This window comes from Macrotis lagotis, chromosome 4, assembly GCF_037893015.1.
Source record: "Macrotis lagotis isolate mMagLag1 chromosome 4, bilby.v1.9.chrom.fasta, whole genome shotgun sequence".
Classification (NCBI taxonomy): Eukaryota; Metazoa; Chordata; class Mammalia; order Peramelemorphia; family Peramelidae; genus Macrotis; species Macrotis lagotis.
Window position 1 is genome coordinate 51,306,946 of NC_133661.1, and position 72,089 is coordinate 51,379,034.

Consider the following 72,089-nt stretch of genomic DNA (forward strand, 5'->3'; position numbering starts at 1 on the left):
GGAGGGCTGAAGCTAATGGAGATGAGACTTGGCTCAGGACTGGAAGGGATGACACAGAGGCTATTTCTTCAATTTACCTACTAGGAAACAGACCCAAAAAAGATGTGGTGTATAAACCGAGGTCCATTGACTCCAAATCCAGTGTTTTTTCCATTGCAAAATCAGAGATAAATATGACTTGCCAGAGTGGCTTTAAACCCAGCATGACTTGGGTTCGAATCCTACCTCCAATATTTATTAGCTCTATGACCAAGTTACTTAAGCCTCAGTTCTTTTATGGAGGCCTCCAGCCTCCATAAAATGGGAGTAATGACCTTCCACAGGCGAGGAGCAAATAGTAAAGGCAATACCAAGGTCTTTGCAGAATTTAAAATCTAGGTAAATGTGAATTATTTTAAATGTACAATGAAAGTAACATGGGCATGCTCAGAATACAAAGGAAGACTCCACGTGCATATATTATAGTGGACTGAGAATGGGACCTGTCAAGAAGACTTGGCTTTGAACACCATCTCATACATTTACTAACTGTATGACCTTGGACAAGTCACTTGCTCTGAATCTTTTCTCATCTGTACAATGAGGGAATTGGCTATGAGGACTTGTAAAATCATCTCTAGCTCTAAATATATATTGCTGTGACATCCAGTGAGGGGTGGGGTGTCTGTAGGTGTGTGTGTGTGTGTGTGTGTGTGTGTGTGTGTGTGTGCGCGTGTGTATCTACACACACACATATAGGGATGGGACTGTGCGAGAAAGCTAAGGAGCAGGTCTATGACTGGGACAAGTCCAACGATAAGATCCTGAAGGACAAATTCATGGGCACAGTGAGATATCATCTTAGTTTAATATGCCTTATCTCCCCTGCCTGTGAGGCACATTCTATAGTAACAAACAACATTTCAATAATTTGTGCAGGGTGAGGGATGGGGGAATCCCAACTCTGAGGCCTGACTTTGCCCCCATGGTTTTCCTGATGTCCTTCCAGAGTCCTCAGGGATACTGTTTGAACAAGTGTGTTGCCCTGTCTTCCCCATCCCCTGGATCAAAGATAGCTTTCTCCAATGCAGAGTCCTCCAGCTCAGGTTGGTCCTGGGAACATCAATTTGCTGCATGGATGCCGAGAATGGCTCCACGGGTGATTTGCCATGGTCTGCCAGCTGGCTGCCCACCAAAGCTCCCCCTCCCACTCCACACTTCCAACTTCCCCTCTTCTAATGTTTGAGTCTGTTCACCCTGCTCTGTCCTCCAGATGCCAAGGAGAGGCAATGGGGAAGAGAGCATGGAGAACATTGGTACTCTATTTGATATGGGTAGAGGCTCCTGGGGAAGATCTGTCAATCAGGAACGAGGACAGTAGCAAGAACACACGCCTCGGAATCAGGAGATATGGGTTTTGTAGACCCTACGCTTGTCCATATCGTTATTAGTCATAAGATCTTAGCTCTCTTGAGTGGGTGGGGAGTTGACCAGGGAGTGGAGAGTCCTGTGCTGCTGATGTGACAGTGATGATGATTGGACCTCTCTCTCCCTACTTCACCTCTTATACCTCCTCCATCCTCAATGGTCTGGACAAATGTCCAACACCTCCAGCCTTGCCTTCTCCTCTCTTTGTTGTATAGATGTCAACCACACCTGCTTGGTTCAACTGTGGGTTTCTAAAGGACAGGACAGCTAGGTGGTTCAGTGGATAGAGCACCGACCTTAGAGTCAGGAGGACAGAAGTTTGAATCTGACTTCAAATATTTAACTCTTACTAGCTGTGTGTCCTTGGTCAACTCACTTAACCCTGATCACCTCACATCCAGTCATCCTGATTCATATCTGGTCACAGTATCCAGATGGCGCCAGAGGAGAAAGTAAGACTGATGACTTAGCACAGTTCCCCCTTTCACAAATCTAATTCATGTGCTAGTCATGGTATCACCTTCTGATGTCATGGTCTTTTTCAAAAATAAAGAACAAACATTCCATTTTTTATTTTTATTTTTTTTAGATTTTGCAGCCCAAGGCCACATAGTTAGGTAATTATGAAGTGTCTGAGGTTGGATTTGAACCCAGGTACTCCTGACTTCAAGGCCGGTGCTCTATCCACTGCGCCACCTAGCCACCCAAGAACAAACATTCTAAAGGACAAAGCTCTGGGAGAACTTCTTCAGATTAGGAGGCCTGGATTCACTTCCTAGCTTATTCACTTACTCTGGGTGTGACCATGGCCAAATTATCTACCTATATCACAGTCTCATTGTTTTCATCAATAAAATGGGGATAAAAATGTCAGCTTCATGTTGGAAGATTAGTCAATTTAATGTTAGAAGAGATTTAGGCTAGGCTATCTCATCCACCCTCCTCAGTTACCAGATGAGGAAACAGGTCTGGGAATGTAAAGTGACTTACCCAAGGGTAGTAAGTGGCCTCCAGGATTCGTATCTAGAATTCTTTTCCTTTTCCAGTGGAGTGAAGTAGAAAGAACACTAGAGTCAGATGAGAGCTGGATTCAAATCCTACCTCCAAAGCTTATTAGCTGACTGATCCCTAGGTCTTCTCTCAAGGGGCTATAGCAACATTAACTGTTATTACTTCTGCACTCCTCACAGTCCTCAGCTAGGCCGCAGAGTTAAGGGCAAGGCTATTCATGCTGAGTTTGACTTGGGATATGGTGGGTTGATATGGTTGGAAAAATGGTGAAAATGAACTTGGGCTTCCTTTTATTCACCAGTAAAAGGCAGTGGGTCTCAGTGCTTAGAGTTAGGTCCAGAGACAGGAAGACACAAGTTCAAGTCTAGTCTTAGGCACTTAGCAGCTGTGTGACCTTGACTGGAGAAAGAAATGGCCAACCACTTTGCTAAGAAAACTCCATGGAAAGCATGGCATGCTATGTTCTTGAGTTGGACACAACTGAATGACTCAACAACAAAAATGCAACAAATCGGACAAAATGACCTCTCCTGTCCCATAGAGCTCTAGCATCTTGGGACAGCCCTGTTCTTTGAGTGAGGGCCTGCTTTTGTTCTACCATTGGCACTTGCTCTTTGAAGGCCTGTTGAATGGAGAGGTGAGGCAAGATTATTTCCCTCTTCCGCATACCGCATACCCCACCATATCTTACGGAGGCTGGAAGCAAGTATGCTTTCCGTCCCCCCATTGGTGAGGACTAGGGGACAGGAGTATGGGAAAATGGCTTCCAGAGGGGCTCCTGAATCACTTCATGTCCCTAGGCCCCACCAGCCCCCCATTTGTCATTAGGAGAGGCCATTGTGATGGTCTCTGAGGGGAGCCAGGCCAGGGCCCTTCTGTCCCCTCCAGACGCTGGGAGCTGGGGCCAGATGGAAAAAAGGCTTTTTTGTCTGGGGTGGGGGAGTCTTTCAGTGTGGGGTTTGTGTGTTTTTTAAACATCATAACAAATGGGTTTCGCTCCCCTCCACCCTCTCCACATCCCACTGTGAGCATTAGCTAAGAAGAGAGAATGGAAGAGATTTTCCATGCAGTGGGTGGTCAAGTCTGGCTGGAATTAGCTAGTGTTCAGGGGGCAGAGACGGTGTGTGAAAGGCTGTTGTGATTGCCCGTGATGAATGCACTCAGCGTGGTGTGTTTCTCTGTCCCCACCTCCCGTCTGCCTGCCTCCCATTCTCCCTGCCTGCAGCCCCCCGCTCCCTGCTGGCACCGACTCGAGTGACCTGCCTCCGAGACAGTCTCACAACTGCGTCCAACTGTGGACATTGCTTCTATGATTTGGGGTCCTCCCTCCTTCTTTGTGTGATCACAGGTTCACAGATTTAGAACTGAAAGGGACCATTTAGTCCAACTCCATCAGAAAGCTAAGTCCAGATTGGGCCTAGTAACTTAGATGGTCATAAGCGGCAGATCTTGAGTTCTTTCCCTCTGAATTCAAGAATTTTTTCGCTGCCCTGTCCTCCACCCCACCATGCCTGGACACTGTCTTCCTGTCTCACCATTGCCTTAGGAGAAGTCATGCCATCATAACTTTATATATGGGCTATTGTGGGGCTACATCCTAGGCCTTCCTCCCTAGAGTCAGAACTATTAGATTCATAGGATTTAGAGATAAAAGTCATTGGGTCCCATCACAGTCTCTCATTTTGCAGATGAAGCAACTGATGCATGGAGATCTGAAATGACTGGCCCCTGGTCATACAGTCCCTAAATGTCTCAGTTGGGATTTGATGACTCTGGAATCAGGGCTCTATCTATCCCCTGTTCCATTATATTAGTACAGTGTGCCTTCCTTTGTGCTGAATGAAGCTTCCATCTTATGGCCTTGCAGATCACAGAGCATATTTGGGGAGATAACAAAAAGCAGCTAGAAGTGAGAAAGTTCTCAGTGTGCTCTCTATCTCAAACTCTCCAACTCCTTCCCCAAAAACTAGTCTGTGGGGATGTTCTCACCAGGGTGTTGTACAAAGGAGGCATTAGGAGACCTGGTTTTCTAGTCCTTCCAGGGCTAGCAGGTTCTCTGTGTGACCTTGGACAAGTCATTCTCCTTCCACACCCCAGTTATACAGTCAACTTATCCAACTAGATAGAAGGATCATAGATTTTTTTTTTAGGTTTTTGCAAGGCAATGGGGTTAAGTGGCTTGCCCAAGGCCACACAGCTAGGTTAATTATTAAGTGTCTGAGACCGGATTTGAACCCAGGTACTCCTGACTCCAGGGCCGGTGCTCTATCCACTGCACTACCCAGCCGCCCCACAGGATCATAGATTTTTAAGCTGAAAAGTCCTTTGGAGGTCACTTCTGTTAACCCCCTCAATTATATATAGGAAGGAACTGAGGTCCAGTGAAGTTGTGACTTTTCTACTTCTAAATGACCTTTGCACAGTGACTGGCATGTTGGAGGCATTTTCTATGCTTATTGGAATTTATTGCATTGGATTTCTCATGGTCACAACAGATAGTAAAATGGCAGACCCAGACTCCAGACTCCAGACTCCTGTTTTTCTCTGTGAGAGCCTGGGGGCAGGGGCTATCTCCCTGTTGTTTATATTCTCAGCACCTAATACAATACCTAACACTTAGTAGGCACTTTATAAATGATTGTTCTTTCTAAATCAGGTCCCTTCCTGTTCTAAGTCAGAAGAATCTTTCACTCTATGAATTTAGGAACCATCTGCTCCTTTCCTAGGCTTCTTGGGAAGGGTCCAAAGTCAGGCTTATAGCCCTGGAACCCCATGGTTTGTTCCCACAGTGTCATAGGGTCTGATGGCATTTTTGCAGCTCATGTACCTAGGAATGGGCTGTCTAGTGGTGCAGTTATGGGGAATCCCTGCTGTTTCAAAAATATGAGCTCAAGCACGGTGCCTCCATTATACTATACAGTCAAAATTGCTTTCCTTACTTCTCACTTCCTGGGAGTCAGATTTACTCTCCCTTGTTTAACAGCATTCATAATTTCATGGTTTAATAGAGTTAGAACCAGAAGAAAGATCATAGATTATCTAGTTTGACCCCCTCCATTTTATTTTTTCAATCAGATGTTTTAAAGTAAATTTCACTTTCCCTCCCAATTACCAATCATTTCTTTTTTCTTTTTCCTTCCCACCTTCCTCCCCTATCTCCAATCCTACTGAGTGAAGGGGTGGGGGGGGGGGGGAAGAAAAGCAAAATCCTTTTGACAAATAAGTGTATAGTCAGGCAAAACAAATTCCTATATTGACCATGTCCAAAAAATGTGTATGTTATTCTGCATTCTGAATCCATCACTTCTCTGGGAAAAGGTGGGTAGCCCTCTTAGTCATTGACCCACTAGAATCATGGCTAATCACTGCATTCTTAAATCTTGAAAGAAGTTTGTTTTTATAAAGTTACTATGGTGTAAGTTATTCACTTGGTTCTGCTGAATTCATTCTGCATCAGTTTATACAAGTCTTCCCAAGTTGCTTTCAAATCATCTCTTTTATCAGTGCAATAGTGGTCTCTTTACATTCCATTTCCATTCCCACGCCATAATTGGTTTAGCCTTTCACTAAGCAATCTTTTTATTAAGGTCCATTTGTTTACCATAGTGAAAAAACAAACAACTGGAAATATTTTTATACTTATAGGATCCTTCTCCTCTTCCTTGAATCTCTTAGGAGTCTAGATGTAGTCTTTACTTTGAAGGATATGGAAGGTTTCATCACTTGGGAGCATTGTTCCAAATTGCTTTCCAGAATGGCTGTATCAGGTCACAGCTCTGTCCACAGGGTGTCGATATACTCCACGACCCCTCCAGCATTCATTATTTTCCTTTTGTCTACTTTGTCAATGTGACAAGAATGAGGTGGAACTTTGTGCTTGCTTTCATTTGCATTTCTCAAATTATTAATTATTTGGAGGATTTTTAATATGGTTGTAGATAGCTGTTTTCATCTCTTGAGAACTGCTTATTCATATCTCAACCTATTATTTGTCAGCTGGCAATTTGCTCTTATTATTATAAATTTGATTCAGCTTCTTATATAGCTTGGAAATGAGACTTTAAATCCTTTAATTTCACAGATGAAGAGAGAAAGATCAGAAAGGACTTGTCTAGAAAATGAAGCCAGAGGTAGAAGTGAAATTTGAATCCAGGACCTCTAACTCGAAATTCTCTTTTTTCTACTATATCCTGAGCTAATGGCATCCTTAGATGAATGGATACATACATTTGGAATAACACTCTTCCCCTCCACCCTTGTTTTGATTGCCTATAAATCTGAGAACATAGAAAACACTGTATCTCTAGTGCATGCATTTGAAACCAGCTTTAGTTGCATTCTGGCTATGTGATCCTGGGCAAATTATCAATTCTTTCTGAGTCTCAGTTTCCTCAACTGTCAAATAAAGACAACAATAGCAACCTACCGCCCAGAGTTGTGAGAATTAAGTGAGATAATGTTGATAATGTAAAAAGGTGTTTACAAGTAAAATATTCAATTTTTAGTTCATGAAAGCTCTAAAGGGGCTTGTTTTGGCAGAGAATGGTGTTGCCTCCCTGGCATGATCTCCAAAAGTTGAGAAAACCACCCTAGCTTCAGTTAATAACTAGTTCATTATCTATATAGTATATATATATATAGATAATATTTATAGTAAAAATTCTATCATTCATCCTAAAACTGCTGCTTTCAAAGTCCTATTTCTGGGATCCTAGATCTTATAAATAAGTCAGGTTATGGTCTTTCTCCCATTGGAAGGAGACCAATTGGGAAACTAGCCATCTGGTTTAACCCTTGGAAAAGAAGAACCTTATTCTGTCTCTGTCTCTGTTTCTTGGTCTCCGTCTCTCTCCTCTCTGTCTCTGTCTCCCTCCCCCTCACATAAATATATAGAGGGAGACACTTAGATAAAGAAATATATAAATACACATAAACATATACAGCCTATTTTACATAGAGTATATAAGTATGTATGGTTTAACATACATGTTTAACATATGTAAGTGTGCATATGTTTTAACCCTTTGAAAGGAGAATAACATTTCTATCTATTCATCCATCCATCTATCTATTGACTTCCATTTGTTGAATAAAGAACAAACTCACAAGCTTCCCTTTTTTTCCTTCCTAAATCTTACTACCTATTCTGAGGCCCTGGAAGAGTCAGACCTGAGTCAAAGAGTTTTGTATCCTTTTTTTAAAATTCAACAAGAAAAAAAATTGACTAATTCAGGGTCTCCCATTTGGGAAATAGCAAAATCATGATTGAGACATAAACTTCCTGACCCTCAGGCCAGTATCCTTTAGCACTGAATTGACTCCCCAATAACAGGACAAGCCTGTTTCTCACTGACCTCACAACCAGGGTGGAGGGTGTAGCCCTAACCCTTCTGCTCTAGAGTGTGGCAGAGAACCCACTGGCAAGCTTCTCTTCTTCATTCCTCTCTAAGACCCACCCATGAAGAAACAGCCCTGATAGACTAGGAATGGGAGCCACCTGGGCCCTCTGAGAAGCTATGGCAAGGACAGGTGAGCCTCACTTTTATGCAAACTTTGGCAAACATGTTGTGTGAAGCACTTCACATGTCTCCTTTGCTCCTTTCCTCAAGCCCGTGAGTGAAATGCTATTATTTATCTCCATTTTACAAATGAAGAAACCAAACTTGAGAGGTTAAGTGAATGGCCAGGAGTCACCTAACTAGCAAGGACCTGAGATAATAGAGCACACTTTTATTAAGTGTCCACTACGGGCTAAGTAAGCCATGTGAAGCAATTTTGGGACTCTCAACAACCCTGGGAGGTAGGGGCTATTATTATTTATTTTTCTGTTGGAAATTGAAGCAGGTGAAGTGACTTGTCCAGGGTCACACAACTAGGAAGTGTCCAAGGCTGGATTTGAATTGTGTTCTTTACAAATCCATATCTAGCACTTTATTCACTGTACCATAGGACCAAGAAACTCAGACCTTTCTGACCCTGAGTTTGGTTCTCTATCCATTGAACCAAATGGTTAATGTATACCATAGATAAATTGAGGCTGGCTGCTCACTTAGGAGAAAGATTTTATTTAATGACCAAAGAATTCCTTATAGGGTTTCTTTTGGCTCTCCATTGCATTTCACATAGGATTTGATTTATAAAACTTCTATTTACTCATAACTTTCCAAGAACAAATCTATTGTGTAAAGGGAGGGAACTTCCTTTCTATTGATGGCCACTGACCCACAGACAGAAACCAGCCAGGGTTCAGATGCAAGCTGAAACAGTCTCATCAGCTTTGCTGTTATTTTTCAGAGAAAGGAAAAGGAAAAGGATCAGATTTTTTAAATTAAAATGTGGCAACATGAACATGATGAATATTTTAAAATGACCAAACATGCTTCCTTTTTTTTTCTATGGAATAGTCCATTAAAAGAGAGAAGTGTACCTAAAACATACATATTCATAGAGAGAGCTGGAAAGGTCACATAGTAACTACAGATAAATCATAGCTCTCAGAACCTCAGTTTCCTCATCTCTGAAATGGGAATAATATTTGCAGATGTCTTACCTCACAGCATTGTTCTGAGGGAAATGTTTTGTAAACACTAAAGCACTGTCTAAATAAATTATATAGGTCATGCCTTGAGGTCATGCCAGATGAGGCTTGGTTCAAGGAACTGAAAATGGAGAAGAGAAGAGGTAGAGGATGGGGAATGTGATAACTGCCTTCTAATATTTGAAGGGTAGTTTTGTGGAGGAGAAATTCGATCCATTCTGTTTGGTTCAAGGAGATGCAGTGGGTGAAAATTGTAGAGTCAAATCTTTTAAGCTTTTACAGTTAACCAAAAAATGATCCCAGGTTGTCTGGGGAAGTGGAGAGTTCCCTCCATTAGGTGTCACCAGGTTAGGTATTGAGAGGCACTTGTAGGGGATTTTAAAAAGGGGAAGGAGGTGAGCTAGGTGCCTCTGAGGCCCCTCCCAACTCTTAAGCTTCTATAATTTTCTTGTACCATACTCCATTTTCCTTTCCTCAGTTCATTGTGTAGTGGATAAGGTATAGATAGGCCTGAGACCTATCTAGCCCATCTATCTATCCTATCTCAAACTCTTGCTACTGTGACCCCTGGACCAGTCACTTACTTGCCCCCTGGTCTCAGCTTCCCCACTGATAAAATGGGAATAAGAAAAGTTCTTGAGAAACTCAAATGAGCTACTATCCATGAAGTGTTCTATAAAGTGTTCTTGTTAATATTATGTCTTCCTTCTTTGGGTGTCTTGGGGAGATAGGGGAACTAAGGGTGACAGCAAGTCACGGCATCTCATTGTTGGAAAGGGACCTCAGAGGTCATTGATTCCAGCCCATATCTGACCAAGCATCCTACTCGCTGACATCTCAGACAACGAGTCTTCTTGAAGGTCTCCAGGGAGGGGTCAGGTCCCACCACTTGAGGGAGTCAATATGTTTTTGAACAGCTCTCAATTTTAGGAAACAGCACTTTGAAATCAGAGATTGAGTTTTTCTTTATTGTTTGTTTTTTTCATCTCTAGCTCCTGGCAGGCAGCACCCTCATCCAGGTGGTGCCTAATAAGTGCTGGTTGAATTGAATTGAACTGAAGGAAGCTTTTTCAAATTGAATCTCCAGAAGATATTCCTGTTTTGTTTGTGGTCTGCCTAAATTCTGAAAACTCAGGCTATGGGGTGTGGGGAAGAAGGGCATCCTCTTCATTGGGGCCCCCAACTTTCCTTGAAGAATTCTCATTCTTTTAAATGGCACCTTTGGCCAGTATTGGGATGTTTTTATTTGACCCACTAGCTATCCAATATGACTCATTTATGATTATTGGCTTGGGTGAATATGTGCATGTGACACACACACTCTGCCTCTGTCTCTCCCCTGCCCCCCTTCTGCCTCTCCCTTCTCATTTTGCCCTAATATGGCAGAATGTTTTTCAAAGGAGGTAACATGTGGGTTCAACAGTTATTCTCCACAGTTGACCACATCTTCCCAGACACATAATTGAATGAGAGGTATAGGGAATACAAGTTCCCGCTATGTCTGTTGTTTGTCAGTCATGAGAAAGGTTTGACTCCTTGGAACTGCGGGCAGCCTTAAAAATTTCTCTCCTACAAAGTGTCTGCCATGAATATGTTAAGATCATAAAAGAATCCAAGGCAGATACAACCATGGAGATAACTGTTCATCAAGCAAGGCTTGGAATGGAGACGCATGCTCAGGAAGAGATTCACCTGCAGCCCTCCCCTGCAGTCCCATCTCCACATTCCTGGCCAATTAATATTCCCAGAGCAAAGTTCTGGTCCCATCACTGTCCTGATCCACAGTCTTCAGTGTCTCCCTAATGCCTCAAGGATTGAATGCTCATGCCTCCACCTGACTTTGCTGACTCTACCCACATTTTTGGACTTAGTTCTTTCTATCCTCCTTCACACATTCAAATTGCTTGACATCTGAACCTTTGCAGAGATATCTCACTGTGCTTGGCTTGCACTCCCCATTCCTCAAATCCTTCAGGCACCACCTCAAATTCCTAGCCTTCCTTGTTATTCCCAGATGCTGCTATTATCTTTCTCTTCAAATTATATAGTATTTATTTATCTCAGTGTATGATATTTTTCCCCAGTAGAACATTAGCTCTTTGAGGACAGAGACAGTTTTTGGTTCTCTTTGTATTCCCAATGGTGCCTTGAAAATAGTAGGAGTGTTTAATGGATATATTTTAAAAATGAATTTAAAAGTGATTCCCAAGGCAGCTAGGTGGTGCCATATTGTGAAGAATTCAAATTTGGGAGTTCAAATCTGACCTCAGACACTTATGAGCTGTGTGACCTTGGGCAAGTCATTTAACCTTGTTTGTCTCAGTTTCCTAATTGGCAAAATGAGCTAGAGAAGAAAATGTCGAGCCACTTTGGTATCTTTGTCAAGAAAACTCTCAATGGGGCCACATAGAGTCAGACATGACTAAACAGATAAAAGCAACCGAACAAAAGGCAGCTAGAACTATAATGACCAGCTAGTACACTGGACTTGGAGTTCGGGAAACAGTTCAAATCCTGTCTTGTATACTTTACCAACTGTGTGACTTTGAAGGAGTTGCTTTACCACCTTGAATCTCATTTTCCTCATCTGTGAAATGGGCATTTTTATAGTATCTGTCTGAAAGGGTTATGGTGGGAATCGAATTAGATATTATATGTAAAAGGTTTTATAAACCTTAAAGGCTTTCTAGACAATAGACATTTTTATTATTAAATAGTGAGATTCTCTTCCTTGTGGATGGCATTGTGTTAATTCTGCAGAAATTTTCCATCTCTAAAAAGAGATTGGCCTAGCCATCTACACAAGAAAAATTAAGTGGATGATAAATATCTACTGCCCAGATTCTGAGATGTAGTTATTCCATCAAGAGCCATCCCTTGAACAGGCAATGGAGGTGGACATTGGTTCCAAAGAATGAATAGGAGAAAGATGGGAGACTAGAGTAAGTTTGGGAAATTTCAGTGTTTTCAATGATTTTGATCTACCCTCTGGCATAAAATTCCATCATTTAACCACCAATGGACCACCAGTTCCAGATGACTGCAAAACATGTAATACCATGGTCTCAGGGGAGAAAACAACTAATTTCAGATGATCCAATGGGCAATGTAAAGATGGATAGTGGCTATATAAAAATATATAGGCTAAAAGTTTTTTCCAGTGATAACATGTAAGCAAGAAGCAGTATGAAAGATATCATCACAGCTGTATATGTTTGGAAAAGGAAGTGGTTCTATTTTGTATCAAAAGATAACAATGAAAAACTAGGTAATGTACTGGATAGAGCCATGGAGTTAGGGAGACCTGAGTTCAAACTGACCTCAGATACTTCTTAGCTGTATGACTCTGGGCAAGTCACTTAAGTTCTGTTTGGCTTAATTTCCTCATCTATAAAATGAGGTTAATAATAGCATTTGCCTCCCAGAGTTGTTGTGAATAACAAATGAGATTTAGGCACTATAGAAATATTAATTAGTAGTTGTAGTAATATCACTCACTAAATATTAAAAGAAGTAGGTATTAGAAGTTCTATGCCATGGAAGGTCTTATCCATGTTACCACACAGACAAGAATTGAAGAAAATAGGGCATGGATAGTCACAGATCCAAAACAAGAAAGGACCTCACAGACCATTTAGGCCATTCCTCTCATTTTGGTTGAGTTAGTTAAAGGTGGGGGAAGCTGAATGATTTACCCAAAGTCATAGTGATAAATTATAAATTATGAGGGGTAAGATTTGAAGCCAAGTCCCCAGACTCCCCCAAGCTATCTATTCTATAGGTGCTAGCAATGAATGGAGGCTCCACATCCAAAGCGTCACATGTCTGTGACAGATGGCGCCGTAGTAGATAGAATGCCTGATGTGGAGTCAAGAAGATTCATCTTCCCAAGTTGAAATATGTTGTTAGACATTTAGAAGCTCTGTGACCCTGGGAAAGTCATTGCCTCCATTTCTGTAACATGAACTGGAGAAGAAAATGCCAAACCACCCCAGTAACTCTGCCAAGAAAATCCCAAATGGGGTCATGGAGAGTCAGATGTGACTGAAACACTGAATAACAACAAAACAATAGCATGGATCTCTCCCAGTATTTTTAACTGTATAATAGATACCCCTTCGTACCCTAAAAGGAGAATTTGATATTTATATAGGTGTTCAAACTGATAAGGAACTAATAATTCAATTAGTATAACCCTCTTTTTTAGTCATTATTAAATCCTAGAATTTAAAATTGGAAGGAATCTTAAAGACCATCTAGTTTCAATTTTACAGGAGAAGAAATTGAGGCTCGGAGAAGGGACTGTCAGAGTCACAAATTAGTGGCAGAGTCAAGTGCTTACCCCAACCCAAGACTTCTAGCACTCAGGCTCCCTCCTCCAAAGGGCCTCTTTTACTCTCACCCATCAATGGCCAACAAGTGTAAGGGTCAGATACAGAATGGGATGAGAACAGTAATTGAGGAATGGTGATGAATAAAAAAATCTAAACACTGAATCTATACAAAGAGGAAATCACTAGCTTCAGGCCCACCATGCCACAGAGGTCAGGGGTAATCTGTCTTTAAGTACTTGTAATCTTTAGAAGATCCTCCTCAGTCATATCAAAGAGAGGCCTGGAGAATATTACTTGGGGGAGCCGAAGAGAGGGAGTGAAGATGACTGACTGGAGGGAACAGGAACTGCCAGATACAGTAGCTTGTTTGGGCTAATGGATTTTTGATGTGCACATCCTTCAGACTTATGCCAGTTTTATAAGTGGGCCTGACATCAGAATGGTAAAAATGGTCTTAAAGATGGGCATACCCCACAAAATGCACAGACTGCCATTATGTAAGTTAGATATGGAGACAACTGGACAAGAGAGGAAGGAGACAGAGGTGACAAGAAATAGGATTCGGGGGTCAGTGAGAGTTGAGTTTAGGGATCTCAGATCTGAGCTGCCCAGGGGTGATTTAAGGGCATTTATTTGCTGCCCAGATGCTACTTGGCACTTTCGAGTTTCCTTTGGGCTCTGCTGCTGTCCCAATCCAAGGACTACCTAGTTTGATGGTCTTCTACTCTTTAGAGACCCCCAAAAAGCTATTCCTGGAAGGCTATTATTTAATAACAAAACCTAGTTTAATTCCACTCTAGCCTAAAAATAGTCTCTGGGCTGACTGCCTCTGCCCAATTTTCTCATGAAATGGAAAAGGATGTCTGACCTTAGGCTTCACTACTTGTTATGGTGGAAAGAGTGCTGACTTTGGAGCCAGAGGGCCAAGGTTCAAATCCCAAATTTTCTTGCTACCTATGTAATGTTGTGTGTCCCTGGGGGGCTCAGTTTCCTCATTTGTAAAATGAGAAACTTGGACTGGATGACCTCTGGGGTCCTTTCCAACTCCAGAATCTCTGTTCTCCTGACCTTAGCTAACTATGACAAATGACCAACCTGAAATATTCCTGGGGACAGATGTACCTGGGTCAATGTAAAGGAGCCCTGGGCATGCAGAGGTGGGATAGCAGAAAATTCAGAGTTTTCTTGTGGGTCTTTGAGGAGACTCAAATAGAAATGAACCTTTTGGGCCCCGAATTGACTGAGAAAACCATAAATTAACATTATCTATGTTATGTTGCATTTTTACTAAAACAATTCTCAATTTCATTTGAATCTGATTTAGGTCTAAATCCTTGGAGAGCAGCTTGTCACTGAGTTTGATATCTCTGATGTAGAAAGTGGTGGATGAGCTGAGCCTTCAAGGGAGTGAGGTCTTCTGCCTTGCAGAGATGAAGAAGGATGGCAATCTAAGCCATGGGGGATGAGCAGTGCAGAGGCAGGGGTCCATAGGCCTTACCAGACTGACAAAGACATCCATGACACAAGAAAAGTGAAGAACTCCTGTACTAACAACAATGGGAAGCCACTGGAGATTATTGAGAAAGGGAGTAATTCAGTCCAACTTATACTTAAGGAAAATTACTGTGGTAGTTGTGGTAAAGGTAGCTTGGACTAGGAATAAAGTTAAGGCCAGAAAGGAGAATAATTAGGGGGCTGCTGCAGTGGTACAGACAAGAGGTGCTGAGGGCCTGGACTAAGGTGCTAGCTGTGAGAAAAATGTAAAGGTCCCTGAAGGATCCAGAAGGAAGAGTATGGCCACCGGTGTTCAGTACAGTATAGAATCCAAAAAAGAATGAGGATTGAGTAAAGTCATCAGATTTGTGAAATGAAGAGATCACTGGTTTCTTTGAAGAGGGTAGTGCCAATTGAGAGATGAGATTGGAATACATTTCAATAATCTGAGAAATAAGAGGGAAGAAAATAGAGGCAGTAAGTATAGTAAGTTTCCCTGGCCATGCCCAGATCCCAGAGGGTACATTGTAAGAGGATGTGATCTGATTGGACTTCTTCTCATGAGGTACCATGATGGGAAGGTAGTTTTCACTTACACTGAGCAAGAATTGGGGCAAAGGGGAGGTTTGTCTAATACTTTCTAAGAGAGTCATTGGAGCCATCAAAGGAGGTTGGAACCAGTCTTATGTCCATATTCTTCCTGACAAATAAGAACTACCTAATTTGTCTCCAGCCACCTGCCTTCAAGTGAGTGATGATTCTAGACTAGTAGCCTGGGACACCTGGATCCAGGAAGGGTTGACATTCTGTCTACCTGTCCCCTATGAAGGCCAAGTATGCCCCATGGTTAAAATTCCCAGCATAATTGCAAGGGTGCTGAGAAAATTACAGGGATGGGAGGACTTGCCTTATTCAGGGAGGAGAGAGAGAACTGACCCCTAGCTTAATTCATTGTTTCCAAAAGAACAACTAATGGATTATGACAAACCTCCTGCTGTCTTCTTTCGCTGCCGATTTAGAGCGGAAATGGAAAGTCAATTTTCCTAAATGGATTTTAAACGAGTGACCTAGCCTAGCTGGTTTTTTTCCCCTCTTTTCCCCCCTCCCTTTTTACTCCAGATCCTGATTGCTTAATCAAGATCTTTCTCCCTTTCTGGACCTCTTTCCACCTTTCCTATTTCCTTTTCTGCCTCTCCCCTCATGGGACTAATGAATCCAGAGGAGGCTGGAAGTCCCAGTCACGAAGCTTTCTTTGGCAAGATCTTTGGGAAAGGAATGGTATTGGAGGCACCAGAAACTTGTTTTATTTCTCGGGGACTCAATCTCCCCATCTATCAGAAGGAGGAGTTGGGATAAGATTAGATGGCCCCCTTCTAGTTCTGACAGTCTGTGATTATGATGGTCTGGTGAAGCATCATGGCACTTGGAAATAACATTGGATTAAATCAGAGAACTAATATTGAGCCCTTTCTGTTATAAGTCTGGGATCCATAGCACTATCTTACTTAAATCCAACTCATTGCGCGTCATGGCTTCACCTCCCTGAGATCATGGTCTTCTTCTAGAATGAAGGACAATGAACAGCAAAAGCTGATCTGGTGGAGAAATCTGAAAGACTTCAGAGATTCCATAGGTGTCAGGGAAGGAATTTCTAAGACCATCTAGCTCATCTCGCTTAACACCACCTCCATCCTAGTACTCACAAAATGGTTCTCAGTTAGCGTTGCTGAGGACGCTGGGTCTTGGGTCAGTGCTGAGAAGTCCTTTCATTTCTCTGGAGCTAAGATCACCGGGGGCAGTGATGGTGTTAGCTCTATTTGGGATGAAAGGGTGGATGAATGAATGAAGAACCTTTTATTAATCATAACAAGGTGAAAGGCAAGGTCTATGCTTAAACTCTGGGAATATAAAAGCAAAAGGAACTTATATTCCACTGAGTAGAGAATTTGTCACCTGGGAAGGGCTATATTTTAGTCTGGGAAGTCAAGGGGTGGAGAGTCAAACAAGAGAACTGTCAAATAACTAGCCCTTTGCAAAAACAGCAATGGCGTAGATTTAGTTTAATTTAGAAGATAAAAATAGAGGATAGAGAAAAGAGGTCAAGAAGGTCAGAAAATGGTCCGGTAAAAGAGGATAGCTGGACCTGGGACCAGTCTATTATGAAAGACAGTCCTTCCAAAGTATGATTTCTGGAGCTCTTAAAAGAGAGTGTGATACATTTATAACCTATATAAATTTGCTTGCATTTTCAATGAGGTGAGTGGGGCAGGAGGAAGAATAAAAATTTGAAACAATTTTAAAAACCTAATTTTAAAACTTGTTTTTACATGTAACTTAGAAAAATATAAAATACTACACAAAAACCAAATTAAATAAATAAATAGATAGAGTGTGTGAAAGCCAGTGTAGTGGTTCAGAGAGTGGCCAGAGAATGAATCTTGGTTAGGGTTCTGATTGATAGTGGAAGAAACATAGGGCTGACTAGGTAGGTGGTTTCAGGTTTAACCATAAGGCAAGGCTGCTGAAGTTAGGACCAAAGACTTATCCAGAAGTTGAAATTTCCAGAGAGAAACTCATTGCTTAGTTTCCTTACTGACCTTGGGGAGAACCAACCTGAGGTAGAGAATCACTGGAAGGGAGGTAGCCTAACCTCAGTGGCCTAGGGATTAGAGGTGGTAGCCAATCACTACTCTGGTAGCCTTTTGGTAATAAGAGGGGTCGGAGTTGGAGAGTTGCCTTTGGCTTCCAGGGGGCACAGTGAGGGAAGGTGTTAGCAGAGAAAGGAGTACGGACAGACAACACTCCCATCCCAGTCTTTCCAAAGTTCCTGACACAAAGCCCCTAAACTTTCAGTTTCCTTTAGCCTGATTGCCTTACTCTATGTAGAGTGTGATAGTAAGAAGGAAGAGAGGCAGCTAAGGGCAGTTGAACTTGGTGGACTCAATCTGCCCTACTTTATGCCCTGCTCCTCAGCCCCATGCTGGCATTGGTGCCCTGACACATTGCCTGTTATAAATTGGAAACCAAATCAGAGCTGGAGGGGAACTGGGAATAGAGAGAGAAGTCTGGGAGAAGGTGGGGTGATGTTTGGGGATGAAACATTAGACATAGTGTAGATCTTCAAGGATATGGGCTGGTGGACAATTGAGACCTCTGACTTTTCATCTCAACTCTGTTGTTTTTCATCTCAACTCACTGTGAGCTAGTGTGAGCTATAAACTTTTCTAGGCCTTAGTTCCCCCTGTGTAAGTGGATATAAGATACTATTAAATCTCTGGGTCACCTGTTCCTTTACCTTCATCCTCACAATGATGTTGTGGGATCATCTGTGGGAGGTCAAGCGATTGGGCAGTAGGAGATGGTGAAAGAGAGATTTGCCTGTCCAACCAAACTCACAACCCCACCTCCTTGTCTTCTTCTATTTACAGGAATTGAGTATGGTGAAGTCCTGCCAGAGTCCTTCCCATCTGCCCCTGCTGAGCCCCTGCCCCACTTTCTCCAGGAGCCCCAGGATGCCTACATTGTGAAGAACAAGCCTGTGGAACTGCTGTGTCGAGCCAACCCAGCCACCCAAATCTACTTCAAGTGCAATGGCGAGTGGGTCAACCAGAATAACCACCTCACCAAGGAGAGCTTGGACGAGGTCATGGGTGAGAGATTTCCCCTTTGCCTCATTTGCCTCATTTGCCTCATCCCATTCCCCTTCCTAACTATGCCAATCACCTTACCCCACATTTACTTGGTTTAGCATTTTATTTTTCCCTGGTTCATGTAAAAACAATTTTTAACATATGTTTTTAAAACTTTTGAATCCTCCACTATTATTCTGAAGGAGATCCAGGGCCTATAAAGAGATCACCCCAAGGGGCGGCTAGGTGGTGCAGTGTATAGAGCACCAGCATGTCCATACTTTGGGTGCTTTAAGGCTTACCAAGTCTTTAATATACCTTATTCCATTTGATCTACATAACAATGCTATGAAACACTGCTATCATCATCCCCTCTCCCATCTTACAGATGAAAATCCCTTCTATAGTGCCCTCAGTCCCTAGATAACCTAAGAGGCTACTTCCTTCTCTCTTCTGATGGTTAGTCACCTTGATATGCTGTGGAATGATTTGATGCAGCCATCATAAGGTGAATTCAGAGAAATAGAGGCAAGAAGGCTCACCTGGGCATCAGAATTCCCAGTTTCAATATCTGTCCTGGTTTTTGTGCTCATGGGCATCATTACCCACATCTGTCAAATGGCATCAAACTAAATGATCCCAGAACTCCAGCTCTAAAACCCTGTGATTTGATGACCAGCACCAACATTGGTTGTCTAACTGCAGGGACATATTTGTTCCCTTCAGTTCAACCAAATTCTTAATCCTCCTTAATTCTAGTGGCATCTCTGTGCTGATTCACTCTCCTTTATCCCTGGTGTAGCTTGTTTGGATATTGTTGTTTACATGCTGTCTCTCCCATTAGATTGTAAGATCCTTGACGTTAGAGTCTTATCTTTTGCCTTTCTTTGTGGCTTCAGGGCTTAACACAGTGCTTAATATACAGTAGGTGCTTAATAAATGCTTGTCAATAGACTGACAGAAGATTAGAAAATGACGGTGATTAGAAAATGAGGATGGGGGCAACTAGGTGGAGCAGTGGATAGTGCATCAGCCCTAGAGTCAGGAAGATCTGAGTTCAATTCCAGCTTCAGATATCTCATAATTATTTAACTGTGTAACTTGGGCAAGTCACTTAACCCCACTGCCTTACCAAAAAAAAAACCAAACAAACAATAAAAAAGAAAATGAAGATGATTGGAATGGGTAATCTTTCACATCATGGATTATCTCTGGACTAGACCCTGTTTTGCTAATGAAATGTTTCCCAACACAAGATTCCATTTGAAGGATTCATGCCAGTAATAAAGTTTCAACTGGCTTAGACTCAAGTCTTGCCTGTACAGCTTTGGGCAAGTGACTTTACTTCTCTGTTCTGCTATCTTACAATAAGGGAAAAGGGTTGAGCTAAGACTAAACTCTAAGAAACCTGTGATTATCAGACCTCACAAAAGGAGGAAACAGAGGCTATCTCCTGGGAGCCAGGGGAGGCAGATCTGGGGGCTGGGTACTCATTAGAAGGAGCTATGAGATCCACAGAGGAGACTCTGAATGGGGTACCCAGGAAGTGACTCCATGGCTCCAGGTAGGAGAAGCAATCTACATGCTGGCTGCTCATTGAATCCCCTTCACCTCTATAATATAGGGGAGCTACCATATTGGGACTCAAGCCAGACCAATGAGTCCATAGGTTATTTATCCCAGCTAAACCTCTCTTCGGACCCTGACCTTGCCCCAACTCATGGAAACACACAATAAGGGTGATATAGAGTGGGTTCTTGTTCAAATACACACAAGATTCTATGGGTCTCTGAGTTTTTAGAGTTCAAATCTGGTATAGAACTAGGAACAATGTGGGGGAAAGTTTCGGAGGGACAGATTTTGACCTGATTAGTAGGAAAACTACCCAGACATTTCAAGCTATCTGAAAAGTATAATGAGCTGCTTCTGGAGATATTGAGTTTGGCAAGGCAAAGTTCTATTCTCAATTGGGAGTTGCATTACCATATGTCAATGGCGTTGGAGAGGTCATTCCTGCTCAGGGGTGGTCCTCCCCTCCCTTCTTTCCTCTGTTCCATTCCTCCTCTCAATCCTATTTTCCTTCTTTCCTCTCTCCCTCCTTCCCATTCTCTCTCCCTGATTCTGTTTCTCTTTCATCCTCTTGACAACTCCATATTTTATAGGTCATTAGGACAGAGATGTGTCCCGGCCCCTATACACAGCTGGTGGAGATGGGTAATGCTGTGATTAATAGTAATACCAACACTGCCCCTGTCGCTCCTAACTACAACAACAACAAAAGACCTTATGGTGTCCTGGAAATTGGGACACAGCTGTCCTCATTAGCATGGGAATAATGGGTATTGGCCCTGCCCACCATGCCCACACCAACTAGGCAGGGCAAAGCACCTGCCCTCACTTCTTGGCATACCAGCCTAAAGGCAGACCTCCCGCCTCTTGCCAGAATCCCAAGAGTTGTATGTGTCCTTTGGAGCATTGACAGCTGTGGGTCCCTTAGGCTATAGAGTGGCCCTGGACGCCAGGAACTTATCTCAAGATCCATAGGAGTAGAAGAGGAAGCAGAGAACCCTAGGCCAGAATCACCCTGTCTAGGCTTGGCCTAACAACTGGATTCCTAATCATTGTCTAGATTGCTAGATTCCGAACCTTAGAAAAGCTGGAACCTTAGACTGAGAAATGGGAAAACTGGATGCTGCCACTTCTTTCTTGAATGGTCTTAGACAAAACATCCATTCCCATGATACACAGTGGAAAAATCATTGACTGTGGAGTGAAATGGGGTTCAAGTCCCCATTCAGCCACTTAGTAGTTATGTGACCTTGGCCAAGTCTTTAGGCCTGAATTCTACATTGTGAAAAGATAGACTAGGTGTTCTCTACCATCTTCTTTCAACCCTGAGATCAAATGAGATAATGTATACCAAGCACTTTGATCATCGGCATCACCATCATCATTATTGTTAACATTATTATTGCTATTATTATGATCATGCTCTCTTATCCCACCTTCATCACTGGGCTCTTCCAGTACGGCAGCTTCTTCAACCTTGAGAGAGCCATCCCTTTGTTGGGCAATAATAACATGAAAGTTTCAACAAGATTCTGTTGCCCCTCCTATAGGCTATGGGAGCGACAAGAAAAGATCCATTGCTGTTGTCAAGGTGTTCCCTCTCCAGTTTGTGGTCCAACATTCACTCACAATGTGAATGCTCTCAGACTATATCATCAGAAGCACTGTAGGAGTTCAGAGAAGGAAGGAGATCAGTGGGGACTGGAAGAATTAGCAGGATAAGAAGTATGGTCCTCAGGAGCCCCCTCACAAAAGGACAGAAGTCTAGAATTGGCAGGGTAGAGGGACTGCCCAAGAGGAGTATCCTTGCCAAGGAGTCAAGCCTTTACTTGAAGACCACCTTGGAATGGGAAACTCACTACCTCCCCCAGAATGCCCATTCCCCTTTTGGATGGTGCTGATTGTTAAGACTTTTTTCCCCCTGATAATAAACCTGCCTCCCTGTAGCTTGAACCCATTATGGCTAACTGTCTTCTGGGGCCAAACTGAGCCAACCTAATCTCTCTTCTATTGGAAGATTCTTCAAACAGTTGAAAACAGCTGTCATGTTCTCCCCCCAAGTCTTTTATTGCCCAGGTCTTGTCTGGTGTGGTTTTTCATTTCATCCCCATTTTTGTTATTCTCCTCTAGATGTGTTGTGGACTGTCAGCATCCTTGATGGGACATTAGGTGGTAGAAGAAGAGATGCCAGATTTTAGACTCATTTACTTTAATTTCTCTCACTTTGCTATACCCCCTTCCCCACAATTTAAACACACACACACACACACACACACACACACACACACACACACAGTCCTGGGAGTCTGGAGAGGATTAACTCCTGAATGGAGTGCAGAGGACTGAAGGCTGGGGAAAGGCTGTTGATTGGCATTCAGTGGGCTGAGCTAATCATTTATCCAAGGAGGATCAGGGGCCCCTGAGCCGATCAGCTACAGCCAAAGACAGGGAGCTAAGAAATCTTAAAGAGACTTAGGATGCTGCCTCCAAGGCCGGGGCCCCTACCCTGAGCTCCAGCCCTGATCCTACTAACTCCCAACTCAGCCCCTGGAAGAGGCTTATGATTCTCTGCCTCTTTATTGACGAGTTGGTGGGGAAAGGGGTGCTGAACAGAGAATCAGTGGGAGATCTGGGCATGTTTCACCCAGAAAAGAAAAAACTGGAGGGACACCATCGCTTACATATGCCTGGCCCCTTTTAGGAGGTCTTGCCCACAATAGGGAGTAGACTTGGTTCAGTGAAACTGAGAGTCCAGAATTTGAGGTCAGGGGACTTGGATTTGAAACTTGATGCTCTCCCAGGCTCACCTTGGGGGGAAGTCATTTCTCTTTTTAGGGCCTTCATTTCTTCATTTTGTGAAATGGGCAGGGTGGACTAACTGACCTTTGATGTATCTTATCAGAGGTTCACAAATTGAACCAGAAGGAGAATTCAAGTCATTTACTGGGAGGTGCCAATTTTGAGTTGGAAGGGGGCCTAGGACTTTGTCCAGTCTTTCAGTCCTCAAAGTTATAGGTTTCAGGAGTCCTTGATACTCTTAAAAATTATTGCAGACCACCTCCTTCCCCCCCCAAAAAAATTTAGTTTATGTGCATTTTATCTATTGGTAGTTACCCCATGGGACATTAAGCATCTCCATATTATTTTGAGGATAGTTTTGATCTCCTAGTCTCACTAAAGGGGTCTCATCCTGATAGCGTCTTGCTGATTTAATCCAACCTCCTTATTTTACAGGTGAGGAAACGGGGAGGAGGAGGGAGTGACTTTGAATGCATGTCTCTTGACTCGATTCAATGGACCTTCAGCTATAGCCCACTGCCAAGGGTCTAGCAATTGTTTTCTATGTGACCATTGCAAAAGCTGGTGCACAAGGGGAGAAATCATCAAGCAATCTGAGAACATTGAAACTGGAGCTATCTGGCAGTGAGTTGTGCCTACTGGCCAAGTCATGGACTCCCTATTACTGCTACAGGTGCTTCATGACTCACTGTTGGCCAGGTGGAAACTATAGAGAAGATTCCTGCCCTGGCTGGGGGCTCTGCCCTCTTGGTTCCCTTCTTTAGAACTCAGATTCTTAAAAAAAAAGTTGGGGGGGCAGCTAGGTGGTATAGTGGATAAAGCACCGGCCTTGAAGTCAGGAGTACCTGGGTTCAAATCCGGTCTCAGACACTTAATGATTACCTAGCTGTGTGGCCTTGGGCAAGCCACTTAACCCCATTTGCCTTGCAAAAACCTAAAAAAGGATAATTTTGTGATTCTGAGATTCTGTGATTCCCAGATTACAACAATCCATGGTTCTGTGATCATTCCATCTTCCAGCTCTGTGACTTGGTTCAGGCTCTCTCCCATGCTTGGAGTGCACAACCATCTCATCACTTCTGAGGAGTGTCTCTATCTTCTTCAAAACTTAGCTTGATAATGACCTTCCACATGAAGCCTTTCCCGGTCTTCCAATGGCCTTGTGTTTACTCTAGGTTTTGTTTATGCTTAGTTTGTATACTACTCTGTGTATTTGTTGTCTCCCCCTCATAGAATGTAGGCTCCCCAAGGACAGGGATCATTTGTCTCCCCTGGTGATTAACCCAGTGCCTAGCCTCCTCAGTATTTGCTTCTTGGTTGCCTTGGCAGTGCCAGGGATGTTTCAATTTCCCTGCTCAGAACCTTCACAACATAGCTTGACCCGTGTTTCTCTCTGACGCCCCTGTCCTTCACAGGTCTGCTGGTGCGTGAGGTACAGATTGAGGTGTCCCGGCAGCAGGTGGAAGAGCTGTTTGGGCTGGAAGACTACTGGTGCCAGTGTGTGGCCTGGAGCTCAGCCGGAACCACCAAGAGCCGCCGGGCCTACGTCCGCATCGCCTGTAGGTATCTCCTAGTCCTTGTTCCCTAGCCCCTGACCCTTTCTCCTTTTCTTGTGGTATCTGGAGAAAGCAAGCAAATAATATCAATTATTAAATATCAGATTTTTAAAACTTTTTTCAGTCATGTCTGACTCTCTGTGATCACATTTGGGGTTTTTTTGGGGTTTTTTTGCAAGGCAAATGGGGTTAAGTGGCTTGCCCAAGGCCACACAGCTAGGTAATCATTAAGTGTCTGAGGCCAATTTGAACCCAGGTACTCCTGACTCCAGGGCTGGTGCTTTATCCACTACACCACCTAGCCACCCCCCATGGGGTTTTCTTGGCAAAGATACTAAAGTGGCTTGCTATGTTCTTCTGCTCATTTTACAGATGAGGAAACTGAGGCAAATGGGATTATGACTTGCCCAGGGTCACATAGTTAGATTTGATCTCAAGAAAATGAGTCTTCCTGACTTTAGACCTGGCAAGCTATGCCACTTAGCTGCCCATATATAAAATAAATTTCAGATAATATTATAAAGTGTTACCTCTGGCATCTATTGCTCAATAAATATCAGATAATACTACAAGGTAGCATCTCTGACATCTGTTGCCCATTTTTCCTGGGTTCTAGTCCCACTTCTGACACTAACTGCATGATCCTGGATAAGTCACTTAAACGCTGTTTGCCTCAGTTTCCTTACCTGTAAAATGACAGGATTGGTTTAGATGATATCTAAAATTTCTTTTCATTTTAAATCTATGATTCTACTTCTTTTCTCAACGGAGACAACTAGAGAACCATGATACTTGGCCTAAGGGCAACCTGGCGGGGACTCCCATTGTGGTTTTTTCCCCTACTCCCCCAATTCCCATGCCAAGGTCAACAGACAGATTCTCCCAACCTTAGGCCCTCCGTAGCTGTGGTCTTCTGGCCTCTGGAGTCAATTCCCACCTGAGCCCACCTCCTCAGAAGCAGCCAATCATCAGGACACTCACATGTGATGGTCCTTCTGGGACCTGGTTTCTTGCCCTCTTCTCAGCCATCCAGAGGCAGACTGTCCTCATTCCCATGGTTCTAAAGCCTTCTCCCAATAAGCTCAGCTCATGGTTACCACATTGCTGTCCATTCCCAGGGAGTGTGCTGCCATCTAGTGCTGACAGAAGAAAGTTGGCATCCCTTCTTGCTGCTCAGAACCATCCACCCAGAAAGGGGGGTTTGTCCAGGGAGCTGTCCCTGGGACTAGGGCCAGAGAGATGTGGTGTCACGATGAGGGGGTGCCCTCCTTCCTCCCAGCCAGAAGCAACTGCCCCACTCAGGATGCTAATGTGGTGCTCTATCTCTCCCAGACCTACGCAAGAACTTTGACCAGGAGCCACTGGGAAAGGAGGTGCCCCTGGAACATGAGGTGCTCCTGCAGTGCCGTCCCCCTGAGGGAGTGCCTACAGCAGAGGTGAGTGGAGTACCATGGGTCAGAGCACTTGATATGGTGACCAGTCCACTGGTTCTGAAGGTAGGGAGCCCAGCTTGGAATTCTGCCCTGGCCATTAACCTGACCAGGAAAAGTCACTTAATACTTCTCCTTAATATCTCCTCATCTGCAAAAGGAGGGAGTTGGAAAGATGGTCTCTGTGATGCCTTCCAGTTCTTGGGTTCATGTTCTTCTGATATGGCCATAAATAAATGAGGAGACCCCTCCTCATTTATTCCTTCCCCAGGATTCCATTTTTCCCCTGGAATCTGAGAGAAGACCTCCTTTCCCCCAGATCTCTCTTCCTCCAAACTGGCTCTGACCTCACCTTCTCTTCCTGTTCTTTAGACTTTATCTAAAGTTGTCCAGAGGGTCCAGGGAGGCAGCCAGCCAGGACTTGGAGAAAAGTGCTCTGAGATCCCCCGTCAGATAGAATGTTATTGGTCTGAGTTCTAGTCTCAGCTTTCATTGATCATGTCTCCAAATGCCAGTCATTCCCCAGCTCTTTGGCATATCAACTTTTCCTGCCAACAGGCCCAGTCTTGAGTTAACATGAAAGGAAGTTGTTCCTTGAGATTCAGAATGGCAGAAGCTGGCTTGGAGTCAAGAAAGTCTCTGTGCCTGTCCTCTCTCTGGAAGACTGGCTGTGCAATCCTCTGGGCACTTCAGGCCTCAGACAATGCCAAATTCTAGAGGAAAGTGCTGATCTTCACTCATGGGAGCTCCTTGTAATAATGGAGAAGAGAGATAGACATAGGGAAGGAAGGAACCAACAAATAAATGGACAAATGGAGGGAGGGAGGCAGGAAGGAAAGGAGGGAAAGAAAGAAGGATGGGGAAAAAGAAGGAAGGGAGGGAGAGAAGGAAAAATAAAGGAAGGAAGAGAAGGAAGAAGGGAGGGAGGGAAGGAAGCGAGGAAGAAAGAAGGAAGAGAAGGAAGGAAGATGAAGAAAGAGAAGAAGGAAAGAAGAGAGAAGGAAGGAAGGAAGAAGGGAGGGAAGGAAAAAGGAAAGAAAGAAGGAAGAGAGGAGGAAGGAGGGAGGGAGGGAGGAAGGAAAAATAAGGTGGAAAGAAAGAAGACTTAGAGAAATTGAATATAATACTATTCAGAATCCTCCAATTACCCCGAGCTATTTCTCATCCTTCTGATGTCCTCCACCACCTGCCTTCTTTGGTTTCTCCTCTCCCTTTTTGGCCCACCTCTAAATAAGAGGACTTAAGTCCTCTGCTGAAATCTCCCTGGTCTCCTTGCTGAACTCCATTTCCTAGCGTCCCTTGCAGCCGCAATCTCCAGTGTCTGGGAGCATTCTCTGCTCCACTGAGCCCCTAGCAAGGCGTTGGTAAAATTCCAGCAAATGGTAACAGCCGTTAGCACTGCCTACACAGATGGATCAGGGCATGATGGATGGATGGTCTTGTATGGAGACTGTCAGCTGCTATTTGGGCCCAAATGTTTATTTTGGATGAAGGGGCTGTTGCAGTGACTTCTCATCACACACTTCACCTCCACACTTGTCCATGGCTATGGAGTTTGTCTAAAGGTCCTCAGAGGGCCCCCAGGTGCACGTGGATACATTCCTAGGCAGGCTGTGGCCAAAGCAGCCACTGCTATTAACAGCCCTCTGAGGTTCCCATTAGCTTCTCCCATCAACCCTGTGATGTAAGCACTGTACATGTTATTATCCTCATTTTACGGATGGGAAAAACTGAAGCTCAGAGAGATTAAAGACTTTGCTCATGGTCACACAGTAGCTAGTAAGTATCAGAGACAGGATTCACACTCGGTTCTCTTCAACACTCTCCATTACACCCCGCATATGACCTAGCCTAATGAGGCAGAAGGGGCAGTGGGGCACAGAATGAAGAGTCCAGGGACTTGAATTCCAGGCAGAGTGAGTTTTGCTGCCAAAAAACACATACAAACAAAAAAACTCAAACCTTCTTGACATTGAAAGGTGGAATGGACCCTCTAAGGAAGGAGTGGCTGTGCCCCAAATGGAGGCCTTCTGGCTAAATCTGGATGACCTTCTGTCAAGGGCATTGGAGAGGGCAAAGGGAATTCTCCATCAAGCAAAGGTTTGACTAAATGATTTCTGGGATGCTTCCCAGCTCTGTGATGTTATGAAATCATCTACCTTCCCTAAGCCTCAGTTAACTCATCTATAAAATGGGGATAATAACACCCCAAAGGGTTTGAGGGAAGCTCAAAAACGTCTATAAAATGTTGTTTAAGTTCTTAAAGTATCCTATAAACATAAGCTATCATTATATGCTTCTTATTACTGTGAGAAAGTGAAACATGTGTGAAGAGGGTCTGTGAATACTCTGCTTCTCCTCTTCTCCCCTCCTACCCTTCTCGAGAAGGCTCATCCCTCCCTCCCTGCTTAGATAGACATACCTACTAGACTTGGCCATTTGACATTATATACATATATATAAAGCAGAATATTTATAGAGATATTATGGCATAAAGTATATTTGTTCATGTGTTTAGAGTTCCTCTTTTGCCCTGAGGTTTGTAAAGTACCTTACAAATATTGTCTCATTTGATCTTCCCACCAACCCTGGGAGGTAGATGCTGTTACTATTATTTTCATTTTACAGGCAAGAAAACAGTGGCACCCAGAGGTTAAGAGACTTGATCAGGGTCACTCAACTAGTGTCTGAAATTCAGACTTTAATTCTTAGTCCAATGTTCTATCCACTAGGGCACCAAGCTGCCAGGAAAGGGCCAGCTCTGTGAGAATTAGAGGCAGAAGCTCTGTGGGACCTTGGACAAGTCATTTATCTCTCTGAGCGTGTTTTATCATTAAAAATTAAAATGAGCAGACTTCACAGAAACCAGAATGAGCCAGTTTAGAAACAGGAAGACACTGAAAGATCAACTCCAGGATTGGGAGAGAATGAAGAGTTGATATGAAGAAATGATAGAATCTGTAGAGTTGCTTCATGGAATATCAGGGAGATTCCAATTCCCTGCATGGGGGGGGGGGGGCTCCCACCCCACCCACTTCTCAGGGTTTCAGCTTTATAAAAAGCAAAATATGCTTATCTCTCTTCAGCTCTCACCTCCCCTTCGTCCTCTCTTCTCTTTCTCTCTATCTACCCCTTCACTCTCTCTCTCCCTCCCTCTCTTCTTTCTTTCATCTCTTTCTCTCCTTTCTCTCTCTTCCCTCTCTCTTTTTCTCTCTCTCCCTCCTTCTTCTCTTTTCCCCTTTCTCTCTCTCCTTCCCTCTTGCTTTTTTATCTCCTTCATCTTTCTCTCCTTCCCTCTCTTTTTCTCTCCCCTCCCTCCCTTTCTGTCTCTTTCCCCTTCCCCTTTTCTCCTTTCCTCTCTTTTTCTCTCTCTCCCTCCTTCCCCCTCCCTCTTTCTGACTCTTTTTTCCCTTCTCTTTCTCCTTCCCTTACCTTCTCTCTTCTTCCTCCCTTCTCTCCTCCCCTCTCTTTTTCTCTTTCCCTCCCTCTTTTGGTCTTTTTTCTTTCTCTTTCTCCTTCCCTCCTTCTTTCTCTCTCTCCTCCCCTCTCTTTCTCTTTCCCTCTCTCCCTTCCTCCCTCTTTCTGACTCTTCCCCTTCTCTTTCTCCTTCCCTTACTTTTTCTCTCCTTCCCTCCTTCTTTCTCTTCTCCCTTTTCTTTTTATCTTTCCCTCTCTCCCTCTTTCTGACTCTTTCCCCCTTCTCTTTCTCCTTCCCTTCCCTTTTCTCTCCTTCCCTCCCTCTGTTTCTTTCCTCCCTTCCTTTGTCTCCTCTTCTCTATGCTCTCTCTATTCATTTGCTAATTCAAGTGCTCTCAAGCCCTCTGCATGTGCCAACAGCTCCTTACATGTAGCCCACACCCACTTGGCTTGCATGTGGAGAGTATTTTTCAGTGCTTAGAAAAAATAAAGGCAAGAAAGTCCTGCTTTTGTTACTTCCCCTCATTCACTCTAGGACAACAAGGAAGTCACTGTATATTTAGGTTTCTTCTTTCTTCATCTATAAAAAGGAGACGATCCAGGTCTTGGATATTCAATACTTTGTATTTATCTCTCTGGGATCCTTATAGATATTTGACAGAGTAGACAAGGGCCCTGTACCTGTAATCAGGAAGACTGGGTTCAGATCAGCCTCACACAATAGCCACATGACCCTGGGCAAGTCACTTAATCTCTATATTCTTCATCTGTCAAAGAGGGGCTTGGACTTGATCAATAATGCTCGTATACATCATTTTGTACCACAGTTATTTGGGGATGTGTCATAACTTCCTGTCCTCCAGCAGGCTTCATGAGACCAGGGCTTGTGTGTCTCCTAAGTCTGGAACACTTGCCCTTCTCCTCACTTCAGCCTCTTGGAATCACCAACTCGAGTCAAGGTTCAACTCCGTTAACACCTCCTACATGAGACCTTTCTTGATCCCTCTAATTAGAAGCAGTGGCCTTACTGCCCAACCCTCCACTCTAATCTTCATAGTTTCCCTGAGTAGAACATCATCTCCTTAAGGATCGGAAGAATTTTCACTTTTGTCCTTGTTTGCCTATTACCTAATAGTACCTGATACCCAGTAGGAGCTTAAAAATGGTTTTGGTCTGTTTGTTTTCTGCAAGACAATGGGGTTAAAGTGCTTTACCCAGGGTCTCACAGGAAAAAAAAAATATTCTTTTTTGAACTAAATTGAATTTTCTAAATTTTGGAACTTGATCTCAATAGAAGTTTAGTGTTTGAATTGAACATTTGCCCTTCATGTTTCATAACCTTGTCCAGATTCTGATGATACACCAATGATCATCATTACCTTTATTGAACTAAGTTCTCTTGTGGATAAGACTGGCCTAGCCCCTGGCTCTCAGTGGGGCTTCCCATGCTGGAGGATTAAGCTAGATTTGAGTTCATTTAACATCCTCCATTTCTACCTAGGTGGAGTGGTTGAAGAATGAGGATGTCATTGACCCTGCCCAGGACAGCAACTACCTGCTCACCATTGACCATAACCTCATCATCCGCCAAGCTCGGCTATCAGACACCGCCAACTACACGTGTGTGGCCAAGAATATCGTGGCCAAACGCCGTAGCACCACAGCCACCATCATTGTTTACGGTAGGATGAAGGGCACCAAAATCAGATGGGCTGAGTGTGGGCTACACACTACTCAGTGAGAGTCTTTCATTTGGATGGATTGAGGACCCCACAGGGGCTGGGAACAGGAAAGGGGACTCTCTCACTGAGAGTCCATTTAGTGAAATGGAGTCCATTTACTGGTTTTATTCTGGTGGAAGTTCCTTTGGTATATGTGTTAGATGGGCTACTAAGAACTTTTGTGATTCTAAGTCTATAGCCTATAGCTTTTATTGTCCTAAACACTAATGACCATGATGATGATAGTTACTACCGAACATTTGTGTCATGCCAATAATGTTTATAGAGCTGATACAGTGGTAATAAAATGGGTTCAAATCCCACCTTGGATATTGATTACCTCTATGACTTTAGACAAATCACTTTTCCTTCCTGGGTCTCAAATTCCTCATCTGTACAATGAAGAGCTTGGCTAAGAAAAGCCTCTGAGAACCCTGCCAGCTCTCAATCTATAATCCAGTGATCTTAGCTCTCTAATGGCCCATACAACTCTGAACCAAATGTCCTATGATCTGTGATCTCATCTGATTTGCTGCCAGTCACCTGGGAGATGAGTGGGGCAGAAATCTCCCTCATTTTGTAGATGGTGAAATGGAGGCCTTGTGACTTCTCTAGGGTGACACAATTGATGAGTGACAACTAAGTCTCCTGGTCCGGAATTCTTTCACTCTCTTTTCTACTCCAAGTGATGAAGACTTGATTAGAACCAAAAGTTGCAGCCTGTTTTGACTCCCTGTACTGGTTATACTGGTAGCTGCAAGCTTGGCTGGTCCAGGTTCCTGCTACAGCAAGAAGACTCAGAGGGCACAGATATAGTAGGGTTCAGGACTTGGCTGCCACCTTCTGTGAGTTTTGTGAAAAAGAACGTTATTCTGGAGGAATAAGAAACCAATCCATAGAATAAAGCCAGGAAACTTAGTTTGGGAAAAAAAACCAAATGGTTTGGATCTACCAGGCCTTTGAACTCTACCCTGTTATTCATTTGGATGGTGCCCAGGCTGACTCCTTTCCTAGCATGCCATTGCCAACCTTAGGGATATGCCACTGGGTTGGGTTCATAGCATCCTAGATTTTAGAACTAGAAGAGACTATAGAGATCTTTGGTCCAACTGCCTCCTTTGACAGATTATTAAACTGAACCTGAAATTTATAGTCTTATAACGATTTATAATCCAAGAAGATTGGGGTCCAAATCTTGCCTTAGAAAATTATTTGTTGTGTGACCCTGTGAAAGTCATTTAAGCTGTCTGCCTCAGTTTCCTCAGCTGTCAAATAAGAGGATTGGATCCGTGGATGTGCCTTCTAGAGGACAGAGCTATAATTTAGACTGAGGCAAGTACAGTGATGGCAGTCTGTCTCTTTCTCCCTCCTCCCCACAGTGAATGGTGGCTGGTCCACCTGGTCAGAGTGGTCACATTGTAATAACCGCTGTGGGAGGGGCTCGCAGAAGCGCAACCGGACCTGTACCAACCCTGCACCGCTGAATGGCGGTGCATTCTGTGAGGGGCAGGCCTCCCAGAAAGCTACCTGTACCACCATGTGCCCAGGTAAAGATAATCCTCCAGATAACCCATTGACGCGGAGATGTTGCTTCTCTTAGCCTCCCAATGGCAGGTCCAGGCTTAGCCCCGGTATCAGTTATCCCACCCCCCAGGGACAGGTGAGAGCTCAGGCTTTGGGTCTCCCATCCATCCCTCCGAACTGGTGCTACTCATTGGATTAACCCAGTGATCCCTGGGAAAAGCCATATCGTCTTCCTCACCTCTTGAGATCCTTGACTGTTCTTCCTAGTTTTGTGATGAATTCTCTTGTTTCATTGTCTGATGTGTGTGTGTGTGTGTGTGTGTGTGACTTCATGAATGCTCTTCTCCCTGAATGTCTCTTTGATTGTCTGTGGCCCTGGGATAACTTCTCTGCCTTGGGCTGTATTCTTCTCTTTGTCTATGTCTGCCTGTGTACTGTGTCATCTGACTACTTCTTTCCATCCGTCTGTATGCGTGTGGCGTTATTCACCCATATCTGGTTGGATGTATCCTCCGTGTTTCCCCTTCATTCCTGTATGCACACATGTGCATTGTGGATGGCTGTTGTGTGCTTTGCAGTAGATGGCGCGTGGACTGAGTGGAGTAAGTGGTCAGCCTGTAGTACAGAATGCACCCACTGGCGGAGCCGGGAGTGCACAGCACCGCCGCCGCAGAACGGAGGTCGAGACTGCAGTGGACTTCTCCTGGATTCTAAGAACTGCACCGACGGCCTGTGCACTCAAAGTGAGTGAGGTCGGCAGGCGTGGAGGGGAGGGCGGCAACACGAACCATACCCCCTCCCCTGACCACTGGGGCCCATGCCAAGGGGTCATCAAGGGGGGAGGAGCTGCTCTGGGCTTGCAGTCATGTCATTTCTGTATCATCTTCATCATCATCATCATTTTCACCCATATCATTTTTTCTTTAACTTTGTTTTCTCTAACAGATAAAAGAGTTCTAACTGAACCCAAAAGCCACCGTAAGTCCCCATTTCATGACCATTTTCTATCTGCCATGGGATCATTGATTCTCTCTGACTGGCTGTCTTCTCATGGGCTGGAGGGTGAGGAGAGGTCTCTGGGGGCTGGGGGAGCAGAAGGACCAAGAGCATCTCCTTCCTGGAACCCCACATCCTAAGGATCCAGAAACCCAGAGGTGACTGGGTTTCCTCCTCATTCTAAAGGGCATTCTGCTCTCTGTAAAAGAGTCATCTATAGAGACAATGGTCAAAAGCCTTGGAGAAAAGACAGAATAGAATGTGAGGGAAAGTCATGCCTTATTTTATAGAATCCTGGAATCAGAAAAGTGACTTCCCCAAGGTCACACAGTGGAAGAGGTAGAACCAGAAACCTCATCTCCTAATCTATATCCAATCCTTTCTCCATTTTCTGAGTGAAGGGAAGAACTCTACCTGTAATTCCTCTGGAGATGGTACCTAGGTTCAGCTCCTCTTCTAGGGGGTGGGGGGGACTGTTTACTATCCTTCAGTTAGCTGCTAGTACTTTTGATTTTAGAACTAGAAGGGACCATAGAGGCCTGTGACCCAGCCACCTCCTTTGGCAGTTTAAAAAACAGGGACCTGAGACTTAGAATGTCACTGACTTATAATTCAAGACCAAGGTTCAAATCTTGCCCGGTCTAATTAGAACTTGCTGGGCATGATAGTATTGTTCCCAAAAGGGGGAGCATACCTAAGATATTGAAAAGAGCACTATGCCAATGACCTGGAGACCTGGCCTCTTACAAATTAAAGAGCTCTGTATCTCAGTTTCTCTTTCTGTCAAATGGAAAACCATAACCTTAGAGGAAATGTAATGTCTTAAGATTTATGTGTGTACCCCCCCACACACACATCCTTATTCTCTCTCAATCTCATTACCTAATCTATGACATGAGGTGATTGGATTAGATCAAGGATTTTTTTTTTGTGTGTGTAATGGACTCCTACCCCCTACCAGGAGGTAGTCTGATGAACCTTATGTTTTAAAGCAATTTTAAGAAATACTATATTTCAGTTAGAAGTTCAAGGGGAAAATAGTGACATTTTTTCCATCTCTAGGGCCTAGAGATGATAAATACCTGGATTATATGATCTCTGAGGTCCCTTGCCCCTCTTAATATATTAGAAATGGTTGAAGGGACCTCTTAGGAATTTGGGGGACACAAGTAGATGTTCTTTGTTCACATATGGTCCCTTTTATTCCCCCCAAAACCAATGGAAAGAGAGGAAAAGGAAAAGACTAAAGGGATATATGATTAAACAGTAGACCACCCCAGGGAAAGGATGCTGAGATCTGGGAAGCTGGGACTGAAAGGATGCTGGGAATCTCCCTGGGAGAAGCAATGCTCTTATCTTCTAATAGTTCTTGTAGCTGTAGCTAGATGGCTGCATAGGCCATGGACTGGGCATGGTGCTAGAGACCTTGGCTTCCCAAGACCCACCTAAGGTGGGCAGTTTGATATATGGAAGCTCAATAAGGCTCTATCCTTCCTCTCTTCTGGTCTCCTCATACCCCTACCCTTCCTCATTCCCTATCCCTTCCTGCTCCAGGCTCCCTCATACCTGAGGTCTGACCCTCATCTCCCCGCCCATTCCTGCCCATTCAATCGTCAGTCCTGTCCCTTGTTCTATCCCCTTAGGATAGAAACCTTCTCCTGGGATTTCTAGCTGCTCCTTCAAAGATTGTCACCAAAGGGCTGATTCTACCCCATCATCCCCCACCCCAATGTGACCCCTCCTGGCACCCCATCATTCCCCATCCGCTTCTCTTCTCACTCACATCACTTGAAGCTACTCCAACTCTTTCCTGGAAGAAGAGCTAGTCTCCCTCCCTCCTTCCCTTCCTCTCCCCATCCTGCCAGGGACTTACTATCTCATAAGTCAGCCCCCCCGGGTGTCCATGCTAATAATGCCACAGTAATAACACCAAGGCTAATAAAGCAGCAATAGCCAAATAATACTGTGGTAATTAAACTACAGCTCTCAGATAATTCTAGAGTAATAAAATTAGCAATAATGCTGAACGACCCCCAGCTCTCTGGAGGAGGGTGGGAGTAGTGCTAGGGGAGGGGGAGAGGCCAGGTTGACTAATTAGAGATTGTAAATTACTGAGCAAACGGCCACATGTGGGTTATACAATGAATGAGAAGGCGGACGAAGCTAACCTGGGTGGCTCCCACTTCCGTGACCATCCAAGAGGCAGCAAGAGGCAGGCAAAGAAGAGGGTGCCCGGGAGCCCCAGCCTCTCAACCGAGCTATCTGTCAATAGAGAGCGGAGGCTGGGGATGGCACATGGAGTCCTTGCCCTGACTGCTTTCAACATCTCCTAAATCACAAGGTCCTAGCTGGGAGTAGACCATGGAGGTCATCGAATAATGGCTAAATATAACCAGCATTTATAGAGCCTTTAACGTTTTCAAAGATAGATGAATTCATTTGAAACAACTCTCAGAGGTAGACATTATTATTATCCTCAATTGACAGATGGAGAAACTGGGGCTCAGTTTCTTACTTGCCCAGGGTTATACAGTTAGAAAGGGTTAAGGCAAAGTACTCAATTCAATAATTTCTTTTTGCAGAGCCCTATAGAGGCAAGGTGCCTGTCTTCCTGGAGCTTTCAGTCTAATTGGGGGATGTGACACACAATAACTCAAAGCCATGGAACAGAAGAACTATAAAATGAGGGAAAAGACTGGGAGAGGTGGCAAAAGGAAGCAGAGGGAGGGGGAACAGGCTGTAGACAAAGCCTGGCAGATGTTTTTGCTGGAATATTTAAGAATTCCTCCTTACCCCAGGTATCTCTTGGGTGGTAAAAACAGCATTTGCTTATTATAGAGCTCAGAGTTCTATCACAGCCTTGTTATGAAAGGCCCAGGCCTGTGACCAATCCTGAAGCATCTCAGGGCCTCCTGGCACTAGACCAAGTAAAACCAAATTATCCCCTTTTCAAGGGTTGAGTGAGTTCCCATTAAAAGTTAGTATATGGGAGAATGTGCCCCAGAACTCCTCAGAAGAAAGGTGGGGAAGAGTCAGCCTACTATGGTGTCAAAGCAGGTGATATTTCTATCCTGAGGCTAGATGACTGAACCCAGATGTTCCCAGATGTTCCCAGCTGGAAGGTCTGGACCCTGCCTCATATCCATCCCTAGGGTAGCTGATCCAGCTGTTAGCATAATGGAAGGAAGGGACAGGGCTAGGGGCTGCCTCTTGATATCCCTCCTCACATGCTCCCCCTACTCTTCACTTTTCCCTGCTTTCCATCTCCCTTCTGCCTTTAAGTTTCTAGACTATGGCCTTTTCCTCCTCTCTTGTCATCTCCTGAGTCTGCCAGATGGCCTTTCCTTTGGTGCCATCTGACTTCCTAAACATGAGAGCTCAGAAATAGCCAAAAGAATGGGATTGTATCCCAGGGGTTGTAGGGCCTAATGGAAAAAGCCTCAGTCTGAAAGTCTGGAGACCCACAGCCTAACTCATTATGTGACTTTGGCTAAGTCATATACCTGCTCCTTTTCCAAGACCTGCTTCTTTATTCATAAAAGAAGGCCAGGCTATCTCCTCTGCCCTATTAATCTGTTAGGATAGAAGAAAAGACTACATAGGAATAAGATTTGGAATCTATTAGTACCTACTTCACTGGTCATTTCCTAGTATGGCCTGGCAGATCCCTGAGTCTGAGCCTGTCAAATGGAAAGTTTTGAAGGACTGAGGGATCAGAGTGAGATCACCTTTATATTTATATTGTGTCAAAACTAGGAAAGCTTACAAAAATACCTGATATTTGCATTGCATTTTAAGGTCTGCAGAGTAATTTTCATGCACTATCTTATTGGAGCCCTCCACCACAATCCTGGTGAATTGGTGCCATAATTAGCACCATTTTACGGAGGAGGCCCCATAGTCCATTCAAACAAGGTCTTGCAGATAAGAGCATCAGGGTCTCTTTGATGAGTCTATGTGTGCTGTCCTTGTGACATTCAAAAAGTTGATTTAGCCAGGGTTACATCACTAATAAGTGTCAGGGGCAAAATCTTAACCCAAATCTTTGTGACTTCAAGGACCCTGAGTGCTCTACCTGGGACCCCATGCTGCCTCTATGAGTGTAGAGAACTAGGTTGAAGTCAGGGGGTATTACATGGGTTTCCATGTTGCCCTCTCTCCTTACATTTTTCCACTTTCCTTTTTCCCTTAGTAATGGAAGCAACAGGGGACGTGGCTCTCTACGTGGGCATAGTGGTGGCCATTTTTGTCTTCATCGTCATCCTCATGGCCGTTGGGGTGGTGGTGTACCGGCACAGTTGCCGCGACTTTGACACGGACATCACGGACTCATCCGCTGCCCTCACTGGTGGTTTCCATCCAGTTAACTTCAAGACAGCTCGACACAGTAAGGAGGAGAAGAGGGGGAGGGAAGAAATGCCCAAGTCTCAAATAGAGCAGAGATTGTAAAATAGAGGAGGGATTGGAAGTTGGGGTGGACACCAGACCTTATTTAGAATCTAGAACTTAGTGAACAGTTGCCGAATACCTGCTGTATATCCACTCAGAGCTGTGGAGGGATACAGATATAACACAGTATCTAGCACAGTAGATATTAATAAATGTTCACTGATGGACTAATCTACCTGCTCCTAAACTTAAGAAGCTCCCCATCCACCAAGGAAGAAGCTGATGGATTTATGGGAAGTAGAAATAAACCGAGGACAAGGAAGAGCTTGGGTTCTTGGAGAACCAAAATGGCCCCTAGCTATAAAAACACCAGCTTCTTTGAAGGACATTAGCTCCATGGCTTACTCAGGCCAGGTCTCTGATGGGAGTACCAAGGGTTCTTTGAAGGAGTCCATGAGGGTCCATCCTGATGATGTTCAATCAACTAATCAGAAAGTAACTTAGAAGCTCCTACTGTACTCTAGGAAATGTAGTAGATACTGGGGATACAAAGCAAAGATGAAACAGTTCCTTCCCATATGGAGCTTACATTCTTTTGGAAGAAATGCCACTTGCCTGTGATGGCCCCTCGAATTCTTGAATATAAATATCATGTCTTCTGAGTCTTCTTCTCTAGGCTGAATATTTTCAGTTACTTTAACTATCTTCATGTTAGGTTCTCAAAACCCTCCTGAGTCTTAAGCAATCATCAGTCAATTAATACCAGGAGAATGTTTCCTGGGAGGGGGCAGAGGAAAGTGACTTGAGAGCCAGCCTCGAAGCAGAAAGACCTGAGTTCAAATCCCACCACTGACACATTTTAGCTTTGTGACAATGGGCAAGAAACTTGAAATCTCAGGCCAACTTTCTAAGATCCTAAGTTACAGCTGTTACTACATTCCCATACCAGAAACCCCTTATATAGATAAAATCAGGTCTATACTTTTAAAAAATGACTGTCTCCCACTTTAAAATCGACCTTAAAGTGGGACACACAGTCATTTAAGATATAAAGAAATGCCCATTGGATTATCTAGGGAGAACTTCACTGAGTCAGCAACCACTGAATGCTGAGGAAACTGGCACCGGATCTGAAATCATGGGAATTTTTTTCATTGAGACTAGGATAAGGGTTCCCTAAAAGTTCCTGGCTCCTTTCCTTAGGAGAAGAGACCAATGCACTTAAGGTGAATGTCCCAGGCCATACATTTTAGTCCCATTTCCTTTGGCTGATAATGTCCTCTCCTTCCTCAAATATTTCTAGAACAGTTTATGTGGTCACTGGCTTTATCCCTATCACTCCCCTCCCTGCATGATAATAATGATGATGGCAATAAATGATGATGTTTGTGACAATGATAATGATGATGACAATGACAACAATGATAATGATGATGATGATAATGACTTTGATGATGATAAATGATGAAGATGATGAAAATGGTGATAATGATGATGGTGCTGATAATGATAACAGCTGACATTTATATGGCCCTTTGTGTATTAGACATATCTATGCTTAAATTGAGTTCCCCAAGTAGAAGGGAAAGTCCCTGGATCAAGGAATATTTCATTTTCATCATTGCCCAATTCATAGGCGGTGTGGCATATTAATTATGGAACTAGTCTTGAAGCTACGAAGATGAGATTAAGGCCTCTAACTCATGCTAGCTAGCTCAGTGACCTTGAGCAAGTAATTCAGTTTCTTCAAAAGTCTCAGCAACTCTCTAAGACTATAAGTTGCCAAGAAGATGCCAGCTGGCATTGATGGAAGGCATTTCCTCACCTGGGAGTCCCCTATGCCAACAAAATCCCAGTGCCAGTCACTACCTCACCTTATTCCATCACTCAGCTTCTAGTATGGGGCCCTGAACGTGCTAATCCACTGATACCAGCTTCCTTGCTGTTCCCCACACAACACACTGCAGTTTCAGACTCTATATTTTCTCTGACTAATCTCCAAGCTTGGACAGTTCTTCCTCTTCATCACCACCCCTTGCCTTTTCTGGCATCCTTCACAGCTTAGTTAAAATCCCACTTTTTCCAGGAAGCCTTCCCTGATTCTCTCTGCTAATCATCTCTAACTCATCCCTTTTGTATCTTGTTCGGATATAGTTGTTTCCCCATTGCCTCCCTGGTCAGGTTAGAGCTGGCTTCTTTTGCCTTTCTTTATTCTCCCAGGGTACCGTAGCTATTTAATAAATGCTTATCCTATCGATTAATTGTGGATTTATGTCCTAAACTGCAGACAACCCCCAGCTGCTCCACCCGTCGGTGCCTCCGGACCTCACAGCCAGTGCAGGCATCTACCGAGGGCCCGTGTTTGCCCTGCAGGACTCCTCTGATAAGATTCCTATGACCAACTCACCTCTGCTTGACCCCCTGCCCAGTCTGAAGATCAAGGTGTACAACTCATCCACCACGTCATCCACTCCAGGTCTTCCAGATGGGACTGACCTGCTAGGAGTCCTGCCCATGGGCACCTACCCGGGCGAAGGGATCCGGGATGCTCACTTTCTCAACCTGCGGAATGCCAGCCTTGGCTCCCAGCAGCCCCTAGCGCTGCCTCGAGATCCTAGCATCTGTGCCAGTGGGACATTTGGCTGCCTTGGGGGGAGACTCACTATTCCTGGGACAGGTATGGGCCCAGATAGAATGCCTGGCACCCTAGCAGGGCAGCCCCTTATTCTGGGAAGGGGTGGGGTATACAGAATCCTCCAGATCCCCACCCTCAGCTCTGCTCCTTCATCCCACTCCCTCCATCCTGCCCTCCTACTGGGACTGTGCCCCCTCCTGCCCTGGCTCCTTTCCCCCTTTCCTTCCCCTTTGGATAGGCCTGCTGATCTGGTCTCCCCTACACCCCCCAAGGATGGACGTCATGTTGTTGCTAGCTGACATTTTCATATCATGTGATGGTTTGCAGAGAGCTTCTGAGAGACCACAGAGGTGTAGGTCTAGAACCTGAGGAGTCTTGGAGTTCAGCCTCTTCTTTTTCTAGATGAGGAAAGTGAGGCAGAGTAGATAAAAATGATTTGTTTCAGGTCACACAGGCAGCAAGTGCTAAAGGCAGGATTCAAACCCAGGACCTTAGAACCTGTGCTCTTTATGCAGAGCTAGGCTATGCATACAGTAGGTCGTTTAAGCCTCACAACAATCCTGTAAGATAAGTAAAATTTACAATTGAGGAACCTGAGTCTTAATAAATAGGAGAAGCAAGATTTAAACCCTGGTCTTTTTAACCTAAGATATAGCACCTTAACCACTATACATTTCATTGTCTTTTTTATGAGAAATCACAGATTTCTCACTCTTCCATTTAGAGTCGTAAGTCATAGAAATTTTAAAAATAATAGCTCACATTTTCTGTAGCTCTTTATGGTTTTCAGCCTGTGATCCACCCATTTCACAAATGAGCAAACTGAGGATTAGAAAGGGGAAGTGAGTTTTTTCCAGCCTTATAGACAGTCAATGGTAGAGTTGGAATTTCATCCCATGTTAAGGCTTGCATTTTGTTCTTGCTGCCCCTGCCCCTTACATGAGGATCATAGGCTCATAATCCTTAAAGATGAAAAGGACCCTGGAGGCCATCAACGTCAGCTCCCTCATTTTGTAGATAATGGGATCTGACACTTTCTCGGAGTCACACATCTATGTGAGGCAGAATTTGGATTGAGTTTTCCTAATTCCAAGATGTGGGTTCTAGGTGGTAGAAGCTAGACACACAAAATGTCAAACCTAGAAAGGATCTTAGAGGTGATCTGGTCCAGCTTCCTCACTTGAGGGAACCTGAGGTCCAGACAGGGACCTCCACCCCTAGCAAGTATCTGTCCCCTGGGTGCCTCAGCCCTGGCATGGGGTAAGGGATCAGTCTCTCTGTCCTTTGGAGCTCATGCCCATCTCTCCACCCCCTTCCCCCACTGAACTCCCTTTCCCTCCAGGGGTGAGCCTGCTGGTACCCAACGGGGCCATCCCCCAGGGGAAATTCTACGAGATGTACCTGCTCATCAACAAGGCGGAGAACACCCTGTGAGTAGCTGGGGCCCTCTCCCTCATCTCAGGGTGACTCTTGGCCCTTCTTTTTATTATCCTGGCCTTTTTGCTGCCCTTGAGAAACCCAGAGCCCCTCACTGTGGCATGTTCTTGGTCTTGCCCACCCATCCCAAGCTGAACCCTCTATCCAAAACACCCTTCACCTTATTCCCTTCCATCAAAGCTCCTGGTCCCCCGAGCCAGTTGTCAAGAGGAAAAGATCTGAATAAATGATTTCCCACAGCTAGGTGTGAATAACTCAGAAGGACAGACCTGGTGCCTCATCCTTCCCAAGGACATTTACAAGTCCCAGACTGATGCTTCTTTAACCAAAGACATGAGTCATTGGTGGGATATCGCAGTGCTTCCACCAGACAATATAAGAAGGAGCCTTGGAGAGAAGGGAGGGAGGGAAGGAGGACTGTAGCTTTTCCTGTTGTCTCAAATCATTCCCTGCTGCAGACCCTGGCTTTTTCTACCAGATCAGTCCTTCTTCCCCTCATGTTCCATGAATGGAAAACTGTGAACCCCTAGAGTAAAGAGAAAGATCCCCATCTCTAGGAAGCCCCCTTTCTCTGACTAGACAAGATTATGGGCATCATCATGAGATAAAAGATGAAAATCTGTGATCTCAGAGCCAAGAAGGACCCCATGAGGCTGACATTTGACAGCTGAGGAGTCTGGGGTCTAGGAGGGTTAAGTGGTTTGTTCCACATTACCACATAAGCAACAGAGACAATATTTGACCTCAAGACCTTTGATTCTGAATCGGCGCTCTTTCCATGGTTACCCATCTCACTCTTTTTGTCTTCCCATTGCTTCCCTAGAACAATCAACTTGGAGGGGGCTTCATATCACTAGGGAGCAGTCACCCCCCTTCCCCTATCCCCAGGACTAACTGTATAGAGTCCCTATTCTTCCTTCCAAGTAAGCTGTACCCATTGTCTCCTAAGCAGATGTCAGTGCCTGGGGTCCCAGGACAGGACAATATTAGTCCCTTTTCTGGTAGCAAAGAGGATATTAGGCAGGACTGGCATTCTATCCCATAATCTTCTCACTGTGAAAGGAGCGTGGAATCATTTTCCTTCATTTGATACACGAACATTCTAAGCAGAAGATGATAGCAAAGTCAGAAATAGCTCCTCTGAGATTTTTGCTTGGTTAAGATGCTTTCTCCTTCCATTCCTGGCTGGGAGAGGACTCTCACTCTCCCTGAGGGCAGAGACCTTCATTTCTCTCTCTCTCTCTCTCTCTCTCTCTCTCTCTCTCTCTCTCTCTCTCTCTCTCTCTCTCTCTCTCTCTCTCCCTCCCTCCCCATCTCAGCTTACCTTCAGAAGGGACCCAGACAGTATTGAGCCCCATGGTGACCTGTGGGCCCACGGGACTGCTCCTCTGCCGGCCAGTCATCCTTACAGTCCCCCACTGTGCTGAGATCAACTCTGGGGACTGGATCTTCCAGCTGAAGACTCAATCCCACCAAGGGAATTGGGAGGTAAGGAGCTAGGGGAGAGTAGACCACAGCAGGTTTTCTCATGTAAGAGCTCATATAAGTCTCCCATCCCCTCCTCGGGGGAAACAGGGAAGTGGGGGATTTCCTTTAAGCTACCTGTCCTGTTCCTTCAAGGCCTCCAGGAAGAGAAATCATCTCCTCTTTGGCTCACTAGCCAGGAAATTTAGCTTGTTCTGGTCAGCCCCAGAGCATAGAGGGAGTAGGGCACCAGCCTAAGACACCATATAGTTGACCTGTGCCTCATGGGGTTCTTCCCATCCCACTTCTGGCAGGAGGTTGTGACTCTAGAGGAGGAAACTTTGAATACCCCTTGCTACTGCCAGCTGGAAGCCAAGTCCTGCCACATCCTTCTGGACCAGCTGGGCACCTATGTGTTCATGGGGGAGTCCTATTCCCGCTCAGCCATCAAACGTCTCCAGTTGGCCATCTTTGCCCCTGCACTCTGCACCTCTTTGGAGTATAGCCTCAGGGTCTACTGCCTGGAAGATACACCTGATGCACTTAAGGTAGGCTGTGGATTGCCAGTCTGTGACTATACTTTATGTCTCCCCAACCCCTATTTCATGTTACTTTCCAAGCTTCCCCTGTATACTCAACAGAGTATCTTCCAACTCCCCAAGGGCCATCTTGGTCCTCCTCTGATATCATTAAACAAAAACATTTATTTAATACTTACTAGATAGCAGACAACATACTAGGTGATTAAAAATGAAAGTCCCTGCCCTCAGAGAGCTTACCTTTGTGACCTCATTCTCAACTCTTTCCTAAATCAAATGCAAAAATACTTACATCATTGATAATGTAGTCTCACCCAAGATACCTTCTCTCTCTTATTCCTCTAATCTTTTCCCTACCAACCCACCGTCCATAATGATTGGACAAGAAGCCAGACTTTGGAATGATAATTACATTCATTTAGAGAGATGTAGTTATAGGGCTATAGGGAGTCCAAAAGGAGAAAGAATCTTGGCCAGCTGTGGAGTTGGGGTGGGGGTCTAAGGATTCTTTGAAGAGATGTAGTTGTAGTTGGGTTTTAAAAATGAATGAAAATTAATCAGGTAATGAGGGAAGACATTTCAAATGTAGGGAAAAATGAGAGTATGTCTTCTAGGGAATGGTGAGTAACCCAGAAATGAGTGTGTGGTGAAGAACCCAAGGTGGAGTCTTGAATGCCTGGCTAAGGAGTATGAACTGGGGGATAGTAGGGAACCATTGAGTGCTTTTGAGCAGAGGTACAACATGACCAGGTCTATTCATAAGGAGTCAGAGCTGATTTAATCACAATGATAGACATTTAGATAGTCCTTTCAGATTGCTTTACATACATTAGTACATATGAATCCAACAATTATTCTATCCATAAGAGCCAAGGCTTGATCACTGAACCATGGCCACAAAGGGTCTCTCCTGACTCCCAAGTATAGTAATCAGTGACCTCCTTGCAGAAGGAACAGGTTGTAAGTTGTTCTTTCTCATTCTCCTAACAATCAGCCAACCCATATATCACCAACCACTTAGCATGTTTGCAGGGGCAAGAGGACAGCTCAGCATTTGGGTTCATAACTTAGTAGAGGAGACTAGATAAATCTAGGGAAAACAGATAATTTTAGGCAATGACACTGACCAAAATGCAAAATTATAGCTGAGTGCTAAAGAAGCCCAGGTATTCCCTGATCTCCCAGTAAAGTGAGTAGACTAAGCTAGGGAGACCCAAGTCTAAACTAGGGAGGATGCCAATCCCTCATGATCCAAGTCTTGAAAGATATAATGGAGGCAGGGACAAAAGCGAGACTAAGTCCCAGGTTGAGGGAGTGAGTAAGTAGAAACCCAGACACTACCTTAAAACCATTAGGGGTCTGGGAGAGTTCAGTGGTGAACAGAGAGAAAAGACAACAAGAGCCATACTAGATCATTTTTGTTTGCAGGAAACATTAACTCACCCTCATCTTAGCTGATCTAGCTCACCTGACCTTAGTTTCTGAAACCTCTATGAGATCTGAAATCTCCAAAGAGTATTCTTGGGTCTTTAGAATCATTCTTTAACTCTTGGTTTTTAACCCTTCCCTTATAAAGTCTGTCTCTACAGAATTGCCCTAATAATTTGCCAAACAAATCAATGATGGTTCCCTGCACCTACCCACTGGGTTCCCTGAGATCACAGGCTCAATTTTTATCCTGAGTCTGACATTTAGGGTGACATGACCTCTTTCTTCTGCTTTCTCTCTCATCTACCTCCCTCTCTGGGCTTGGCTTCTGTTAGTCTGTCCATAGGGCCTCTATCCTTGCTCCTGATCCCCCTCTGGCCTATGCTAGGATTTGTAGAGATTAAGGGGAAATAAACCAGTTCATGAGCTCTCTTGTTGGGTGCCCTACAGGAGGTGCTGGAGCTGGAGAAGACCCTAGGTGGGTACCTGCTGGAAGAGCCCAAGCCCCTGCTTTTTAAGGACAGCTACCACAATCTTCGCCTTTCCATCCATGATATCCCCCATGCCCTTTGGAGAAGCAAACTGCTGGCCAAGTACCAGGTGAGGAGACTGGCCTGAGGCACTGTTGGGGTGGTGCAGGGGGAAGAAGAAAGAAGGTCGTCTCTTGATGATGGATAGATTTTTGGCATCTGGGACCCTAGGACCATGGCCTAGAGCTGGAATGTGCTGTCCAAAGCCATCCAACCCAACATATTCATTTTACACATAAGAAAACTGAATTGAGTATATGATACATAGACCACACTCTCTCAAGAGTTATCACTTGTCCAAGGTAACAAAGGTAGCAATCACCAGCAACAGAATTTTAAACTAGATCCTCTGCCTTGTTGCTTCTCTAGAGAGAGAAATGCCTCCTTGGTAGACATAGTAACAGCTAGTGATTTTAGAGCACTGAGAGATTAGCAAAACCTTTGTTCTTTTTTGCAAACAAATTGGAAGTTCTTTTAATGAATAGGTTTTTGTTTTCTCTCCCTTTCACTCCTCCTCTCTCAAAGATACTAAGGAAGAGAGAAAAAAAAAGGAAGGAAAGAAGGAAGGAAGGAAGGAAGGAAGGAAGGAAGGAAGGAAGGAAAGAAAGAAGAAAAAAGAGAAAGGAAGGAAGAAAGCAAGAGAAAGAGAGAGAGAGAGAGAGAGAGAGAGAGAGAGAGAGAGAGAGAGAGAGAAATCAAACCCTTTGTAATAAATATACATAATCAAATTGCCATATTGGCTGTGTCCATTCTGCACATAAAGCCCATTACTTCTGGGGCAGAATATGTGCAGCATTCCTCCTCATTGGTCTGAAGTCATGATTGGTCATTATTATTAAGAAGCAGAAATGGGAAAAAATAGGTGAAATAGATAATATATCTTTAAATAGTTATCAATATAGATTAGCTTTAGACTTAAGTTCTGAATTACTTGCATTTAATTTGGGATGAGTTTTTCAAGTGTGCCATTTCCTAGTTAGGGTACACTGGACAAGTACCTTTCCCAATCTCAATTTCCTCTTCTGGGATAGGAAGGGATTATCTCTTGGATTCCTTCTATGAATAAATAGAACTTATGCTAATAAAAATTTCCTTTTACTCTTTTGTTTCTGGAGGGAATGATAGATGGGCTTCTTCTATATCCAAGAAGGGTCTGCTAAAAGTTTGTTGCAGCCTATATGTTGATAAACCCTGACCCCAGAAAAAGCTTGATAACCCTGGTAAAAGATAACCCTAGTGCTAGAGGGGTTTAATTCCCAGTGGGTCCATGTATAGATTTCAAAGTTTTTATGAACTTGAATGGCAAAATGGTTTCGTTATTTTCACTAACCTCCAACTGAAATTTAGCATCTCCTTCAACTTTTTTTTAAAAACATGATTTTAAGAAGGAATTCCTAAATTTCATCAGACTGCCAAGGGGATATGTTGCTCCATGAAATAGTCAAGAACCCTAATCTAGTGAGGAACTCAAAACCAGACATAGAGGCCTAGCTGTAGTTTAGGGTATGCGTTTTTCTACCATTGTTCCTAATGTAGATTAGTAGAGAGGAAATGAGAAGGGTCTAGATGCTTTCTGAGGCTGCTGGAATCTGATCATACATGTTGCTCCCCCTCTCCATAGGAAATTCCATTCTACCATATCTGGAGTGGCAGCCAGAAGGCCCTTCATTGTACTTTCACATTGGAAAGATACAGCCTGGCCTCCACAGAATTGACTTGCAAGATCTGTGTGCGGCAAGTGGAGGGGGAAGGCCAAATATTCCAGTTGCATACAACATTGGCTGAGGTAAGCTTTAGTAATGGGAGTGCCTTCTTTCCTGGGAGGGAGCAGTCCACCCAGTTCAAAAACCATGGGAAACTAGGCATGAAGAGGACTGTCCATGGTGCTAATATTGATAAGTCAAGCCCAAGTGGGACACCACCTTTTCTTCGAATAAGCAGTAAAGGGTTGGACAAAATGTTGCCGAAAATGTAAATGACTGAAAATTAGGAGAAAAGAGAATCTTAATGTTATCATCATCAACAAGTATTAAGAACCCATTTCCAATGTGTGGTGCATCATACTAGCTATTAGACATAACCAAGAAAGTCTTTAAGACTTGATCCCAACCTTTGAGAGAATACCAGTCTAGTTGGGAATTGGTATCAAGGTCAGTAGCCAGCCAAGTTGGATATGGCATCCATAGCTTTTTCTGTAATCTCCTTCCCATTAGATTGTAAGTCCTTTGAGGGTAGATGCTATCTTTGTATCTTTGACCTCTTTTTGCATGTCTCCCCCCCACCCCGTATTCAGCATAGTACCTCTCACATGGTAGGAGCTTAAGAAATAGATTGATTAAAGGTATGAGAGAGATAGAAAAGGAAGATGTCAGAATCATCTGAGTATTGGGAAGGGACCCTCTGCCCTTCCTAATCTCTACCTTCTTTTCCCATTTCAGACAGCCGCTGGGTCCCTAGATAACTTCTGCTCTGCACCCAGCAGTACAGTAACCACCCAACTGGGACCCTACGCCTTCAAGATCCCATTGTCCATCCGACAGAAGATCTGCAATAGCCTTGATGCTCCCAACTCCCGGGGAAATGATTGGAGGCTGTTGGCCCAAAAACTGTCTATGGATCGGTGAGTGACTATAGCTTCCTACTCTCCCATGTATCCCACAAATACACCCTTCCAACCATGACCTTTCTCAATCTCTATAAGAAATTTTTTGGCTCCTTGCACCCCTAACCCAATCTCACTGCTGTCTTGCTTAGATAATCTTTAACTCTCTTCTAACCTAGGTTGGAATTGAGCTCATTCTTCAAGCAGTGAATCTTTCCTTTGGACAAGCCACTATCTTATAAGAAATACAAAGGGGAATAAAATAAAGACTGTACCCTCAAATAGCTTTCAATTCAGTGGGAGGTTTTATAGCCTGGTGGCAATCTCCATTCTCTAAAGATGGTGGTGTAGGGAGATAGCAGAGGACAGCATAATGAGACCTGAATTAGAATCCCAGCCCTGCCAAGGTCACTCCATAGCTGTGTGACCATGAGGTCTTCACCTCCTCTTGCTAAGCCTCAGCTTCCTCAATTGTAAAATTAGGGAGTCAGGTTAGAGATCATTTCTAAGACTTTTTCAAGCTCCAAAATTTTGATTCTATATTCTTTCCTCTATTCCTTTATTGATCCTTTCATGATAGCTACCTTCTTCCAATTTTACCCTCACTCTCCTCCCCTTTCTTATACACATGTGCATACACACATCCTCAGATCCTAATTGAGAAATACATCAAATCCCAATCTGCACATGGACATGGACTCTGGCCCTGCCCTCTCTCAGCTTCATAATAAAAGCCACAATCTGGCTCTCCTAGGTCTTTCTTTGTTTCAGACTGACCAATTGCTGTTATCCATATAAAATATTCCATCTCCCACCTCCACACCTTTGTACAGATTATCCTGCCTCACCTTATAGAATCTCTAGCTTCCCCCAAAGAACAGCTCAGGATGCACTTCCTACAGGGATCTCTTTTTGATCTCTATGGTTGTTAGTTCCTCTCCATTTGAAACGAGTTTGTATTACTTTGGATATATGTTGTATTTGCATATCCATGTACATGTCATGTCTCTCCAGGCATGTGGAAGCTCCTTGAAGATAGAAACTATTAACTTTTTGTCTTTATATTATCAGGGCCTAACATAATACTTGAATACAATAGGCACTCAAGATATGCTTGCAGAATTGTTGTTGATTGATATTAGTAATATCCATGATATAATTTGTAGCCATGATATAATCATGTGTTAATAATTTTTATAAGGGGCAGCTGGGTGGCGCAGAGGGTAGAGCACTGAACCTGAGTTCAAATTCGACCTCAGATACTTAATAATTACCTAGCTGTGTGACCTTGGGCAAGTCACTTAACCACATTGCCTTGCCAAAACAAAAAAAACCAAAAAAATTATGATGATAATATAGTTCTTTAAAAAGTTTCTTGCGAGCATGATCTCATTTGTAGGTGTAGATTGTTATCCCTACTTTATAAATAGGAATAATGAGTCACAGAGACATGTTTCCTTCTGCCATATTCTGATGCCATCATCTACTGCTTTGTCCTACCATTGAGGGACCCAGTGTTTCTTTTTTTTCCATCAATCCCAGGTACCTGAACTATTTTGCCACCAAAGCAAGCCCCACAGGGGTGATCCTGGATCTGTGGGAATCCCTGCACCAGGACGACGGTGACCTCAACACTCTGGCCAGTGCCTTGGAAGAAATGGGCAAGAGTGAGATGCTGGTGGTCATGGCCACGGACGGTGACTGCTGATGGCACCCTGGCTGCTGCCCATGGACACAGGAAGGGTGGAACTGTAGGGGGTAGGACAGGATGAGAGCACAGGGAAAAAGGGGGTGAGTTTGGGGATAGGGAGATGTCCTCTCCCATCTCACCCCACAACTGCAGACGGGGCTCTCCCCATTCTCTTCCTCTTCCTCCTCCCACTCTCACTTACCATAACCAGCCTTAGGAAATTTACACACTCCATTGACAAAAGAGCCTAGAATCCCCCATTGCCAGGTTCTGTCTCTTCCTACTCCAACCCTTCTGCCACAGGGAGCTTGGGACCAAGGGCTCTGTGAAGATGAGAGCCTCAGTCAAAGGGGGAGGTGACCCCTCCACCACAACCCCATAAACATATACATATACATATATATATATATTTTATATATATATGCACAACAGCTCCCACAGCCCTCAGAGACCAGGGCTCTCTCTAAGGCTTCTGGGTTGGGTTTTCTTTTCATTTCTTTTCAATGATGGGTTTCTCTCTCCTCCCACTGCCCTACCCTCCTCTCCTCCTTTAACATCATTTTATGCTTTGAAGAAGTCCAGTATGATCTAGACAAACTGCTTTCTTCTGTCAAAAAGAGAGAGAGAAAGAGAGAGCTTTAGATAGATGGCTATTAAAATGTCAAAAAAGAAAACCACAAAAGCCACAAAGAAGGAAAAAAAGAGGGGAAAAAACCCAGTTTCTTAGGAAACGCAAAATGATTTATTATCCAGATCTTTGGATGAGTCCTTTTTAAGAAAAAAAAAAGAAAGAAAACTAAAAACAAACAAAAAAAGATTTAAAAACTGTTTCCTTGAGTGGATGAGTGTGTGAATTTGGGGGTATGGACAAAGTCATGTAAATCCCAGGAATGAAGGAGGGAGGGAGGGAAGGAAACCAGGAGAGGTTGGTTGGAAAATTTTTGTCCTTGAAATCAATGTTGGGTTAAATTCAGAAGAGATATAAGACAACATGATGGCTGAATCACTTGGGCTTGATCATCTCCAGATGCCATGGGATGGTGTCTTCTCTCCTTAGGGAAAAAGGAAAGAGAACGGATTCTGTTGAGCAGGGTGAGGGGAGGAGAGTGGGAAGGCATGGGAATCTGGCCAGAAGGGAGACCAACGGGAGTTAGGAGAAGCTAGAAAGATACCATATGTCCTCAGAGTCTAGAAGGAGCAGTAACTGAAAGGAGCACCACAGTTTCCCCTGCACCTCAGAAATGTATATATATTTGCCTTATATTTGTCCAACAAGGATAAAAGGAGATATTCTACAGATTTCACATCCCGGATGGCACTTTTGGATGCAGGGCAGCAGCCCACCATCGTGGAAGACCTTGGGCTTCCCATCCTGGTTGGAAGCCTGGATTTCCTGCTTGGTAATAATAATCCAGAGCCAGGGGAGGCATCATTGGAAAGAATTGACCCTTTGGTTGGAGAGTTATTGCCAGTGACCTGGCTAATGTTTATGCCTGATGTCTTTCAAGAACCAAAATTGTTATGGGGTTTAGATGATAGCCCAGTCCGCACAGTGTAGCAAAGGAGATTGGGATTGCGGGGGACTCTAGGTGGTTGCTAAGTCATTATTCTGTCTTCCTGAATGAAGGATAAGCTCTCAAAATCAAGACTTAGGTATGTGGGAGAAAAAATATGAGAAACAAACCTAGGTTGTGTTGCATATGGCAGGGAGTCCAAAATAGGCCAAATCCCTTCACCTGAACCAGATTTGAAAGGTCATAGCTAGGGAGCTCTAAGAGCTGGCCACTTGGGTCAGCCGAACAAGGCCAAGAGCTGTACCTCAGAGCCTACCCCCTCCACATATAATGGGGGGAATACAACTCCATCCCTTATATGAATCTTGAATGTGATGAAATTCCTAGTATAGTGAAAAAATAGGAAATTAGACATCATTTGGTTGTGTTTCTATAAATGACTAGCTGTGTGATCATGATGAAATAATTTTCTATTTCTGGACCTCGGTCAGTATCTTCTCTTGAAAAAGGAGGGAAGGGGTCAGACAAGTTGGTCTTAAAAAGGGATTTTTCACCTCTTCCTCATAGTTCCTCAGGAAAGATCTTGCCTCTCCAAAGGAGAGTATAATTGAATGATAAAGGGTGCTCCATATGCAGCCACAGATCCTGGGTTCAACTCCAACTTCCTCCCTCTGTGACCTTTGGAAAAGTCCCCTAAACTCTCAGAACCCCAGCTTTTTTTTTTCCTTTCTAAAAGGAGACATCTGAATTTGGTGACTTCTCTGGTTCATTCTAACTAAATCTTGGATCATGGGTTCTGGCTATCTAGGACCAATAAGCCAGTAACACCCCTATGGAAGGGAAGATGGCTTGGGGGGAGGGGTAATGCCAAAGCACAGATGACATTGTCAGATTTTGCCAGCCCAGGTCTCAATTCCAAGGGCTTATTTCTCTCTAATGCTGGTGCCCCCATTCCTAGTGAAGTCTCTTCCAGGTCCTATAATGGAAAGAAGTTGGAATAGGATCCTCAGGACTAGTTTTGGCCTATTTCAACAGACATGGAAGTTGAGGCAATATGTATGTGTTCTATCTACCTCACAGCTGAGCCTGGTACAATGGGGAATCCCTCTCCCACTGGAAAAGCCAGTAAATAGGTGGGCCCTGTCCCAGGAGGGGCAGTTGAGAAGTAAGACTCCCCATCTGGCTTGATTTTCCCAATTATATATCCCACAATTCATCATCTATTTCTGGGAGGGGATGGAAAGAGTAGGAGCACAAAGGAAAAAGGAGCCATGGGACAAAAGGAAGACAGAGTCCTGTTTCTTAGTACTGGCTCCCGAGGGGGTGCAGGTCTTGTCCTGGCTGGCCCCATCCCATGCTAGACAAAGGCTAATAACCAGCTCATTTTTTTATCCTCACACCCTAACCCAGACCAAGAGCTAAGAACCAGTTCCTCTAAGGCTGCTTCTGGCTATTATCTAGGGACTTGTAGGAACCTGTGCCATCATGTGGCTGCTGGGGATTCACCTGAGCAACCCAGGTAGACCCTGTGCCTTTGAAAATGCTGTTCATTTGGGAGGCGGCTCTTTTTACAATGCATGAAGCCAGGCCATACTGGGTTTGGAGGCTGTGAACTGGAGGTTTTAGAATGGTTCTCATAGCTGGGTGGGGCAGGGGAAAAGGGAAGGGAAGGAATGAGAATGGGAAAGTCTCCCTAACCCAGGCTGGGGCAAAATCTGAATATTGGGTCTGGAAGACTCTTGCTAGGAGCTTTGACAGAGGGATTGGGGGCTATTTGGTATCCAAGGATATCATGACTCAGGGTATTTTTCCAGAAAGAAAAAGAAGTAACCTGCAACTCAACTGAGTGTGAGGAAAGGAGATATTGCAGACAGACATCTTTCATGGTACCCTTTTGGGGTCAGAAAAGCACTGAGTACAACCCAGTGGAGTTCACCAAGTCTCTGGATAGACCCCTCAAGGGCTTAGCAGTCAAATGTTAGCCATTAGCTGGAGGTCTGTCTTCAAGATAAATTGAATTTTGGAACAGCTCAATTATAAGTACTGGGGCAATGGGCTAGAACAATGGCTAGAGTGCCAGACCTGAAGTCAGAAAGACCTGAGTTCAAATTTGACTTCAGGATATTTAACTGCATGACCATGGGCAAGTCACTTAACCCTGTTTGCCACAGTTTCCTCATGTATAAAATGAGCTGGAAAAGGAAATGGCAGCCACTTCATTATCTCTGTCAAGAAAACATCAAATGGGGTTGCAAAGAGTCAGACATAACTAAAACAACTGAACAACAATCACAGGGATCAAGTGCCCAAAGAAATAATACAGCATCCTCTATATTTGGCAGATAAGAAAATTGGAGGCCCAAAGAAGGGGGAACAAAGATAGTAAAGTAAGATTTGAACTTGGGGGGGGAGTTCCTCATGCTGCCAAGTCCAATGCTTTCTTTCTAGTGCCAGATGGATAGAGTAGACTGATTGGGGACTGTAGGGAAATAAAGGGAATCAGAAGACCTGGATTCTAATCCTGTTTCTTCTTGCTGCTTATCTCCCCTGGGTTTGTAGTGAGAAGACCTGGAGTTCAATGCAAACCCTCCTCTTTACTATCTAGGCAACTCCAAGAAAAGTTACAACCTTTTGGAACCTCAGTTCCTCATCTTTAAAATGACAGGAGTGGGGGGGGGGGGTAGGTCTGGACTCCATGACCTTCCACCTCTAGGATCCTGCACCCAACGATTTAGACCTTGTGTTCCTTATCTATCAAACAAAGAAGTTGGATTAGATATGACCTTTGGGGCCCCCTTTCTAACTCCAAAGTTCAATAATTCTGTCCTCAAGGGAAATGCTGAGGCAAAACCCCAGAACCTCCAGTGGCCTCTACTTACCAGCTCCTTTTTACCCTCCATTTCCTTTTTTCTGTGACCCTAAACTCCTTACTCTGCTCTTTGACCACCCCTCCTCCTGTAGCTCTGTGGTGCTCACAGAGACTTTGAGAGGACAGGACCCAATGTGGACATCAGCCCTGATTGGAACAGGGGAGGGGGTGGTCTGAGTTCTAGAAACATTGGTAAGGGTTCAGCCCAGAATCAACTCCAGAAGAAGGACCCAGCTGCCCTTGTTCATACCTAGGTCCCAGAAGGCTCTCCTGAGCCCCTCATCTCTAAGGTTTTCTGGTCAGATTGCCTCCCAGATCCAGCAGAACTGTGGGCAGGGAATGGATTTCAATGCTTTTCCAACTCTTTTTCTAGATCACCTGAAGGAGTGTGAATATGGGTGCGTGTGTATGTGGGTGCATGTGAGAGTGTGTGTGTGTGTGTGTGTGTGTGTGTGTGTGTGTGTGTGTGTGACTGTCTTCTATTTACTACATACGATGTATGCTCGCTTATTTGTCCCCAGTTTGGATATCTCTCATTTGGATTGTCTATTCCTTCCCCCCAGGACCATGAGATCCCAGATCTTCTGTACTCTGTGTGTGTCTCTCTCTCTGCTCTCCATCTCCCTGCCTCTCTCTGTAACTCTTCTCTGTGGCTGTCTCCAGGCTCCAGGGTCCACCAGTGGGTCTTTCAAGAACCCAAGAGGGAACAGCAAATCTGTCCATAGTCCCAGAGGGCAGGCAGGAAAGCAGACACACAAGGGAGGGAAGTTTCTGGTAGCTGGGGAGGGGAGAGAATCTTTCCAGGGGGAAAGGGTCAATTGCTATGCTCAGTGGGCATCCTCTTTTCCTATTTATATATGGCAAGGGGTGGGATAGGGAGGCTGGGGGCTTAAATAACAGCCCCTGAACCTGGAACAATTTCTTCTGTAAACTCCAAATCTGTAAATAATTTCTAGCATTCCTATTGTAACAAAATGAATTTTTATGCAATAAATTATATTTCCTAGTCTAATAAAAAAATGAAACCAGGTGAATCCTGCTGCCAACTTCTGTTTAGGCCCATTAGAAAACATATTTGGGCCTCTTGCTATAGGCAGTCCATCTCCACCTGACCCTGAAGGGAAAGGGAAAGGGGCCCTTCAGTCAATCACAATATTTTCTCTCCTCAGGGTCCACAAGGGTGAGAGCTTATGAGAAGGAGAAAACAGCCCCTACCCTCTAGGGTTCTCCAATTTAGGAAATAACAGCATGGTAATTCAAGGGCTAGAGTATAGGATCTGATCAGAGTGGGGAGGCACCAAGTTCTGTAATGGTCAGGGAAGGCTTCCTCTAGCACACAAGGCTGGAGCTAAGCCTTAAAGGATGGAAAAACATGGAAAACATCTCAGGTTTCCATAGGTATGAAATGCTATAACACACCATACCATAAGGTATGCAAATCAAGAGTTATCATATTCATTTTATAGGTGGGAAAACTGAGGCTCAGCTATAAGTGAAGTTCTTTCCAAAGTCAGAGTTAGTCTTAGAGTCTAGATTTAAATTTAGGTTTCACCAGTCTAGTATTCTTTCAACTTCTGTGACTGGTGAGAAATTAAAGGAATAGATAGGTATGAGCAAAGCAAGGCGTATTTATGGAACAGAGAGAGAGAGAGAGAGAGAGAGAGAGAGAATGTAGGGATGATGGATAGAGATAGGATGTGCCAGGGAGACTAAAGCCAGTTGGGTTGGTGAAGGTGAATTTGGGACAAAGCTGGGAAGGAAAAGACTGTCTGATAGTGAGGAAGGGATGGACTTCAGTTGATGGGAAATGGTCTCAGGGAATCCCTCATCTCAGGAGATACTCTGGTAAAAAGCTGGATGGCCCCTATTAGAGATGTCATTAAGGGATTCCTTCCAACTCTTAAGTTGCTACAGAAACTACTCACCAGGAACAAATGTCCAGGGATAGAGAGTGCCCAGGGCAAGGTGACTAAGATTAAGAGGGACCTGCGAGTGGAATGTATGAAGTTGGCAATGGCCTAGGCTGGGAGGTAAGCCCCTCCCACTCTGTCCAGGGTTAGGGTCCCTGGAGTCTCTCTCCTCCCCACTAGAGCCAAAAGACTTCCTATTTAAAAGATTTGGGGGAGTCCTCCACAGGACACTAACACTATCACCCAAGGTAGCTAAAGGCAAGGATAGTTACAGGAAAATTATGCCCCAACACAGTTTGTCTCCTCCACCTCAGTAAAATGAGGACCCTGGGTGAAATGACCCCCTAAGATCCTTTTCAACCTAATCACTGAGTTCAGTACAGTGAATGCCTTTAAACTCCTTACATAGCAAGAGGGCCCAAAGCTAAATAGACCTGAAGTGAGATGGAGTGGAGAAAGTGAGGGGAAGGGGAGGATCAGCTGGCTAGCAGGGATAGCTCAAACAAAGCCCTGTCTGGGTGAGGAGGTGATGGGTATTTCATTTGGTCTCCTTTTCTATTTAGCAGTGGTGGTGATAGTGTAGGTGTTTAAGTCATTCTTTTTTATTTTTGTTTTAGGTTTTTTTTTGCAAGACAAATGGAGGTTAAGTGGCTTGCCCAAGGCCAGAGAGCTAGGTAATTATTAAGTGTCTGAGGCCGGATTTGAACTCAGGGACTCCTGACTCCAGGGGCTGGTGCTCTATCCACTGCACCACCTAGCCGCCCCCGAGTCATTCAATTGTATCAGTGTTCTCAAAAGTATTCTTCTAGTGGAAACAGTAATTGGTGATGTCCATCCCTCATGCTGCTCTGCTGTTGGTATTCTTGTTAGGGTTGGGTGGTGGAGGCTGCTGGTGATGTCCTTCATGATGGTGGCAGTAATAGCAGTCATATTGTTTGTGATGGTGGTCATGGTTGGACTGGGAGCAGGTAGAAAGGGTGCTTACATGGCCCGGCCATATGGAAAGGGGCAGAGACATGTGTGGTATCCAACCCACTGGCCAAGAAATAGGTAAAAGTAGCCATCTTGGGTGATAAGAGGTCTGAAGAGAGACCCTTCTCCCTAGAAGGGAAGATGCCATTCCTTATGTCCCTTATTAGTTCTGCTCATAAACTCTGACAGTGAAACACATCACTGGAGAGTATTCTTTTTCTTTTGTTTTTGCAAGGCAATGGGGTTAAGTGACTTGCCCAAGGTCATACAACAAAATGCTTATTAAGTGTCTGAGGCTGAATTTGAACTCAGGTCCTCCTGATTCCAGGGCCAGTGCTCTATCCACTATGTCACCTCGTTACCCATTATTCTCTTTCTTAATAGAGAGATAAAAGTAAAATGAAACAAAGCAAACTAGCCTATTGGCTGTCCATGATACCTGGGAACATCATCTCTCTCCAGAGGTATCACCCCCCTACCCCAGCCCTCTGAAGTTATTGATTTCTGGATTTATTTTTCTGCACATCAGTACTGTCATTGTGTAGAGTTTTTTGAAAATAGTATTATGAATATATTTATACAAGTCTCCCCAAGTTTCCTGGAATTTTGCATCTCCAATCTTTTTTCTGGTGCAATCATTTTCCATTACATTCACAGAAGAGGCAGTTTTCTTCTGATTGCATCAGGGAGAAGTGAGCACCTGCCCAGACTTCCCTGGTCTCATCTTCGGCTCCCAGCTCAGGGCCTCTAGGGTTCTCCAAGAGCCAATTCCATTGCCTGATGAAACCAGCGGCATAGCTTGACTCCCAGGCCCCAGAGTCCTCCTATTCCCCTGAAATACCTCTGAGACCACATTATTGTAAAGAGGGAACTGAGGCATACAGATAAATACAGTAATTGATGATGTAGGGGTGGGGGGAGGGAGAATAATTCAGTTAATTAATACCTACTATGTGCCAGTTACTTTGTTAAGCATTTAAAAATATTATCTCATCTCATCCTAACAATCCTATGACATAGATGTATTATATTTGAAGAAACTGAGGCTAACCCAGGCAAAGTCTTTTCCATGGTCATACAGCTAGGAAAAGTCTGAGAGTCAAATAGGAATTCATTTCTTCCTAACTCCAGGTCCAGTGCTCAATCCACTGCACCACCTCTATCTATGTGAGTGGACTGGAGAATGGATAAATTCATGGCCCAATTATTTCCTAACAGATTATTTTGTTGTGTCACTTTAGTCATATTTAACTCTCCATGACCCTGCTTTGGGGTTTTCTTGGTAGAGTCTAGAGTGGGCGGCTAGGTGACGTAGTGGATAAAGCACCAGCCTTAGAGTCAGAGATTTGAACTCATGTCTCCTTGACTCCAATGCTGCACTTTCTCCACCAAGTCACCTAATAGTTATGGTGCTGTATAATGGATAGAACACTAACTCAGAGTCAGGAAGGCCTGAATTCCAATCCTGATTCACATATCTTCTAGTTATATATTGCCTGAGCAAATCACTTATCCTCATCACCTCAGTTTCTTCCATCAGTAAAATAGGGTCAGTAATAGTCCCTATCTCACAAAGTCATTATTAGGATCAGAATGAATAATGAATAATATACATAAAGTGTTTTTGTAAACCCTGAAGTGCAATAGAAATGTCAGCTTTGATTAATAGTACTGCGAATAGAAAATTGTAATCTCCACTCCAATCTGATAAATATTTATGTCCCAGGGGCAGACAGGTGGCACTGTGGATAGAGTGCTGCACCTGGTATCAGGAAGACTCACTCATATTTGTAAGTTCAAATGGAGATTCAGACATTTACTAGCTGTGTGACCCTGGACAAGTCATTTAATCCTATTTGCCTCAATTTCTTTATGTGTAAAATGAACTGAAGAAGGAAATATCAAAGTGTCTTTGCCAAGAAAACCCCTTAGATAAGTCAATGGGATCAGAAAGAGTGAGATACAATTGAACAAAAACAATATTATTTGCATAGCCCTATCAGACCTGTATATGAGGATACCTAAAAAGAATTGCAGCTGTTTAGCCAAGAGAAAAGAAGGCTTTTGTGTGAGAGGGATTCACCATGTTCTTCAGAAAGAAGTAGAAAAAAATGGGGAAGAAGTTGCAAAGATACAAATTTTAGACTTGATGATTAAAAAAAATCCTCCCAATATTGGTATCCCAAAGGGGAATGAATGGTTCCAAGGAGAGACAGTTCTTTCTCCCTGGAAGACTCTAACCAAAGACCAGGTGCCCATTATTTGGGTGTATCATAAAGAAAACCCTTCTTCATAGTTTAAACTAGTTGGACATTAGGGTCCTTACTAAGTCCAATGTTTTTGATTCCATAGAGGAAGGAACATGGCACCCTGAAAATCAGGGTTCTAGTGTCAGTTCTGCCACTGATATTGTGAAATCCTGAACCAAGCCTCCTGGGGTTCAATTTCTTCAACTTGAAAGTGAAGGGCATTCAATGAAATGATGCCAGCTTTGGAATTCTGGGTCTGTGAGACCTGAGTGACATCCAAGGAAGTTTTTCCCCTTTCATGTTATAATGACCACTCATTTTCTAGACTGAAAATTATGGTGAGCAGGGATTAGCTCAATTTTGTGAGTCCCTCATATATTCCTGACATATGAACAATGCCTTGTAAATATGCTGTATGCTACCTCAGAAATTTATTAGTTGTATCACCTTGGGCAAGTCAATTAACTTTTCTGCACTTTAATTTCCTCACCTGAAAAATGTGGGGATTGGATTTGTTAGCCTCCTGGGTCCTTTTCTGCTCTAAGTCTATGGTCTAGAACCCTTTCTGGTTGTACAGTATAGGTACAAGACCTACCATCATCAGGGGGATCTTTCCCCTCTTGCCTTCCCATCCCAGCTATCCAGAATCCCTCCATGTGGTTTAACTCTTCTTACAAGTTGGATGATATAGGGAATCATTCACTCTATTCCTTCTAGTGAGAAAGAAGAACTTCATGTCTTACCCTTATACTTCCCACCTCCATACCTTGCAATTTTTGGTACTGGGACATATTGGCCTTTCCATCTGCTCTACAACTGAACTTTTAAAATAAATTTTGCTTCTCCCATTTAAAATGTGAGCTCCTTGAGAGAAAGAGATATTCAGCATCTTCTATTTATATTCCTAGTATTTAACATTCTTGGTATATAGATTCCTAATAAATGTATTTTTAATTCATTCAGTCATCCTATACTCAATACATTTTGTTGCATCAATGGGGAAAAATCAATGGTCAGAAGTGACCTCAAGAGGTCATCTAGTAAATAGTTTCTATTTCTAGTTCATCTTCCTTCCCTGTAATTGTACCCCAAATCTTAGTTCAGTCTCTGGCACAGAATAGTTGCCAATGGTCTGTAAACAGATGATCCGTTCATGAATCTATCCTGTTTTTAAGACCTGTCAGAATCAGACTTCATTGTTGTCTTTTCCTAACCCAAATGTGCCAAGAGAGTCTTCCTTTAAATGTTCTGTTCTGCACTCTCTGACCTAGGCAGCAAAGGGGCTGTTTTTCTCAGACACAGGACCCAACTGCAAAGTCATCTGTTTTTGATTGTGGTAGAGGGAGGTAGAGGGAGAAAGAGGATGGGAGTAAGGAGGGAGTCAAGGATATCATAGCTATTTCTGATTCTTCTCACAGAAGTCATTTATGAATGAATGGAAACAATGAGAGACCTTAAAACTGGGTTGAAAGTAACAGTTCATTTGATCTATTGTTTTAAGGAAGGAGACAAACCAGATCAATTTTGTTTCCTTCTACCATTCTATAATCTATAAAGTACCTTCTTACATGATTATATCTATACCACTAAACCTTTCCTCATCATTAGGGTCTCCACTTTACATTATTATTCCAATCACGAAGAGGGGTCCATTCAAAATGTTCCTCTGATGCCTCATAATGATATGAATGTGCCCCATTCCTTGTAGGCTGTGACAGAGGAGTGTAAGCCTAAGCAACACCTACCAAGTTGGAAGGACTTAAAGTGCTGGTTGGTAATGGATTATATATTCAAAACATTAGTAGAAGTCCAATAGTAGAATTTCATCATTTTTGTATTTGTAAAAACACCTTCACAATAGATGGAGTGTTGGACTCAGGAAGATCTGAGATCAATTCCCACTTCAGACACTGATTAACTGTGTGACCTTGGGTAAGTCACTTAACCTCTGTATGCCTCAGTTTAAGTGGGCATCATGACAACACTTTCAGAGGTACTTCTAAGAGCAAGCAATGAGAGATTGGGAAGATCAGTCACATCCTGTCTTCCATGTGAATGTTAATCATAGAATTTGTCTCTAATATCATCATACCACCCTCTTCACCCATAATTGCCCAACACTTCACACCTTTACCAATTTCTACTGCTGGATCAACTCTTAATCTCTCTCTCTTGTCCATCCCCTTTGAATGATTATGATGTGGTCTCCACCAGGGTACCTATATCAGTAGCTAAGAAAATCCCATGACCCATGCCCAGGATACCCGTACCTTGCCCCTGGATCACCTTGTGGTTATAGCAGATGCCCCTCAACTGGCAGTGACTGGTTCCTATGCTCCAAGACAGGGGTCAGTGATTAATAAACCACCCCTACTCCTTTTTGTTTGGAGTAGAAAAGAATGAATCACCCAGGATGAGCAGACAGGGATCTCATTACATGATCTTTCCTTCTAAACTCTCCCTTTTTCTATCCTTCTCCATGGTGAAAGGAGTGCTATTCTGTCAGTTACCCACATTCACAGCCTCCACATGATTCCAGACTCCTTGTACTCTCTCTCTCTCTCACTTTACATACCAGTCAGTTGCCAAATCTTGATATTTTCACCTCCTCTTTCTATTCTCACAAAATACTGTACTGGTTCACAATCACTTCTTAATTGGTTTCCCTACTGACCTTTGCCCTTTCAATCCACTTTCCACCTCAACAAATTGCCAAGGTGATCCCATAAAACACATCTGACTATGTCACTCTCCTGCTCACTAAATTCCTGTGTTTCCTTACTGACTCTGATCATTTAATCCTGAGCTCATGGGATCATGGGCCAAGAGCCAGAAGGTCTTCATGGACCACCTAGTCTAACTCCCTTATTCTCTCATTGAAAATTACATCATGTGACTTGTCCAAGGTCATAGAGGTAGCAAACATCAGAGTGGAATTTGTTGGTATCAACCAAGGTCTATTATATTCAAAGTTAGTGCTCCTTCCACTGTGCCTTGATGCTTTTAATATTTAATTTTGTAGGAGCATACTTTGTAAATAAGTAAATATATACAAGGGGCTCAAAATGTATTTTTTCCCTGACTGAAGTACATGATTAAAAAGATCAGGGGGCAGCTAAGTGGTACAGTGGATAAAGCATAAGCCCTAGAGTCAGGAGGATCTGAGTTCAAATCTAGCCTCAGACATTTAATAATAACGTAGCTGTGTGACCTTGGGCAAGTCACTTAACCCCATTGCCTTGCCAAAAAATAAGCCCCAACAAAATAAAAAGATCAGAAATATAGTTGTTTTCAGGTAGAGGGCTATAAAGAGAGAAAGGACAGCTAGGTGATCCCATAGTGCAGAGTGCTGAAACAAGTCAGGAAAACTCATTTTCAGGAGTTCAAAGATAGCTCTAGATACTTCCTACTTGGGTGACCTTGGGTAAGTCACTTTATTCTGTTTCCCTTTGTTTCCTTATCTGTCAAATGAGCTCCAATACTTTGTCAAGAAAACTGCAAAGGAGTCATAAAGAATCAGACACAACTAAAAATGAACTAAAAAAAACAAAAGAGGGAGATCTGTTCTTCTTGGCCCAGAGGGTGGAACAAAGGGTAGGAGTTGCAAAGAGGTATATTGATGATTATGGTAAAGAAAACCTTCCTAATAATTAGAGCTAATCTAACTAGACCAGATAGGAAGGATGTCTAGAGGTAGGGAGATAAATTAAGTCTAGGCAAAAGTCTAGGCAAGAGGCATGAACCAGTACAGTATTTTGTGAGAATAGAAAGAAGAGGTGGAAATATCAGGATTTGGCAACTGACTGGTATGTGAAGTGAGAGAGAGGACAAGGAGTCTGGAGTCACATGGAGGTTGTGAATTTGGGTAACTGGAAGAATAGCACTCTTTTCACCATGGAGGAGGACAGAAAAGGGGGCAATTTAGAAGGAAATAAAATGTCCCCTTGTTGCATATGGTAAAAGGAATTTCTGTTCTGATCTAGAATGGTCTATTGTCCTCAAATGCCTCTTCCAATTCTGTGATTCGGTTGTTCAAGGAACAGGTTATCTAAATACAGAAAGACTCATTACCAATTTTGTTATAGGCTTATGAAATTGTGGGTCATAGTAACTCTAAAACACTATCTGCAAAGTTCTAAGGAGGAGGGATGAGCTTTGTAATTACTGGAGGGGATGGCTATACTAGTTGGAAGAGCTCTACTTGGGTGGGGCAACTAGGTCTTTGCTCCTAGGTACCAAACATCTAAAAGAATGCTTTCAGCTGCTTTGTCAGCTTGGAAATGAAACTTAATTTGCAAGATTAATTAGTTAAAATAGAACTGCCAAATAGATCACTCTTTCACCTTCCTTTCCTTCAACTACATCTATAGATGAACTTTTCTCTTGTCTCCTAATTCATACCCTCAACCATGGCCCCAAAAAGACCTCTGAGCCATCCCCCTTAACTCAGTGGGGGCAGGGTATGTTTTGTATCTCTTGCCCCATCACAAACATTGTTAGCAATGGTTTCACCAATGAAACTATAAATCTCTGAGAGACCGAAGGCTAAGATTCCATGGCACCATCTTCATTCACTAATGCAAAAAGTGAAATTAAGTAATATGGCATTTTTGACACAAGTAATATGTAGCAATTTTTAAAAACCATTTACATACATTAACAAGTATAGTTATGCTAGAATCATGGAAATAATTAGATTTTAATACTTGACTGGTTCCATTTTGTGTCCATTTTGTGATTTAATTTTCCAGTATTTGTTTTTTTTAGGGTTTTTTTTTTGCAAGGCAAACCATTAAGTGGCTAGCCCAAGGCCACACAGCTAGGTAATTATTAAGTGTCTGAGACCAGATTTGAACCCAGGTACTCCTGACTCCAGGACCATTGCTTTATCCACTACACCACCTAGCCACCCCAATTTTCCAGTATTTATAAAAAAACAAGAGATATTACCTTCAGCCCCTGACATGAATAACTACCTGTATAACCTCAGAAAAGTGATTCTACCTTATTGAGCCTTTCTTAGCAATTGACAGTGCATCCTTGCTTACCTCTCCAGCTCGTGTGTTAATCGACTGAGATGATAGTCATGAACATCCTTTCCAGAGACAAGATAAGATTTTTATTTTCAAACTAGTCAGTGAGAATTAGACAGCAGGTACTGTTGGTCAGGGACTTCAGATGCTTTTAAGAACTAGATTGAGTATGACAGTCACCTTATTGCCAGTTTCTCAACTCTGTCTCTTGGTATGTTGTTACTCACTTGAATTGAAACGACATTAGGAGGTAGAAGTTACAGAGAGCCTGGCACTACTGTCAGACTTCAGAAGAGAAATGGAAAATGGGGAGAAGACTTGGTCCTTTTCCAGCTAAGCTTACAATCCAGACATGACAGGGTGAACAAGCTTTTCAGGGAGCTAGATCAAGGACAGTGAATTTAAAAGCTGCTAAAAGCACATCATAGAAACAACAGATCTTAGCATCAATTAGCAAGAACAATTAGTTAAAATAGAAAAGCTCTCAAATGGTGGCCTTCTGTAGTGTGGGGTTGGGAGGATAAGAGGAAGACAGTTTGAACTTAAAATGTAACAAAAAAATAAATTAAATGAAATTTAAGAAATTAAAACTTCAGAGAAGTCAAGAAATAAAATAGAAAAGTTCCCATATGGCTCACTTTCTACCTCAAGTGAACTCCTTTCCAGCCCAGCCTGAGTTCATACTTGGAGATTTCCAAAATTTCTGCCCATGGAGAAGAATGGAATTGTCATTTGTATCCCAGATTTTAAAGAGTTGATTTTTAGAGGAGAAAAATCAGAAAAAATAGGATGGAGTTAAAAACACAAGTGATCATAAAATGATAGCAGAATGTATTAGAAATCATAATTTAACAATATATTGTTTATGAGAAAAATACTTGAAACAGAAAAACACACACAGAGTTAAAATAAAGGGTTTGAATGGAACTAATATGATTCAGCTGAGCTAAAAAAGAGCAAGGCTAGCAATCATGATCTTAGAGGAAAGCAAAAACAAAAATAGACCTAATTAAAAAGAATAATCATGGAAACTACATTCTGCTAAAAGGTACCATAGACAGTACAGAAATATAAAAAAATTTTATAGCAAGTTTCTATTATGAAAAAGGTCACAATAGGGCAGAGCACCAGCCCTGGAGTCAGAGTACCTGATTTCAAATCCAGCCTCAGACACTTAGTGAAACAATTTTTCAGGCCATTACAACTTAGGAGGTCTAGCCATCAGCTGAAAGGGGTTTGCATATGTATGTATGCACCAAACTATCAAAAAAGAGAAGTGTCAACCTTATAAGGTTGACTAGCTGTGTGACCTTGGGCAAACCACTTAACCTCATTGCCTTGCAAAAAAAAAAAAAGGAAGAAAAAGAAAGAAAAGAAAAAGGTCACATTTCTCAAATATATATTTTGAGTATAGAACTGAGTCAAATTTATAAAAATAAAACCATTCTTCAATTGACAAATGATCAAAGGCAATTTTCAGAAGAAGAAATCAAAGCTACGTATAGTAATATTTTTAAATGCTGTAAATCAGTATTGATTAGAGAAAGGAAAAATTTAAACCACTCTGAGGTTCCATCTCACTCCTATCAGAAATGAAAAATTCTGGAGGGATGGAATGAAAAATAGAGACACAATTTATTAATAGAGTAGTGGTCTAACCATTCTATAGAAGAATTTGGAACTTTGCCCAAAGGGCTAATAAAACAGTACATACCAAATAATCCAACAATTCCAATACCAAATCTGTATCCCAAAGAGATCAAAGAAAAAAGGCAAAGGACCTATATGTGCAAAAATATTTAAAGCAGCTCTCTTTGTTGTGACAAAAAGTTGGAAATCAAGGGAATGGCATTTGGGGAACGGTTGAACATGTTGTGGCTTATGATTGTGATGGAGTACTATTGTGCTGTGGGAAATGATGAGAGGGGTAGTTTCAGATAAACATGACAAGACCAATATGAACTGATGCCAAGTGAAATGACAAGAACCAGGAAATCATTGAACACAGTAAGAGTACTGGAATGATGATCAACTATGAAAGACTTAGCTAATCTAATCAATAAAATGACCCGAGACTCATGATGGGGGTGGGGGATGCTATCCTCCTCCAGAGAAAAGACTGAGGAACTCTATGCAAATTGAATCATACTTTTCTCACTATATTTTCTTGCTTCTTTTGAAATATGGCCAATATAGAAAAATGTTTTGTATAATTTCAAATGTGTAATTGATATCATTTTACTTGCCTTCACAGCGAATGAGGGAGGGATTGGGCAGAGGGAGGGAGATAATTTAGGACTCAAAATTTAAAAAGAAAAGAATATTTAAAAAAATATTTTTAAAAGTTTATTTTAGGACATCTTTTCTACTACTGGTCCTGGGCATGGTTTGTATAGCCCTGGGTTAAAAAGAAAATTGTTAGTGTTGCTAGTTAGATCCAAAGTCAAATCTTGGAATTTGCTCATATTAAAATTGTGTGTGTATATTGGGGTGGGGAGCAGAGTGCCCAATATCTCCTTAGCTTATTAGTCAACTCATTCTAGTAGAATGTCCTTGGCTCCTCCAACTGGTTTGCTAGAAAATCCTTTTGTCCCATACCACCCTTCCAATGGAGACAAAAATGAGTTTTAATGGTTACGTGAGAACAGATATAGCAAACACATTTGGTAATAATTTAGATGAAGACTACAACTAATCCCCACACCATCTTCTGCCACATTCTATGAACCAGATCACAGGGTGACGTAGAGATTGAGACTTTCAAAGTATATGTCAGAAAGTCTATCCCTATAGTCTCTTAATTCAGATTAATCATGGGATAAGGTGATATTATGTACACATAACCTCACACAACTTCCTGGAGGCCTCCTATGGTCTGTTTTCCTATGATATAGGCAGGTGTCACATTGTCCAAGCCCTCCCTACATCATCTACCACAAAGGCCACCTCTCCCACAATGTCACAGGCTTACCACACATGCCCAGAAATTCTTAGATTTACGGTTTGGAGGCAGCCTACCTCCCCCGGGTCCCAGTTTCTCTTTATCTCATAGCAATAACGGTCATTCTCCTTCATTATCATCTCTAGTCAGACTGGCTCACAAATAACCAACCAGGCACTCAACGAAGCACAGATTGGGAAAGGGATAGAAGATCAGTTCTCACAGTTTCTCTTAAGAAAATAAAAGGATGCCAGTCATTGCAAAGAGCAATATGCCTAAAGGTCAATCAAACTGTGCATACCACAGCAATACCACTACTGGGTCTGTATCACAAAGAGATCATAAAAAAGGGGAAAGGACCCACATATGCAAAAAATATTTATAGAAGCTCATTTTGTAGTGGCAAAGAATGGAAATGGAGGAAATGCCCATCAATTAGGGAATGGTCTATCAAATTGTGATACAGGAATGTATTAGAATACTATTGTTCCATAAGAAATGATGAGTAGCTAGATTTCAGAAAAACCTTGAAAGATTTACTTGAACTGATGTTGATTGAAGTGAGCAGATCCAGGAGAATATTGTACACTTTAACAGCAATATTGTGTGATGATCAACTATGATAGACTTAGTTCTTCTCAGCAATACAGACAAGATAATTCCAAAAGATTTGTGATGGAAAATGCCTTCCACATTCAGAGAAAGAAATATAGATTCTGAATGTAGACAAAAGTATACTTTTTTTTACTTTTTTAAAATTTATATTTTGTCTTTTTTTCCCATGGTTTCCCCTTTTTTTCTGAGTTTTTTTTTTTACAACATGACTAATTTGGAAATACGTTTAAAATGATTATGCATATAAACCTTTCAGATGATTGTGCATATAAACCTTTCAGATGACTTGCCATCTTGGGTGTGTTGAAAACTATTTTCACATGTAAGTGAAAAAAAACTTAATTCTTCAATATTCAAGCAACTCTCTAAGACTGTGAGTCGTAGCACAGTTTACTGATTTGCTTTGGTGGACAGGGTGGGATTGGAGAAGTGGGGAGGATGCATTTCCTTATTCCAATACCTCCAGTTTGTCAAAGAAGTTTTAAAAAATTGACTAATGCAGCTGTTACAACCCCTGGTTCTATCTCAAGAGTCTTTTCATAATATCTATAGTTATTTATATTAGGGATCTATAATCCCTGTCTAGACTTGGGAGTATCATAATTCTATCTCATATGAAAGGGGGAAGAAATCTAGCTTTCCTTCTCTTTGAGACACTATTTCCTGTGATTTTCTCCCTGGGTTGGGAGTGGGAGGAGGGATAGAGACAACAGCCAGAAGTTTAGGGTTCAAACCCTAGCTTTTCCACTTTTTCTATGGGTGATTCTGAAGTCACTTCACCGACTGTGCCTCAGTTTCCTCATCTTTCATTTATCAATTTGTTTGCTTGTTTGGAAATCAGGTCAAGTGACTTGCCTAGGATCGCAATGTTAGTGTCTGAAATTAGATTTGAACCCCTATAGCACCACCTAGATGCCCTTTTTTTATCTTTTAAATTGGAAGAGTTGGACCAGATAACCAACAGCAAACCCAGGAAGTCATTAGAACTGAGGATTTTAAGCTCTCTGTCCAAAGATTGTTTCCTATACCAATGGTTGGGGAATTTGTTCCAATTCTCCAGGGCCAAATGATTTCAACACAGGAAGAAAAACCAGTACACAGCACTGAAAAATGATTTCTGAGGAGTTCTGCTCAGCAAACAACAGTCCTTTACTGCCCTATTGGGTCTTGTCCTCCAAACAGAGTCTGAGTCTCCCTAAGGGTAGATTAAGGGGAGTAGATTTCAGAGTTCATCCCCCAGGAGTTTTAGGGGGCACATTATTCATCAGACTTTCCATTAAGTGAAAGTATTAATGTCACAAAATTATGCTTCCTGAGTCAACTGGGTCTTTTATTTTATGATAATGTAGAATTGTGGATTAATTCCAGAATTTCAGAGTTGCAAGAAAGTAGATGGCCCTCTAATCCAGGCAAAAAAAAGAATTTCCTATGATGACATATCCAAGAGGACCTGGGTTCAAATTCCATTCTGACACTGATTACCTGTGTGCCTCAGTTTCCTCAACTATAAAATGATGGAGGTTGAACTAGAAGATCTCTGAGCTCTTTCCCAGAGCTAGATGTATGACCTTTGAATTTTTAGTAAAGGAGAGACTATACTAGCAGGCAGAATATTCTGGTATGAGTTACTTCTGATTATTTGGACATTTTTCTTGACAAGAATTTTATATTTTCTTCTTTTCAACAGGAATAAAATTCATCCAGTTCAGGTGGTACTTCCTCCATGAAGCTTGCTCTGATTCCTCCAGCTGGAAGAGTTCTTTTCTTCCTCAAACTTACTCTTTATCTGAGATTTTCCTTTGTCCCATTCCACCCACTGTCTATTATATGCATCAATATTACATGTCCTAGCCCCTCAAATTGCCCCTCAGTTATGAGTTAGCTCCTTTAGACCAAGGGCTGTTCCATTAAAAATATCTTTGCAACATCAGGTGGCAACGTGTCCTTACACAATGTGACCATATTTCCTCATCTGTGAAATGGGACTGAAAACAGTGGTGAAGCTCAAATGAGACTATGTGCAGAAAATGCTTTGCAAACATATACATGTCAGTTAAGCTTTGTCAAATGGAATTGAATTTCACACAGTTAACTTTTTCAGGATTAGCAGGGAAGGAGAGCTAACCAGGAAGCTTAGTGGTGGATTGAAAGAAATGTTAATTCATTCAGGAGGTAAGAATGATGGGATGGTCCCTTCAGTGGGGTGTTGCAATATCCTCTTTAGTCATATATCTAGGCAGAGAAGGGAGTCCGATTTTTAATCAAGTGATCAGAGAACTGGTGGACTAAGTCACTGGTGCCAGAATGAACCAGTTGTTACCTGGTCAGCAGGAATGATGGAGCAAAGGACTGACTGGCTTAGAAGTGGAAATTTGATCACCCAGCTCGGGAATGAAGGGAGAAGTCAAAGAGGGACAAGGAACTGAGTCACAGACAGGGAAAGACAAACCCAGGAAGAAACTGAATGGGAATTCTCTGCTAGGGAGCAGAAGTGGTCAGAAATAGGGAGGGCAGCTCTGGGGGACTGAAGAACACCCTTGCCATGTCTTGTAGTAGGCATGCTTCAGTGCCTAAGGAGGGATTAATAGAAAAAAGAGATCTGTTGCACTCCGAACCTTTAGAAAGCAAGCCATATTGCCTGGGTCTATGGAAAAGATAAAGAAAGGAGCAGGGTGACTGGGAGTTTCAAACGGCAGAGAAATATTTCCTCAATTTAACCAGCAGATGGGAGTAGAGAACAAATAATTCTCGGATGATGGGTCCGCCTCCAGATGCTGCCATCATAGACTCTTTAGGTAACAGCTATGCAACTCCCATATTGAATGGGACAGGAGTTGCTACAGCTTCTGCAAGCAGTCAGTCTTCCTTGGGACTTCTCCCCGATCACAGACTTACAGTCAAAAAGCTAGGAAGCTCATATAGTCCCAGCATCCTAGGGCTTGCTAGATGTGTGCCCCCAAATGAAATTGGATCCATTACAACACCCCAAGAGGGAGTGATCAGCAGCAACTCTACACCTTAGAGAGCTGCCTTTGGCTCTAATGGGCAAGTCTGAGGAAGAAAACAACCCTTCCAGCTGGAGGAATCAGAGAAAACATCGTGGAGGAAGTACCACCTGAACTGGACAAATTTTTGCCTGTTGCAAAGAAGAAAACATAGGATACTTGCCAAGAAAAATATACAGATAATTATAAGGCCTGTCTTTTTTATTCTGAGGCTAGTTCTTTAGTTCCTTTGCCAAGCAACAATTCTCAGCTCATCATGAGCTGAAGTTATGTCCCTTTCCACTACCACCTAGATGGATAATCAGCTTCATTTTGTGACTTTATCTTAGTAGAAGCAGATTATTTCTGTCTGGTTTTAGTTCCTTTATTGGTAGAACTAGGCTAGCCCAAGGCCCCTTCCAATTCTAACTCGGTGCTGCTATGACCTTCTGTCATGGAGGTTACCCATGATCAGAGAGCAGCTAAGTGGTGCAGTGGATAGAGTTCTGGACCAGAGTCTGGAAATCCTGAGATCAAATACGCCCTCAGACACTTCTAGCTAGGTAACCCTAGGCAAGTCACTTAACTGCATTTGCCTCCGTTTCCTCGTCTGTAAATGAACTGGAGGAGGAAATGGAAAATCACTCTAGTATCTTTGCTAAGAAAACTCCAAATGGAGTCATGGAAAGTTAGACACAACTGAAAAGTCTAAATACAGCACCTAGGGATCAGGGCTCATAGAGAGAAAGAAGTTCAGGGAGCAGCTATGAAGATATTAAAGTGATAACTATGGAATCAAGGCTGGGTATGGAGGTCTTTTATTTCAAAATGGGAAAAGCATTCTTACCTTGTCAGCTATATAA

The 72,089-nt window shown here is 43.2% G+C and overlaps 1 protein-coding gene across 2 annotated transcripts; it reads left to right on the top strand.

Moving 5' to 3' along the window:
• Positions 1–18,023: 18,023 nt before the first annotated feature.
• UNC5B (unc-5 netrin receptor B) lies at positions 18,024–55,651 on the top strand. 2 transcript variants are annotated; one of them, XM_074232768.1, is made up of 16 exons: positions 18,024–18,434; positions 24,197–24,340; positions 25,670–25,773; positions 30,686–30,866; positions 32,285–32,452; positions 33,008–33,172; positions 33,375–33,407; positions 37,618–37,812; positions 40,102–40,491; positions 41,792–41,879; positions 43,206–43,374; positions 43,665–43,898; positions 45,768–45,917; positions 47,469–47,633; positions 48,286–48,467; positions 49,992–55,651. In XM_074232768.1, exons 1-16 carry the CDS (start codon positions 18,143–18,145, stop codon positions 50,155–50,157), a joined length of 2,826 nt encoding a protein of 941 aa, XP_074088869.1. In that variant the 5' UTR covers positions 18,024–18,142; the 3' UTR covers positions 50,158–55,651. The 2 variants fall into 2 exon arrangements, with proteins under 2 accessions (XP_074088869.1, XP_074088870.1); XM_074232769.1 differs by lacking the exon at positions 33,375–33,407.
• The last annotated feature ends 16,438 nt before the right edge of the window (positions 55,652–72,089 follow it).

What these genes read in the sequence shown, in the direction of transcription:
- UNC5B (XM_074232768.1), top strand. Translation starts at nt 18,143, where the DNA reads ATGGTGAAAGAGAGATTTGCCTGTCCAACCAAACTCACAACCCCACCT. An exon ending in CCCACCAAGGGAATTGGGAG is followed by an intron (nt 43,375 to 43,664) that starts GTAAGGAGCTAG and finishes CACTTCTGGCAG; the next exon opens with GAGGTTGTGACTCTAGAGGA. An exon ending in CAAAAACTGTCTATGGATCG is followed by an intron (nt 48,468 to 49,991) that starts GTGAGTGACTAT and finishes CATCAATCCCAG; the next exon opens with GTACCTGAACTATTTTGCCA.